General features: G+C 37.1%; 1 long non-coding RNA gene, 1 other non-coding gene and 1 pseudogene across 2 annotated transcripts; 1 reads left to right on the top strand and 2 right to left on the bottom strand.

The window, feature by feature from the left end:
- The first annotated feature begins 23,859 nt into the window (after positions 1–23,859).
- LOC123863743 (uncharacterized) lies at positions 23,860–65,636 on the top strand. Its single transcript, XR_006795633.2, has 4 exons — positions 23,860–24,023; positions 54,348–54,396; positions 59,283–59,366; positions 65,497–65,636. It is a non-coding gene; the product is annotated as an uncharacterized LOC123863743 (long non-coding RNA).
- Positions 65,637–69,297: 3,661 nt separating this feature from the next.
- On the bottom strand, positions 69,298–69,538 carry LOC123863742 (transmembrane protein 258-like; annotated as a pseudogene).
- Positions 69,539–69,797: 259 nt separating this feature from the next.
- Positions 69,798–69,907, bottom strand: LOC123834982 (U6 spliceosomal RNA). Its single transcript, XR_006788556.1, has one exon. It is a non-coding gene; the product is annotated as a U6 spliceosomal RNA (small nuclear RNA).
- Positions 69,908–72,089: the final 2,182 nt, after the last annotated feature.

The following is a 72,089-nucleotide window of genomic DNA, read 5'->3' as shown; positions in this document are numbered from 1 at the left end:
ATGATCTATAAAATGCATACTTATTTAATTTATTTTATTTTGAATTACACAAAGAAAACAAGAGTTGTTCTTCATGTAATGTTTAATCAATATAGATTAAGGGCTCCTTTTGATTAACACCTTAAATGCAGCCCTGGAGCAGAAGTGAACATTGTTATCACTTTTTACACACACACAAGAATACATACAAAATATATACTCTGTGCATTTTTTATGATTGACATCACTGAGTATACATTAGTCTTCAACTTGCTTTTTTTCTTCTACTACATGGTTGAAAAAATCTTTCCATATCAGGGAATATAAACACAGGTTATGCTTTTTTGCTCAACTGCTTAGAAGTATTGTGTGCAATGGATTACCTGTTAAGCCACTTAAACATTCCTCTGTTGATGGTTATTTAGATATTCAGGCAAATTTTCTTTTCTTTCCTTTTTTTCCTTTTCTCCTCTTTTTTATTGTTCTATTACCACGTCTCTCCATAATAGAGCTGAAAGAAAAAATTTCTAGATTGAAGGATACACACATTTACATTTTCATAGATATTCCTAACTACCCTCCAAAAATCTACATTGAATTATAGCTCCATCAGCGATGTATAAGATTGCTAATTCCTCCCCACCCCTAACAGCACTCAGTGTTATTAAGCCCCCAATGGATAAAATATGTACTTCATGTTCTCTACATTTATTCCGTCCTCATGAATAGTAAAGCTGCGTATCTTTTCATATGTTTATTGGCTATTTGTACTTCCTTGACACTGTATAAATATTAAATAAATGAATGATTAAATTACTGAATGAAGCAATACATTTAGAGTGCTAGAGAAATGAAAATTAATCACTGCCATCCAGGAAAATGAAAATGTTTCCCTGGCATTATGATTACAGTCTTATTAAGCCAAACACAGAAATTAAATAGCTCCACTTTATTTTTTATTATGCAGAGAGGTCACATATGAATCCTGGCTAACAACTGGACTACATTCAATATGAGTTTCCAAGTCCACTAGGTATCAAAACTCATCCTGCTTATATTTATTTTCCTTTTCTGTGTGTGGTGTTCTAGATTTAGCACCTGTCCTTCAGTGTATTGTACCACTGCTTATTATATTTAGCTATAAATTCGGTTTATGGATGGGCTGTGTGTGTGTGTGTGTGTGTGTGTATGCATGCTAAGTTTATTTTTAATCTGAAAGAATTGTGTACAAGTTCATATTTGGAGACTTCCTTTACCCCCTTCATCCCCCAATATCCCCATTTCTTTTTCTCCTCTTGAGCACAGTTTCCTCTTTTTCTTGTTTCTTTGCATCACCGTGACATGCGTTCAGAATCTTCATTTACACCAAGGACTTAAAGTATTACCTCTCCCAATAGTACTTTATTCTAACAGTAATCGAAGTCTATGCCAAATGACAGAGATTCCGAGGGACAGAATTGCTGAAATCAGCTAATTAGGTAGTGTCCTTCTGATCAGCAGGGACAGTCCTGAAGCAAATGTCTGAAACATTACATAGGCTGTTATCCAATATTGGTTTAATTGAATTTGGCCATTTAATTGCCATAGACGTAGCTGAAAGACTATGTGTGAGGTACTCTTTATAGTGTGAAGATTTAGTTTAATCCTCATGGTATCCCTATGGTCTTTTTTTTAAATATTAGGAAACTGAGGCTTAAGTGCATACACATAAAAGAAAATATGAATGAAATGTGCACTTCGTAGGTAACATAGAGCTAATTTTCAAAGCTAACCTTTGTTGGTGGTTATGTATAGTATTAGGACACTGCAGATGGTCAGGAGATCAAGGAAACTTTGTAAACACTCCCAAACATTAAAAGTGCCCCAACTTTGAGAAGACTTCTATAAACAACTGGCATAAAGGCCTTTTCTAAATTATGCAAGCTCTTTCATTTTAGCACATTTATTGAGTTCCTTCAGCATTGCATTAAAAAGGAACAAATGCATAATATAAAAACCAACAACACACTAAATTGGGAGGATCTTGATCTTGAAGGATCCAGCAGAGAAAAGGAAAGCGCCACAAAGCATGTGGCATATTTGATGTCAAATTTCTTCATATAAGGACACTGCTATAAAATGTAAATATCTTCAAAGGATTAACCCTTCCACATCATGAAAATATGCACATTTTCAAAGGGGGTGAAGCATTTTCTAATCTGAACATCTTTAAAGGGGGGGAATCAATAAATGGCATGAAAAACTTCAAAGCAGGACCTCCTGTCAATGACAGAAGTTCCTCAGCAATGCAGAGGCTTTGAAGGAGGACTCCCAGTGCTGGGAAAGCTTTGAAGTGACTGAAAACAGACATTTATAATTACGGAAAGGTGCAGTGTCCAGCAGGGATAGTACAAAGACATGTCTGAGGTAGGTGCAGACGGAGATTGGGAGGTGGCCGGGACACTGACCTTGCACCTCCCAACCTAAAAGCCTTTCAGGTCAACTCAATAATCATATGTAAAACAGCAAGTGTGGAGTGAGAACAGTGGCAAGAGGCAAAAAACCAAATTATTTTAGATCTCACATTTCAAAAAAGAGAAAACCCTTCAGCACCCCCAAAGCAGATCTTAATACATACCGCCTGTGCTAGGTTCTTGTGTAGCTGCCTGATCTATTAAGCTGTTATCAACACTCAGCTTTTGGCAAACAAGTGTTCCAGAAGTGTGAAAAAGTCTCAGAATCAACTTCTTTAGGTTCCTGGGTCCCTAGCTTTATGAATAGTGAGATCTTTTTTAATGTAGTTATTATATAGGTCAGATGATATTCTAAAGTAAGAAAAATTATTAAAACTTGTAATTCAGCTATTGTTTAATTTGAGCCCAAATTCTTCTAAGCCACGATTCGGAATCTAATTTTCAGAATTCAGCTGAAGACTTTTTGAATGCTGTAATAGGTAGGACTGACACTAAACTGAGAATCAAAGGCAGCCCAGGCAAACTCCCAGGAGGTCAATTTTGATGTTCTATACTCTAAACTAGATTTCTTTTTTTGCCTTATTTTGTCTGACATCCGTGAGGCCAAGTGAGCTGATGACATTCTATTGCTTTTCACTGCCATTCGTTATGAAGTCAGCTTTCCCCAAATGGTTCTTTCATCATCAAATATATATGGAGTGGAAAATTTTCTAGGCCCTGTTCTAGGTACTTGGGATACAGTGCTGTGTACAGATACTCCCTGTCTTTGTGGAGACTGCAATCCAGGGGCACAGACATTGACCAATATAATCAAACGGGGAAAATGTACATTATACTGTGCTCAGGGCCTTAAGGAAAAGGTATGTAAAAGATCTGGCATGTTCTGAAGAATCAGGTAGGCTTCCCAGAGGAACTGAGAGTTGGGCTGAGATCCAAAGATGAGTAGTCATTATCCAGGAGAAAATGGGGGTGAATGGAAGGATGTCAGGTGGAGGGAGAAGAAAGTACAAAAGCCATATGATGGGAGGATGAGATGAATGACACTTTTATACACAAGGAATGGGCCAGTAGGAGGAGCCAGATAATGCCGACCTTATAAAGGACTTTGGTCTTAATCCTAAAATCAATCAGAAGCCTTTGAAGAATTAAGCATGTGTTTTATAGAATCAGATTTGCATATTAAATACATTATTTTTGCCTGAGTGTGAAGAATAAATTGAGATGGGGGAAAGGGCAAGAGAGAGAGAAAACTAGTTAGGAGGCCAGTAGACTGATTGAAGCAAAGGGTGATGATAACTTTGAACTATAGAGTGGTGATAGTGATGGTGATGGAGGCAAGTATGAAGGTTTGAAAAACATTTTAGGTGATAATTTGATAACATTTGCTGTTGGAAAAAATAGGTAAGAAAGTGGGAAGGTCAAGGATGATGTTCCTATTTCTGCAGGTTTGGTGGAGCCACTCACCAAGAAAGGAATTCTTGAAAGGGAATTAGATTTGGAGATAGAATAATTAGTTCAATTTGGTTATGTTGAATTTGACACACATACTTTTGAGTCATACAAGTGGGTATGTCAAGTATTTGTATATGTATTTCTGTATATGAATCTGGAGGCGAGATCTTGCATGGAGGCAAAAACGTTTGAATTGCTCATTTCTGATAACAATTAAGGATAAATGCAACTGCTTAGGAAGAAGAGATGGAAATGTAAAGATGATTATAAAAGATCCTTAAGGAAGAGCTCCAACATTAAAGACTCAGTAGTTTTCTTTTTTTTTTTTAAACTTATTTATTTTAGAAAGAGAGAGAGAGTACGTGTGAGCAGGAAGAGGGGCAGAAGGAGGGGAGACAAGCAGACTCCCTGAGTCCGACTCAGGGCCCTGAGATCATGACCTTAGCAGAAATCAAGAATCAGACGCTTAACAGGCTGAGACACTCAGGAGCCCCAAATCAGTACTTTTCTTGGATAAATTGTGATGGTTTTCCTTTCAGGACTCCCATTGGCTTCATATTTTAAAAAGTAAACATTGGGGAGCCTGGGTGGCTCAGATGGTTAAGCATCTGCCTTCGGCTCAGGTCATGATCCCAAGGTCCTAGGATTGAGTCCCACGTCTGGCTCCAGGCTCAGTGGGGAGCCTGCTTCTCCCTCTCCTTCTGCCTCTCTCCTGCTCATGCTCTCTCTCTCTCTCTGTATCTCTCTGTCTCAAATGAATAAATAAAAAAAAATCTTTAAAAAAAATGATAAAGCATGATATTTCAATCTATGTTTTAGTCCTCTGAGACGAAGAGAAAAATATATTAGCATTTTTATTTCATCAACTTTTATAAATATATTTTCATATCTTCTAGAATTTTACATACCCAATTAAATGTTCCATTGAAGTTAAAGTGGAAAATGTCAAATATTGCTATCAGCTGTTAATTATCACAAAGTGACCACAGTTCTCCACTTGTCAGTTGCCTTCTTTTAGTCTAGACTTTTCCAGTTCATTCTCTTCTCTTTTGTCAGAGGTATTTTTCTAACATTTGAATCTGATCACGTCACTTTCTTGCACAAAACTCTCCAGTGTTTCCTCATTTTTTATCCAAGGATAAAATCTAGAATTTTGCCCCTCTTGATGTTCCCTGGCTTATATATTTATCATGATTTCTCCCCTGACTCTATTCCCAATCTCATCTCTTTCTATTACTCTTTTCTCAGTGTACTCTCCAGCATTATTCAACTATTTGCATGGCCAGAACATAGCATATGCTAGAATACTTATACGATTTTTCATGTGTACTTGAGCTGCCCCATGCTTAATGGTTTAATACTCATTAATTCAATAAATACTTAACAAGTAACTATAATGTGGCACACTTTTTTGGAAATCTGGGATTCATGAGTGAACAAAGGAAAGATTCTGAAATTTACACTCTAGTGGGAACAGGAGAAAGTAGAAACATTTAAAAAGTAGACATAAAATATAAATTTTATATTTGTATTGAGCATCTACTATGAGTCATCCACTTCTAGACACTTGGGGTATAGCAATGAAATAAATAGACAAAACTGCCACAAATTCTTGCCTTCATGAAACTTACCTTTTAGAGAGTGAGACAGACATTAAGAAAAGCATAATAAGTAATTATATATTAGAAGATTATATGTACTACAGGACAAAAATAGCATGGTAAGTGGTAGAAGTTGTCAGATGTGGACTGTAGCTTCATATATGATTATTGAGGTGACATTTGAACCAAGACTTGAAGAAGTTGAGGGAGCTGGCCAGGGGGGCATCTGGAGGAAGAGTGTTCTATCCAGAAGTTCATGCTCTGCCCGACACTCTCTGAAGAGCACTCCTGATGTGTTTGAGAAACATCAACTTGTCCAGTGTGACTAGAATAAAGTGAACAAGGATAGAGTAGTAGGAAATATGGTGAAGACAGTTAAGAAGCAAACTGTGTGGGTCTTTGTAGGACATTGCAAGGGCTTTGGGCTTTACTCAGAATAGATGAAGAATCATGGGGTTTTGATCAGAGAAATTATCTGACTCACATTTTAAAAGGATTATTCTGGTTGCCGTGTTGAAAAGGGAATATGGGGAGAGGGACCTGGGTAGAAACAGTGAGAAGACCAGTTAGGAGACTCCTGTAATAACATCAGTGAGAGGTTAAGATAGTTCAAATGGGGATGTAACAGTCAAGGTGATGAGAAACAGTGGGATTTCAGGGTTTATTTTTAAAGCCTGAAGAGCTGAAAAATGGGATGTTATAGAAAGGGAGGATGTAACAATGACCCCAAGGTTTTTGCCTTTCTTACCAAATGGGGAAAGCTGCAGGAAGAGGTTTTGGGAAGAAAGGCTAGATGCTCATTTATGGACATACTGAATTTAAGATGTCCATTAGATGCCCAAGTACAGACATCAAGTACATGATGTGAGTCTACAGTTGGAGACAGAATTCTGGACTGGGGATATAACTTTTGGACATTGTTGACAAAGATAATATTTAAAGTCATAAGCCTGGGGACTTAGAACAGAGATCTGGGCATTCCAGAGGGGGTACCAGCAATAAGACTGAGAAAGACTAATCAAAGAGGTAGAAAGAAAACCCGGTGAATGTTATACTGGAAGCAGTCAGTGAGGAAGTCAGTCAAAAAGGAGGGCACCTTCAACGTGCCAAATCCTTCATCTGAAAAGCACTTACCTGTCCCAACTCTCAAGTTTAGCCTGTGAAACACCTCTTACTCCTCTCGCATCGAGCTGCGGGAATTCCTCTTCTGACTGCTTGGTGTTTCCATCTCTGCGACAGGAGCTTCTCAGAAGGTGATCTGCCCACTACCTGCACTTTGTTTTCTTCATATCTGTCACCGGATTCTGTTCTACTTCAGCATTTTCCCTGTGAATGATTCTGCTTTTCTCTCTTCTCCCTTGCTTCTACCTTAGGCAAAGCCTGTTGTATCCATCCTAGCCTAAAGAAAGTCTTCTAACCTCTTTCTCTCGTGGCTTTTACAACCCAGCTCCATCGCTCCCTGACACTACCTCCTGACAGGTGTTTTTATTTATTTATTTGTTATTTACCTTTTTTCTGACCAGTGTTTTTAAAATGCAGCTTTCACTATGCTCTGATCTTTTTTGTTGTTGTTTGGAAACTTTTAAAAATTGAAGTATCACCCACAAACAGAAAAGTGCACCTATCATTATTGCATTCCTCATTAAATCTTACAAATTCAACATCCTCATGTAACAAGTATCCAAGTCAAAAACAGAATATTAGTAGATTCCCCTAGAAGACCTCTTTCTGTACCTTCCCACTATCCCATACCCCCACCACCAACTTCTATTCCCATGGATTAGTTTTTCCTGGCTTTAACTTAAATTTGGCACTGTATTTGTGACATTCATTCATGTTTTGTGTGCAATTGTAGGTTTTTCCCCTTCTTTTTTTTAAGATTTATTTATTTATTTGAGAGAGAGAGGGAGAGCAAACGCACATGAGGAAGAGAGGAAGAGAGAGAGAGAACACAAGCAGGTGGCGTAGCAGGCAGAGGAAGAGGGAGAAGGAGGCTCCCCCCTGAGCGGGGAGCCCGACTCAGGGTTTGATCCCAGGACCCCAGGATCATGACCTAAGCCAAAGACAGACACTTAACTGACTGAGCTGCCAAGGCATCCTGAGGTTTTTCCCCTTCTTACTGCAGTATGGTATCACAGTGAGTGAATATACCAAGATTTATTTATATTATATTACTGATGGTTCATTTCTACTTTGGTGATACAAACATTGCTGTATGACAATTCTGGACTATGTCTGGTGATCAAATGTTTTCATTTCTGTTGGACATATATCAAGAAGTAGAGTTTATAGCATTTTAAGAGAGTTCCAGTTGTTTCTTATCTGCCAACTCTTGGTATTTTCTGTCTTTTTTATTTTGGCCATTTTGTAATAGGTGTATTGTGGTGTCACACCGTAGTTTTATTTGTACTTCACTGATGTCTAAGAAAGTTGAGTACCTTTTCTTTCATATATTTACTATACAATTGTGAAATGCCTGTAAAAGTCTCTTTTCCATTTTTCTAAAAGGTTGTCTACTTTTTGCATATAAATTTGAGGAAGTTCCTTTTTTTTTGAGATTTTATTTATTTATTTATTTGAGAGAGAGAGAGACAACATGAGTAGGAGGGAAAGGGAGAGAGAATCCGAAGCAGATTTTGAGCTCTGTGCTGAGTGCCGAGCCCATCGCAGAGCTGGATCCCAAGACCGGGAGATCATGATTGGAGCCGAAACCAAGAGTCAGACTCTCAACCAACTGAGCCACTCAGGTGCCCAGATTTGAGGGAGTTCTTAAACTCTATGGATACAAGTCTTTTGCTAGCTTTATGTGTTGCAAATCTCTTGTACTATGTAGCTTGCTTTTCTATTCTCTTAGTAGTGTTTTGATGAAAGAAGTTAATTTTAATGCAGTAATTTTTTTCTCTTATAGTCAGAATTGTTATTTCTTTGAGATCTTTGCCCATACCAAGTTCATAGAAATATTTTCCTGTTTTTATCTCAAAGCTCATTGTTCTATCTTTTATGTTTATATTTGTGATTCACCTAAAATTGATTTTTGTGCCTAGAATGAAGTAAGAGTAAAGATTAATTCTTTTTCCCACATGTACATTCATTAACCCAGCACAATTTATTGGAAAGGACACACTTTTTGCTGCTTTATTTGTGTCAACTTTGTCATGGATTAGATGACCACATTGTGTGGGTCCATTTCTGGATTCTCTCTACTGTTGGATTTGTCTATTCTTGCCTCTTGACCACACTGGCTTCATTACTATAGCTTTTACCACGTCTTATAGTGTAAAAAAAAAAACAAAACAGCTTTGTTTGTGGAGTTTTTTTCAAGCTTGCCATAGTTGTTATTGGCCCTCTGAATTTCCACATAAATTTTAAAATTAATTGATCAATTTACAAAGAAAATTCTGTTGGGATCTTGATTGGGTTTACATTGCCCTGTGAATTTTAAAAAGCTCCTCAGATAATCTTTATGAATACCAAAATTGAAGAACGACTGAGTCATGGTTCTTAAACTTTAGCACCCATCAGAATCACCTAAAGAACTTGCCGAGACACAGATACACAGACTGCTGGCTCTTACCCCTAGTACTACTAATTCAGTAGGTGTGGATAAGCCCAAGAATCTGCATTTCTAATAAGTGCCCAGGAGATGGTAATGCTGCCGGCATACTGTGAGTAACACTGCTCCAGGCATGTTGTAACAATCCCTTGTACTTCCTGCTCTTTATCAAATCAAATTGAGGTTAGCTTATGTTCCCAAAGGCCAGTGAGTGTCATGAAAGACTATATTGCAGTATTTGTAAACAATAAGGTGAATGGGCTACAGAACTCATAAGCAGTAATCATGTTGTGACTAATCAGCATAATACAATGGCTTGGGCTTGATTTGATTTATTCTGAGGGAAATTCAGATTGTGGGTGGGAGATATGGTTCTATCACAGCAAAATATAAACTATTGTTGATTCAAAGACCCTCATTTACTGTCTTCCCTTGAGTTAACTCAGCCTTTCTATGAGCACTTATTATTTTAAAGATCGGTACAGTTGACCCTTCAACAACATAGGTTTAGACTGGATGGGTCCACTTATACATGGATTTTTTTCAACCAATACAGGACAGTACTGTAAATGTCTTTTCTCTTATGATTTTCTTAATAACATTTTCTTTCCTCAGCTTACTTTATTGTTAGAATACAGTGTATAATACATATAACATACAAAATATGTGTTAATTGACTGTTTATGTTATCACTAAGGCTTCCGGTCAAGAGTAGGTTTTTAGTAGTTGAGCTTGTAGGGATTCAAAAGTCATACGTGGATTTTCAAGTGCACAAGGGGGTTGGCGTCCCTAACTCCTGTGTTGTTCAAGGGGCAATTGCAATCAGACCAATGATTACCTCAATCCTGATACCCTCTGTATTTCTCTGCATTGATACCATTTCAATGTAGCTCACACAGCACACTTAACACCTACTCCTGTTAGTCTGCTTTATTCTTCATTAAAAAACATAACAGTACCTTTTGTAGCTTTCACTATTTGCTTGCTCACTTGTTCATTTATATTTATATTTATATATTTGGCAGAAGAAATAAAAATGAAAAAAGACTACAACTTAACCTACCTCCTTTTTCAGACTTACAGTGTGTCCCAAACACTCAATATTTTCTGCCAAGTTAGTTTTCTTTAACTCGCTTCCCCTAATATAGCTATACTTTTAATAATACACTCTGCATACGGAGACAAGCTGCACTGCATGACTTGCCGCAAAAAGTCAAAACTCAGTGCTTGTTCCTAAGATGAGCATCATGGATGCATTGTCAATGACGCTCCTGAAGATGTCCCAGTCGGAATGGTGACACAATCTTATCTTGCATGCCAGTTCAGCTAGCACTTAGGTGTTCTCATCAAGATGAGAGTAAAGTCTCATTCTAGTTATGAAAAGTAAAAGTACCTTCTCTGCCACGTTTCTAAAAATTTCCACTAAATCCCAGATTTGGTGGTCAAGTCTGTAACCTGGAATATCATCCAATCTTAGAAATGTTTAATGCACCACATTCATTGAACAAAGCTAGACACTGAATTCTAGAGTTTAAGTGACCTTTGTCAAGTCATGCAGTCACATGGTCATAGACTCAGGCTGGGGACCCACTCCTGACTCCTACTGTGGTGCTATCACACTCCATAGAACTGATCTTAACTTTGTTGGCAATACTAACATCCTTTTCCCATAGATGTTGCACTCCTGTACAGTAAGTAGATTTATATTAGAGGCTGTGAAGACAAAACTATGGCAAGTTGAACTCAGAAACATTTTTTTAAAGAATTTTCCTCCAAATTCTCCTTCTGTCTTCCAGCTTTCACTGGACTATACTTTTCTTTCTTTTTTTTTTTTAAGATTTTATTCATTTTTTGACAGAGAGAGAGACAGTGAGAGAGGGAATACAAGCAGGGGGAGTGGGAGAGGGAGAAGCAGGCTTCCCGTGGAGCAGGGAGCCTGATGCGGGGCTCGATCCCAAGACCCTGGGATCATGACCTGAGCCGAAGGCAGGCGCTCAATGACTGAGCCACCCAGGCTCCCCTACACTTTTCTTTCTGTAACTCTCACATTCAGTTATTTGAAGTAGGTCATGTTAACATACCTTCCCATCTCCTTTCATCAACAACCGAACTTCGCTGTTTTCAAATGAGCCCACTATGATGTCCACAAGAAACATTTCCCCAAAGACATGGTTGCTGTTGCTAATTCCAAGTCATTTTCCTTAAAGTCCCTGCAAAGTCTCTCTTTGTCCTCTAGCTTACTCCCTCTGAAGTTCACCTCAGTAGTCAACCTCCCATCAAACCTAAAGGTTCTGAAGTTCTAAAAGTAACTTCACACTTACACTAACATTATAGTGACTGTGGTAGCATTTGGGCTAGAAATCAATTAAAGATCAATTTCAATAATAAAAATGACATCAATAAAACAGTAAAAATAATGCACGTTCATCACATCTGTAAATGGTTAGGGCTAAAAATGTTTTAGCTTAAGAGAGATGGCATATATTTATTGAAGACATCAATAGGCTTTTATTATCATACTTCCGATTCCTGATATAAAATGCAAAATATCTCAAGTTCAGATACACTTGTGGAAAGTCATTCTTCCAGAGAATGTAAAGACTACAGTTAATTCCAATTAATAATGACTGCAATTAATTATAAGCCTTTTAATTAATAACTCAATTTTATATTATCTGTGTAAATAAGAAACCAGTTATCTTATTTGCTGATTCTTTTTTCTTTATTCAAATATCAACCAGTCCTCTGGCCATAGCAATGGCATAAATAGTTTATGTTCACATATATTTATTATTACTATTCTAACGTGTTATAAAACAGGATGATAAAAATAAAAATAAGGAATAAGAGACAGGCAATCAGAGTCTATGTTACCCAATGTTTTGATCTTATTTATACATCATAATATTTTCTCTAACTGGTCCATATTTTGCCCATTCTACTAAAATCCCCAAACGTTAGAGATCAGAGCTTTACATAAAGCTAGTGTTTGATATGGAAAATATGAATGTCAAAGCCTTTTTAAAATTGTTAAATAGCTGTGACATAGTAAAATTTTCTGGGTTTCATTTGCTATCCAAGAAAGAGCTGACTGGTTTGTTACAATTAAGTAAGCATTCATCACTAGATCACACCCTACAGCAGGTAGTTCATGGGAATAACCAAAGAACGTGGCTTCCTCATTGTGTACAAACACACACACATCTGGGGCCTTGGCACAATCTGATTTTCTTAACTCATAACAAGATCCTGATTTGAGTCTCTGCTTCAGTTTTTGTGCTAGAAAAATCTATAGCTTTCTGTGGTCATCTATACCTCAGTATTTCAACTGGGAGCAAAAGAGAGACATAGAAGGAAATAGGCATTTTTCAAACAAGCATCAGATTCTATGAATCAAATTTAACTCAAAGTATTTTTTTCAGATTGCTTTATGTTTCCTGTATCACATCAAGTACAACTGATTGAAAAACAGCTGAGAAATGAGATTTGGCACCTTCCCTGTGGGATAAAATATACTTAAAAAATACCTTAATGATTACTGACACTGAAATGCTACATAGCTCAACTTTTTTCATCTGGATTAGGAAAAAAAAAAAAAAAAAACCTTATTTCCTGCAAATTTTTCTCAGGATTATTGTTATTTTGTAATTTTGGTATTGGTCTCTGCCTTCAAATAGAGGGAGGGCTCATTAATAAGTTGTTGGAGCAAATAACAATATAGGCGATACTCTAAGGAAGCCTGATAGAGCATGAAATTCTAGATTGACAGCCAGATACAATAAAGGTGATTAATTAACAACAAAGGACTCACCACAGGATTTCTTTAAGAAACATATATGTGTACTATGTTTGTTTCACAGAAATATGATTACACATAATTTCCAAGAGGATAGGAGCAATGTAAGAATGTTCCCCTTCGAACTGGGAAAAAAATGGAAGTGTGATAAGGATTTCAGGAAACTACGTTCTCCTTCTTATCCATCTTTTTCATTGGCTGGGCTTGTTTCAGGTACACTTAATTTTGTATGATTGAAAACCCTAGTACATGGCACAGAGAAAATGCTCAATACACAAATATTAAGTTGAAAGTAGAATGAAGAGATTTGAACTAAATGTTCATGTGTGTCAGAAATGTTTATAAGCTAAATGTTAGTTGTGCTGTTACTTGAAAATCATTTCCTCATTTGGAAGCAGTTCTGTGGTATATTTAATGAGAAGCACCTTTGCTTATATGTGATTGTAAAATGACTGCTTTTACCTTTAGAGGTATTCCAAAGCAGTAATTTCTGTTGACACTCCATATACATACCCTTCTGCTTTGAAGAGAATCAATTTTTCATGTATAAACAACTGTAGTGCCCACACTCCTTGCTTTTACTCCCAAGACCCTTCTTAGCATATTCCTGAACCCCTGCAACAGCTTCCTGCTTGGTACCGTCCACCCCAGTCTCTCCTTACTCCACTCATTCTTCCACTTACCGCCAGGTTAATCTCCCTAAGATCCTTCATACAATACCTTCCAATATATTTTTTTAAGATTTTATTTATTTATTTGAAAGAGTAAGCAAGAGAGAGAGAGCATAGGAGCAGGGGCAGAGGCAGGGGGAGAGGGAGAGGGAGAAGGATCCCGGGATCATGACCTGAGCCGAAGGCAGACTCTTAACCGACTGAGCCACCCAGTCGTCTCCCCTTTCAATATATTTTAAAACAAAACAAACCATAATATGTACTCCTGGAGTTCCAACCACTTTAGTCTATAAACTATTTTTATAATCCCTTCAAACTCTAGGATGGAGGAATGTGCACCAATGAGGTGTTCAATAAACACCGAGTAACTGAATGCATGCTATTTGGTTCCGGTCCTGAATCTGTCTCTTACTTGTTGGGCGACCTGACTAATTAAGTCAGAGAAATACCAGTGTCCTCTTTCTGTAAATGGGGCAATAGCAATATTTACTTCATATTTACTTCATAATTCTAAAAATTAAATTGGTAGTTTATGTGAAGAACTTAGACAGTAACTGGCACATAATAAGCCCTTGTGAACGTTGCTGTAGATCGGGTGCTACCCATGTTAACAGTAAGCTTCCTCTAACCCTTCCCACCCAAAACACATGCATACTCCCTACTACTCATTGTCTAAAGGAACTTCTCTATAACTCATGAACAAGAAAGGGCAGAGTGAATGACTGTGCACAGAGCAGGTGGAATTTTCCAGGAGGTGAGGTGGGGTGGGCCAGTAGGAGCTCTAGACCCAAAATCAGGTTCAAATCCAGGATCTTAACTTACAAGTTACTTTATTTGGACCACAGCGTTTTCATTTGCAAAATGGGAATGAGAGCTACCTTGTGAGGTAGTTACAAAGATTAGCATTGTAAAGTAAAAATAGGCAATATTGGTTGAGCCAGCTATTTGTTCTTAGCTTCAATTTTCTCATCTAGGAAATGAGGATAATAATATATATCTTACATAGAATTTGGGGAAATTAGGAATGACAATAATGGCTAATATTTCTTCAATGCTAATTCTGTGCTACACACTGCTAAATACTTTATGTTGATTAGATTCGGTAATATATGCCCAGTGCTTGACACACAGTAGGCACTCAATACATACTAGTTATTGTTATTGTTAATAATTATTTCATTGTGTCCTTAGACCAACCATAAGCAGGTGCTATTCCTGCTCAGCTGGGACCTATTATGCTAAACATACATATATTTTTTTAAAGATTTTATTTTTTTGACAGAGAGAGACACAGCAAGAGAGGGGACACAAGCAGGGGGAGTGGGAGAGGGAGAAGCAGGCTTCCCGCGGAGCAGGGAGCCCAATGTGGGACTCGATCCCAGGACCCTGGGATCATGACCCGAGCCAAAGGCAGACGCTTAATGACTGAGCCACCCAGGCACCCCTAAACATAACATATTTTTTATGTGAAATTTTCCAATTTGTAATTTTTCAAATAATATTTAATTAATATTTTAAATCGGGGGGAACCAGACAAAATTTGTATCCTTCTGCATGGTCATTTCTAGTTTCATCAGGAAGAGTTGATGACAGCTTTCAGGCCATGGAATTGGATAAATGGGAACCACAACAGGATGAAAAATGTGTGATAACCGTAGTGGACAGACTTGTGGAAGTTCATGGAGCTGTTTCTTTGAAATTCCTAGACGTAACTGCCCTAGATACATGGGAGGTGGAATTGGAGGATTTAGAATTCTTCTTCTTCCTTTTCTCCTCCCTCCCTCCTCCTCCTTCTTCTTATTATTATCTTATTGCTATTATTTTATTTCTTACATCCAATAGGTGTAGAAATGTGACAAAGCAACCTGAAAAGTAAGGCATTAGATTTGAAGAATTTCTTTATTCCCTGATTTGAAACACAGAATAATAAAGTTATAATATTTATAGCTCATTTATGCCCAATAAATAATTTCTGAGTGAACTCTATATCCTATACATTTATTTTCTGCTCACTTGAAACAATATAGGGAGAAAATTAGGTGGGAAAAAAAAAAACCTTTTATGTATATATTCATATGTTCTCATCCTCAGGTATTTTTAAACTAATCACCTCAAAGAATTCCTCAAACTGAAGTTCTCCTGAAAAACTTGTTTTTCTACAGCCCTAAATATTCACCGTTCACCTCAGACACATACAATAAAGCATGTTATACAACTTCATTGATATTTGTCAACCACACTTATTTTTCTTTAAAAATGTGATAAAAAATAGTAGTTACAATGTAATATAAACAAAAATGTACCAATATTTACTAAGTGTATTTGTGAAGAGTTATCCACATAAAGATCCTAAGGATACAGTATTTTCTCTAAGAACAAGGAAATATAAATTGGAATGCAAGCAAAATGTGAAATGGTAACATAGGACTGACCTACAGTTCTATCTCAAGAGATTTAAAAAAAATCCAACACATTTCATCTTCCTCTTTAAGATATCATTTATTTAGATGTTTGTAAATCTTTACCTGCATGCAGAAAGGGTAGTTGATAAAAAAATTTTTGCTAGCAAGATACAAAAAAACATATAATAAATCAAGTGCAACTTGCAAATATCTAACAAATGTGAATCATCTACATTAGCACCACAATTAAATATTTTCAAAATATTTTTAAGCATTAATTTCGTGTTCAAACCTTGAAAACAGATGGTTTTGCCCTCTGTACCTCCTTAGTTGTAGTAGAATCTTTGTTTTATGCTACAGGAGTGCTCTTTCCTGATGCAACATCCCCATCTGGTGAAAACGGATCTTTGCAGTCAATGGCTCATTAGGGCAGGAATCATTAGTTGAATTTGCAGACATAAAGTTACTCTAGAATAAAATGCCATAACAATAACACTATTTTTTAAAGACCATTTTGAAATTACTTGCTTTAGATTAAAAAAAAATCGCAACAAAGTAGTTGTTAGTATTTTGTTGGGGGAAGGGACTAGGGAAATTTCAGAAAAGAGTAAATGGTGAAGGACCATTCCAGGGTAATGAGAACTGGTTAAATTTGGTTAGTTTCAGTCCTTCATCACTTGGCAAAATCGAATCCTGGGTCATTCTAGAATTGGTAGAATGATTTGCATATATATAAACAATGACAAGAAAGCATTTTGACAAAAAAATTTCATCACCTCTTAATACTTCTCCGTAAAAAAAAAAAAAAAAGACAACCAATTCACTTCTGTTACCGACTCAAAAAGTAAAAGGTGAAAAAACCAGAAGACTGGAAATAAAAGATTTTCTAAGATACTTCAGCTGTAATTGTCCATGTTCGAGTTGCTTTTATTTCTAGAGCAAATGAACAGTTGGTTCTACTATTGTACATATTAAAAAACACATATTAAATTGTTCCTTAGATCTAGCTTATATTTGAAGATGCATTTTGTGGAAAATATTCCAGAATTATCATGATATGAGTATAATATTTAAGTTATTTTTTATGCTTTTTGACTTATTAAATATATTAAAATGTGCTTAATAAATCTAATTTTTCTGTCCTAGAAAAATGTGTGGGATTGGCATAAATGAATATTAGTAAAGCATGTACGTGGGTAATTCCATCACAGAGAGAACCAATAAAATATCTCTGGGTTATCTGTTACCAGCCAAGAATAATTCTTGGTATCCTAAAAACTCTTATTTTATATATATGTATATTATATATAATATATAATATACATATATATATGACAGAAATAATATATAAATATATATATAACACACACTTATTTCTGTTCTTCCTACCTCCAAAGGTGATTTGTGGTCAACTAAAATTGAACATACTTATACTATAGCTATAAAATAATTGCCTGCATATATGTATACATACATGCACAGAAATACTATAATGACTTGTCACAAATTGAATAATAAACTTAACTAAAACCTGTGAAGGTGTTTTAAAAAGAATTTTGCAAGCCTTATAAGCTACCAATTGATTGGTTATTAGTTTAGTTCAATATTCATAGCCAGCAGGGTTGTCAGTTACTATCAGGAATCTCAACCTCTCTCTATGTGTCTCTATTTATAGCTCAGAGTCTGAGTCATACCATAGGAAAGAGGAAAGTTTTTGTTCTTGGAAAAACTGCTTTCTGACCTTCTTTGCATGATAGTGACCTAATTTATAAAAGCCCTTTGTCTGGCTAGTAGCTTAATTTTATTTTTATTCCATTAAAGTCCTGTAAGACTTTGATGTTATTGTTCACAAAATAATAGAAAAATAACAATTTTTTTAATTTAAATTAAATTAGCCAACATATAGTACATCATTAGTTTCAGATGTAGTGTTCGATAATTCATCAGTTGCGTATAACACCCAGTGCTCCTCACATCACATGCCCTCCTTAATGCCCATCACCCAATTACCTCATCCCCTCACCCATCTTCCCCCCCAGCAACCCTCAGTTTGTTTCTTAGAGTTAAGAGTCCCTCATGGTTTTTCCTCCCTCTCTGATGACTTCCCATTCAGTTTTCCCTCCCTTCCCCTATGATCCTCTGCACTGTTTCCTATATTCCACATGTGAGTGAAACTGTATGATAATTGTCTTTCTCTGATTGACTTGTTTCAGTCAGCATAATATCCCCTCCAGTTCCATCCACGTCGATGTAAATGATAAGCATTCATCCTTTCTGATGGCTGAGTAATATTCCATTGTATATATGAACCACATCTTCTTTTTTTTTTTTTTTAAGATTTTATTTATTTATTTGAGAGAGAAAGAGCATGAGAGGGGGAGGGTCAGAGGGAGAAGCAGACTCCCTGCCGAGCAGAGAGCCCGATGCGGGACTCGATCCAGGGACTCCAGGATCATGACCTGAGCCGAAGGCAGTCGCTTAACCAACTGAGCCACCCAGGCGCCCGAACCACATCTTCTTTATCCATTCATTTGTCGATGGACATCTTGGCTATCTCCACAGTTTAGCTATTGTGGACATTGCTGCTATAAATATTGGGATGCAGGTGCCCTTTTGGATCAATACATTTGTAGCTAACAATTTTTTTAATGTTCTTTTTTTTAAGATTTATTTATTTATTTTAGAGAGAGAGAGAACATGCAAATGGGGGCAAGGGCAGAGGGAAAGACTCTTCAAGCAGACCCCCCTCTGAGTGCAGAGCCCCCATGTGGCTCCACTCACAACCCATGAGATCATGAACTGAGCCAAAACCAAGAGTCAGACACTTAACTGACTGAGCCACCCAGGCGCCCCTAAAAAATGTTCTTAGAGGGATGAAATAACGACTCATTTTAGAAAGATCACAAGTTTTCCTGATGGAAATAGATATATATAGATATTTATATATCTATAAATTTATTATACATCTATAATAAATTTGGTATAAATGAAATATAAAGTTATATTTAAATAGGTGGCAAAACTTCACTGTCACATTAAAATAAATGCATGTTTTCATATGGTTTTAGAAGTTTTTGGTTTTAAAATACTAATATAACTTTTTCCCAGACTCTTGTGAATCCTCAACAAGAAAAAACACAGTTACCCTTTCTCTTTTCTGGCTTTCTGCTGCCAGTTTCTATTTCCCCATATATACCCATATTAGGTGTTCTCTTTAAAGCTAGTAACTTAAAAATATTGTTCAATCAAGTCAGTTGCTTCTATGAAGTTTGTATACCCTAATGGTTAAGATCATGGACTCTGAGTCTGAATCCTAACTGTTTCATTTACTAATTATATGACTTTAGACAATAGATTTAGACAAAGCACACATCTCTGTGCCTCATTTCCTCATCTGAAAAATGAGATTTTTATATATAATAGTATACAGTAATAAATAAGTAAATACAAAGAACAGTGCCTGTCATATAGTATGTGCTCAATATATTTTAATGATTATTTATATCAGCCTGAAAACTTTTTGTGAATCATTAATTCTTTTTTTTTTTTTTTTTAGAGAGAGTGAGAGGTCTTGAGTGAGGAGGGGCAGAGAGGAGAAGGAGAGAGAGAATCCTAAGCAGGCTCTAAGCTCAGTGCCCAGCCCAATGCAGGGCTTGATCTCACAACCCTGAGATCATGACCTGAGCTGAAATCAAGAGTCAGACACTTAACTGACTGAACCACCCAGGCGCCCCAATGTGGATCATTAATTTAATTTTTAGTGTTCAGGAATTATCTTTCTAACTCATTTTGTCTAGTTTCAGTAAGTGTCTTTCATAAGCAAAGGCTTGGTAAATCATTTTAATGATGCTTTTGAAGAAAATTATCATCATTTAAATCTAGTAATCTAAGAAAATCATTCAAGCCACATTACAATATATAGTAAAACAATATTTTTTGAATATTTGAAAAAGTATGTGTTCTCACAGACTTTTTTCTTTCCGATTAAAATTTCCATTTAGAAAATTGTTTCAGATATTTCTTTCAAACCTGTGCTGATTGTCAGAAAAACTATGATCATTATCTCCATTTCAATAGACAATCCTACATATCACATATCAATGTCGATATATTGACAATTCTTAAAGACAATCTTTTAGTCACCTCTTAAGAAATACAATATAGGGCACCTGGGTGGCTCAGTTGGTTAAGCGACTGCCTTCGGCTCAGGTCATGATCCTGGAGTCCCGGGATAGAGTCCCACATCGGACTCCCTGCTCAGCAGGGAGTCTGCTTCTCTCTCTGACCCTCCCCCCTCTCATGATCTCTCTCTCTCTGTCTATTCTCTCTCTCAAATAAATGAATAAAATCTTAAAAAAAAAAAGAAATACAATATAAAAACTGAAGCGACTAAGGTTACAAAAAGAAAAAAAAATTATTCAAGCTCTCAAATTGAGATAAGACCATCCATGATTTAAGGGAAAACATGGGCCCGCAAAGGTCCTTCGAGCCATCATTCAGAACCATACAACTTGTTTTATTGAATAAATCACCATTTCTTTGAAGTTTAAATTGTGTCGTGTTAGAAACAGTTTGAAACGTCGAATACTTTTAAAGTATTTCAGATCATTTTGCATTTTTATTCCAGAAGCAAACGCCAAAAAAATCTTCTATTTAGAGATTTTAGCAAATGGTTGAGATTAATTTTTTAGATTTAATGTGCAGAGAAAGTAAGAGAAAAAGGCTTTTCTAGTGTACCAAACTGTATTTTTCTTCAAGATTATTAAAGGTTTTCACTATGGAGTCTCCAGCTCAATGATATCTAAATTAGCAAAAAAATAGGGGCGCCTGGGTGGCTCAGATGGTTAAGCGTCTGCCTCCGGCTCAGGTCATGATCCTGGAGTCCCGGGATCGAGTCCCGCATCGGGCTCCCTGCTCAGTGGGGAGCCTGCTTCTCCCTCTGACCCTCCCCTCTCTCATGCTCTCTGTCTCATTCTCTCTCTCAAATAAATAAATAAATAAATAAATAAATAAATAAATAAATAAATTAGCAAAAAAATATATGTAAAGTCACTACAGGACTTTGAAAGCAAAGATATGAAACACAAACCCATTTTAAGACGGCTGGTGGCCTAAGTGTTTTTAAAACATTATCCAGCAATGTTTAGTAGTTTGTCATACCAGAGTTGTCTTATCAAAAAACTATTTCTACTGTGTAAATGACATGCCCAAGAGAGGGCTACACTTGTACACAAACAAGGTTGGGTTAACTTTTTAATAACTTTAAAATTCCCAAACTCAAGCCAATATATGATTTTAAGATACAGATATCCATATCCAGAAGTCTGAAAGTTAATGAGGGTTAAGTCTTGAAAAGCACTGTGTTGGAGTCTGGGAGACATCTGGCAGAACTGAGATTCAAAATATCTGATAGCCTTTAATGTTACTTCTTAGTTCGAGGAAATTTGCCCAAGTGAGCCACCATCCTACTTAGGAAGACACCTGGTTCCCTGAGGATTAATCACTGCTTCTCACAGAACAATCTAATTATAGTGAGCAGGATGATAATGATTGCTACAAGATCAAGGAAAGGGATTGAGGTTGGGCGTGAGGAAGGCTATGGAGCAGTAACACTGGAGGGGCAGCGTTGCTAAATTGGACAAGATCATGTAAAAGAATATTTTGAAACAAAATATGGCTTAGGGGTGGGAGGATAGAGTTTTGGGAAAAACATCGGGGGAGGGGGGTGGATATTACCATGATAAAGGTTTACTTGAAATACCAAAGAACAATTGAAATCAATTTTTTTTTTCTCAAATTACTTATCTGGGTGGGGAGGTGAACTGGGAGTAGAATGGGGTTTAGAAGTTGTATTAACAAGCATGTTTACTCTGGGGCGCTTGGGTGGCTCAGTCGTTAAGGTCTGCCTTCTGCTCAGGTCATGATTCCAGGGTCCTGGGATCAAGCCCCGCATCAGGCTCTCTGCTTAGCGGGAAGCCTGCTTCTCCCTCTACCACTGTTCCCTCTCTTGCTGTGTCTCTCTCGGTCAGATAAATAAATAAAATCTTTAAAAAAAAAAAAAAAGCATGTTTACTCTATTTAATCCGTTCTTGTTGATATTTTGAAAGGTAAAGAACTTATATAAATAAGCTCATCAGAAGATTTGGTATATATATATACTAGTGTGATTTTAAAGATTAATCCAATCAGGTTTCAAGGAATGGTATGTTATGACTGCTTATCTTTTATCAGTTACACAAGTTGATAGTGTTAGTCTTTGGATTTTGACGTTTAAAGGGCCTCAAACCATTCCTTGGACATTTCCATCTTAAGGGAGATGGTGAGGAACAGCAGTTTGGAGGTTGGAAAGAACTGCAAATGTTGGGAGAAGCAGAGAGTAGGCTTCGCACATGCTAAAAAGAAAAGTTTCTAAATGGAAACTTTAATAGAACTGTACTAAAATAATGGCTACATGGTTTGGGAAGAGACAAGATTCAACATTTTCACGTAAGATTGACAGGGCATAAGACTGAAATGTAGGAAATAAGGAATATATACTAAACTAAGATTTCAGGATTCTATTTTGGAAGAACAGATAGTTGACTGGGCGACTAATTATACTAGGACAATAAAAGAAGTGAAAGAGAAGATATAATAAGTTCATATTGGGACATGCCATTTGGGAGATGTTCTAAATGAAGATGGCTAGTGGACAACAGTAATATATGGGTTTGGCATCGTTTTAAAAGAAAATCTATTTTGGGGCACCTGGGTGGCTCAGTTGGTTAAGGGTCTGCCTTCAGCTCAGGTCATGAACCCGGGGTCCTGGGAAGGAGCCCTGCATCCGGCTCCCTCCCTGCTCAGCAGGGAGTCTGCTTCTCCTTCTGTCTCTTCCCGTCCCCACTTCATGCTCTCTCTTGTGCTAGCCCTCACTCTATCAAGTAAATAAATAAAATCTTTAAAATCAATCAATCAATCAATCTATTTTGGAATGAGAGGTGAGAAAGTAGAGAAAGCAGTAAATCTAAGTATTAGCTCACATTTCATTGTAAAGGGAAATGAGAGCGGGAGATAGAAAGACTTTTTTGGTTTATTTGGATTTGATTTGGGTGTTGTGGAAGGTAAAACTCCAAGACGGCTCCCAGTGAGCCTCACCCTCTGTGTAATTCTCTCTTATTTAAATATGAAGAGAATCTGTTAATACAATATGTCACTCTTTTGTTTAAGATATCTTATACAGCAAAAGGGAGATTATTTTGGATGAGTCTGACCTGATCAGGTAAGCCTTTTGAAAGCAGAATTTCTGTAGCTGATCTCAGAGGGGGAACTCAGAGAGGTATTCTCCAAATAGCCTGGAAGAAACCCAACACCCATTCTGCATGCTATTTATGGGAGATCACATGGCAAGGAACTGGAGGCAGACCCTGGGAACAGCCCTTAGTCATCAGCCAGCAAGAAAACATGAACCTGAGTCCTACAACCCTAAAGAACTAGATGTTGCCAACAACCTGAATATGCTTGGAAGAGAACTCTGAGCCTCAGATGAGATAGCAGTCCTGGCCAACAGCTTGATTTTAATCTTTTGTGTTCATTTTAAGCTGCTGAATTTGTAGTAATTTGTTATGTAACAATAGAAAACTAATACAAGTGTTTTGATGTTTGTTTTATTTTTAATCTATGGTGGAGGGTGAGGAAAAGGCTCACAAGAAGGAAAGATATTAGAGATGTTGAAAAAACATAATGGGCATTATAATGCAATTAACCTGGACATGCGTCAGACTTTGAGGAAGTAGGGATAGAGAATGTTTTTGGATATTTTCATGTATGCTATTGGAAGTTGAAGGGTGGGTGGTCACAACTAATTAGTGATGGTGGCATCTATTTTCTCTATCAAATATGGGAAGGGAGCTTATGGTTAAGATTAGGAATTCATGCTTGAGAAATAACCTTTGGTATCAGGTTTCTGATTCTACAGAGTGAGGCACCCTTCTTTTTTTAGAGAGAATCCTGTGGAAAGGGCAAGTTTCTTCATTCTGAAAGATGGAGATTATGGAATGGAAGGATTGGGTCTTTAGATCTGGATCACATAGCAGGAGTTTATAATGGGGACTTACTTCCGGAATTCATAGTGCTTGTGGTGAGTCACTTTATTAACATATTCTAGTTGCTATTTTTTTCCTACAACTTTGAAGCATTGAACATCAGAGCAAAAAAGGAACAAAGAAAATTATCTTTAGAGCACTGAACCAATGACCTCCCTGTATTTTGTTCACTTTTATTTATATTTTCTATCAGACAAAATTTAATTAGAGAGAGATTATCTCTTTTCTGAAAATCTGGCAAAACACGTTCTTAAAACTTCGATTATGATCCCTAATAGGTTGTTTGATAGTTATTAATATACTCTGGTTTCTATTTCTTCTTGATTCAATTTTAGAAACGTAACACTTATGAAATGGTCCACTCCATCTAAGTTTCCAATTTATAGTTATTTACCATAATCTCTTGCAGCTTTTTAAAAATCTCTACTCTATTTGTAGTTATTGCCCCATTTTTGTTCCTAATATTATTTACATATGCCTTTGATGTTATTTTCTTGATTGATCTTGCCTGTACTTTAATATTGCATTATTCTTTTCAAGGAGCTTATTTTTCTTTTTTGAAGATTTGTTGTTGTGCTTTTTATTAACTTCTGCTTTTTTCCCTTTTTCCACTTATATTTTCTTAGATTTTCTTCTATTTTGCCTTTTTTTGTTTTCCTTTTTCTTTTCTGGCTTCTAGAAGTGAATACATCTATTTTCAAGTAGTTTAAGAGTCTTAGGTTTTTAAGCATAAGGGAAGGGAATATCTATCTATAATTGCACTTTTGATTTCTTATTTTATTGCATTGTAGTCAATCAGTGTAGCCTACATATAGTTATTTTTAAGATATTATTGATATTCCTTATATGGCCTAAAAGGTGTTCAGTTTTCTGAAATACTTCATGTGTATTTGACAAGAATGTGTGTTATCTATTTGTGGAATAGTCATAAGAGATATATTATATCAAACTCACCTATGTTGTCCAAATCCTGTTAAACTTCTAATTTGTTTCTCATGATTCTCAATTTCTGCAAAGAGTATGTTAAAATTTGCCATGAAGGCTGTATTTGATACAGTCTCATCTTAATCTGTAGATTTTGCTTTATACATTTAAACCTAAGTTATTAGATACTTAAAAGTTCATAATTATTTACACTTTCTTATGAATATTTTTCTTTATCAGTATGGAATACTTTTTGCCACTAATAGTTTTCCCTTCAAATTTTATCTTGTCTAATAAATATTACTTTATCACTTTAATTTTCATCTGACTTGTTTGTTATACATTTTCCCAACAATTCTTCTTGTACTATTCTATGTGACATTTCCCCTTTAGATGACTCTTGGAAACATACTTAATTTTTGAACTAGATCTATGAGTCCCCTTTAAAGATAAGTGAGGGACGCCTGGGTGGCTTGGTTGTTAAGCGTCTGCCTTTGGCTCAGGTCATGATCCCAGAGTCCTGGGATTGAGCCTGGCATCGGGCTCCCTGCTCAGCAGAGAGTCTGCTTCTCCCTCTGCCTCTCCCCCTGGCTTGTGCTTTCTCTCTCGCTCACTCTCTCTCTCTCTCTCAAATAAATAAAATCTTTAAAAAACAAAAATAAGTGAATCCAAATCCCATTTTCTCTGCATATTTCTGTGTATTTAAATGGACTGTATTTCTTCTGCCTCTACTGATATTATTTAATAATGTTAATTAATAGCTATATTTTACCATAAAAGTGTAACTGATTAACACAAAATTATTCTTTAAATTGGGAGATTCATTTATTTATTCCAAAATATTTTTTGAACTTCTATTATACATATTTACTCTCCTAGATGTTTGTAATACATCAGTGAACAAATAAGACAAAAAATCTGGGCCTCTATGGAGTTTTTATTGTAATTCATAAGGACGGCTATGTGTTAGACCCTGTTCATAGTGCTTTATATATGCCACCTCTTATATTCCTCATAATAAACCTAAGAGGTATTTATACACAAGGAAACAGTAATAAGACAAGTAATATTACTAGCCAAATTGGGACAGTTAGGATTTAAAGGGCCGTGCAATCAATCTGACTCCTCAAGCTATACCCTTAAACGTTGCATTCATAGTATTTAGAATTGAATGGTTTTACAACCAGTAGATTTCTTTTTTATATAATTGGCTTGAGTTTGATGTATTATCCAAAGCATCCAAACATCTTTTTTAAAGTGAACCCTGTATTAAGGTCATATGTAGAACAAATAATTAAAATCTGAGAGCACATTTTATTATTTGCTCATGTATTTTGTGAGAGATGCAATTTAACAATTTCATTTTTCTCAGACAATGCTTTATGGGTTCAACAAACTCTGCTTTTTTTAAGATTTTATTTATTTATTTATTTGATAGAGAGAGAGCACAAGTAGGCAGAGCGGCAGGCAAAAGGAGAGGGAGAAGCAGGCTTCCTGCTGAGCAGGGAGCCCAATGCGGGGCTCGATCCAAGGACTCTGGGATCATGACCTGAGCCAAAGGCAGACACTTAACTGACTGAGCCACCAAGGTGCCCTATGGGTTCAACAAACTCTTAAGAGAGCAAAGAACAGTCATCCTTGGTTAAATACAGGTTTTGAAAGATAGGAGCTGAAACATACAAGAAACTCTCCTTTTTGAATAGGGACATAGTATTTGCATCAGCTGAAATGAAAAGTTGGAGGTTTTGGAACAGAAGTCAGGTTCGCTGCTGTGCTTACAGCTGTAACACATTGTTTCCTCTGTTTCGTTCTCCCAGGTAATAAGAGATCATGGATTAATTTCGGCACTTGCATCTTATTACCCTGGTAATTTTTCTCTTTTCTCACTTCCAACTCTTCCTTTCTTCCCTCACTGTTTTTTGTGGTTTCCTGACCATGGGGCTGGGAAGCATTGGTTAGACAGAGAGCTTTACAGACTGCTTCATGAGATGTCCCATAGTTTTAAAATCTACATAAAAGGCCCAAAACAATAGAATAAGCTATAGAAAAGAGAGGGCACATATAATAATTCAACTTAACAGAAGGGAAGAGACTAATTTTTTTTGTTCTTGCTCTATGCTGGGCACTTCTCTAATGAGTGCTCATTTTTTATTTGTTGAGTTGTTAATTATAACATCATAAGCTGTTTAGCATATTTCATGAAGAATTAAGAACAAAAGTCATGGGTGCTACTCTAGGTTTATTTTTGATAATACGGTATTTCAAGTTGACACTTGAATTCAAGCCTTTGAAAGGAATCCTTTAATATATTTTCTGGTAAAATTTCAATTTCCAGAATATTTTCTGAATACATGTGACCAGCAAAAAGTAAATAAATTAATTAAATTTAATTTAAAAATAAAAAAATATTCTTAAAATATAAAGTAATTGTCAAAGGTCAACCATTCAGCCAAAGCAAAAAAATTAAAACTCAAGTACAATGTCTGTTTTTTATTATCTCACCCTTTCTCATCTTATATCAATAGTTTGTTAACAAAGAGAGAGAACATCAAATGTTACCAAGCAGAACATAGCATGGCAAACTCAGGAAAAGAGAAATACCAACTTCTCCAGATTTACGCACTTATGACAAGTATTTTAAGGGTTCATAATGCAGTCAATTACTGAAAAATAAATATAAGAGATCTAGACCACTTACAAGGTGGAATTAGAATGGCATAATTTAGCAGAGTGAATATGAACCTCTTACCAGGAGAGACAAGAGAAAAAAAAAAACTACAAAAGGACACCCTCTGGGAAAGCTCTCACACATTTGGGCATGCTGTCTGGTTAGAGTAGGCCAAAACTTGATACTTTTATTTCCAACCTTTGACCCTGGACATCTGGAAACCCAATTTGAGTCAAACAAAAGGAAGTTTTCTTTTCTATTTCAAAAACTTTGGGAAAAAAAAATAAGTTAAGGACTTAACATGCATTCTGGTAGCAAAAGCTTCTAATATTTATACACTTGTGGGGAACTCTAAAATAGAGAGCATTTCATAAAAAAAATAGATGCCCCAGAACCTTAACAATATTGGCCACACTGTTATTTCTGGTGATGGATTTAGACAAGGGCTGAGATAAGCAAAATAGCCCAGGACTTTGATGCTCTTTGGTGTCCTAATTTAATAGACATCCTCCAATTCCAGAATTTAAAGTACACTGAAGCATTTTGTATCAACAGACATGCAACCCATATATCTTTAGTATCGTGAATTTTAAAGGAGTTTTTATTTTCAATAAAATTTTTAATCATCGTATTATGTTTTAAAATATAATAAAGCAACGATGTGATTTGTCATAGTGGCTTTTATTTGGACAAATTAAAATTAAGAAGTTATGTCAATATATATAAGAAATATTATTTTTCCTTTTATATAAAAAATTATTTGTTGTGGCATATGAAATTTTTGTTTGACTACCTTTAATATAGAGTAACTTAATTCTTGATTACAAGTTAAGCACTTACTCACATAAAGATATACAGCATGGCAGATGGAGAAAAAACATTAACTATAGGGTCATACACACTTGGGCTTAGTCATTCAAGCACTTTCTAACTGTGTAATCTTGGGAAAGATATTTAGCTTTCTGAGCCCAGTTTCCTCATCTGTAATAGGCATTTTTACTGGGAATATTTAGCAGGATTACTGTGAGAAGGAACAGTGATTTATGTAGAGCATAGAGTAGACTCTTTATAAATGCCATCATCATAGTTATTCTTATCAACTTTATTATTAAAATGTTGGAAAATTCATACAGTGGGACTAGATAAGTTCCAGAATTATTAATTGCCCAGGCAAAGCTAAGTTGTGGCTGTGATTTTAATAATTCTTACAGCCCCAGGGGTCATGGCAGCAATGTGAAAGAGAAACTATCTTCCCTTTGTACACAGAAACCACACACAGGGATAATTAGATGTTGGTCAGTTAAAATTAAAAAAAAAAAAAAACCCTAGAAAATTCTTATGGCATTTGATTAAATTATATTGCAGAAGCCATATCTCCTCTATTATGAATATTAACTATCATGTAGTAAATGTTAATCATTAGTAAAGGGTCTATTCACAAGTAACCCTGAAAACTATTCTTTCAGCACCATATAAAAGACATTATATTACCATGCGGTTTGCTAAAATAAATTGACTTGGAAATAAAGCAATTGCTATTTGCAGTCTATTTATTGCCTTTTATGGGACTGACTCAATACTTTCTGTTTTTTTGTTTTGTTTTGTTTTATTGTTTTGCCAAGATTCATTTTGCAAGATTTTGATCCGTGCTAGGAATTTGTGCTTAACTATTGGCAAGAATTCAAAATATTTACACATTCCCCAAATTTTATGTACATCAAAGAAGCACCATCTCTGTTTGAGTTTTTGATGTTACCTGTTTTAATAATAACTAATTTATATGCTTACAAAATATTGCCTAAAATTATAATTTTGAAAATAGTCTGATCCCTATGACTATCATATTTATTTAAAGGATAGTTGGATATGTACATGCGTACCAGAGCCTGTGTGTCTGGTTTCTACATAAAAAAAAGTTTATATTTATACAGTTACATTAATTCCAGAATTTATAATTATAATATTTTTAGATCATTGAAAATAAATAATTAAAAAGAGAAAAATAAAGTCAACACCCCCATGCAATATACCTACTGTTTTATGGAAGCAAATGAATAGCTAAAGTATCAGATGCCAAATATGCTCTTGAATCTGAGCTTACACATAGGTGGGAGGGTATGTAACCACATTTATTTTCTTTAAAAAGTGTATGCTTTCATTTTCAGCATCAATAGTTTTTATTATCACCATAGGAGTACAGAAGCAAAATGTTTTTAGTTTCTTTTCTTCCCTTTTTTTTTCTTTTCTTTTTTCTCTTTTAAAATCTCATGCCTGTGTTTTCTTTTCCTTTGCAGTTCACACAGCGTAGCGCTTTCTGCAAATACACATGCAATTCCCATTATCTATAATGGAGCTTGCATGCATCAGGGAGAGAACAGACCCCACTAGGTAGTATCTTTCTTGTTTGGTATTGTGAGCACCTTAAGACAAGCCCCTTGACAAGTTCTTTGGGCACTTTGTTTTTCATCAGGGAAGGCCATTCCCATCCATGACATACAGAAGTAGACCCCTTCCAGGAGGCCACCTGTCTTTCCACATGGTGAAAACATGGGACTTCCCTCTCCCATGTAGACAAATATTTTTACAAGCATTCTTGATCGTGCTTTGTGGAAGCATTCAAACATGGATAAAAAGCAATCGGTGTACTTACAAATGTAAAAGAAAATGTAGCATGTACATAGTTTATGTTTCTTTTAGCACTCATCATTGATTGGGAGCAAGGAACAATCATTTTGTCAAATTTAGAACCCAATTAGATCTTATACTCTAAATTTAGAGACAGCTTCTAGCCTCTTGGGTTCCATTTCTGATACTCAATATCAGATTCTCTGCATTTATCACAGAAGTAAGCAGACAATAGGAATGATTGTATTCTACAATGTGTATGCTACTTACCATATCTGTGTGAATTTATAGTTATTTTTGACAGTGAGGCAACTGATGCACTGCTTTAGAACAACTTAATACCTAAAGCCATACAAGTTGATAGCACAGCCCATTCTAAATGTAATAGTGAAAACTATTGATCCTGTTTGCTACTGATTCCAAGATTCCCCTTGCTCTGTGGAAGAGATCCCAAACAGGATTCACACAACGGCTTTGTCTTTCTATACTGTTTATGTCTGTTGGGTATGGGGAAAGAGATGTGTTACCTTGACTGTGATGGTTAATTTTATGTGTCAGCTTGGCTGGACCACAGTAACCAGATATTTGTTCAAACACCATTCTCAGTATTTCTGTGAAGGTATTTTTAAGATGATTTAAATCAGTAGCCTTTGAGTCAAGCAGATTACTCTCCATAATCAGTTGAAAGTCTACATAGAAAAAGACTGATATTCCTCAAAGAAGAGGGAATTCTGCCAGCAGACTGCCTTCAAATTTAAATTGCAGCATCTACTCTTTGCTGGGTGTCCAACCTACTCTGCAAGAATCTAGACTTGTCAGCCTCCATAATTACATGAGCCAGTTCCTTAAAATCTTTGTCTTTATCTCTATATCCATCCATCCATCCATCTATCCATCCATCCATCCATCCATGTGTCCGTGCATCCATCCATCCATGCTATTGGTTCTGTTTCTCTGGAGAACTCTGGCTAAAGTATGGACTTACAAGTCTCTTCCACTTTTCCCATTGTAGATTGCACTATTTTTAACTCCTTCAGAGATCCATCACTTGAAGTGTAAGATTATAAATTTTACTCAAAGAGAAGTATCTAAGATACTCAAAGGTGCACCTGAAAAAAAATGAAAACATTAAAATTGTATGTCATAATAGCCCTATAGCATGTCTATTTAAAGTTAATGATAAGAACATCAAGCACATAGAAGCCAAACTCAGCAGTGCTGCCCACAATTTAACTGTTTGACAGCCAAAAGCATTTCCTAAGCAAGAACTCAACAACAACAACAGCAACAAAGAAGATGAAGAGAGAAAGGAAAAAAAAGAGTGAAGGAAAAATTGACACATAAACAAAGCACATGTATAGCTGAAATCTAATTGAGGCAACATTATTCAATACTCATTTTAGGAAAACTGCCTATTGAAATTTTCAGCCAATGTAGATAGTAAAGCATCAGAAGATTGTTGACATTGTCTTTTTCAATGCTATCAACACCAGGATTATGAAAACATGAGACATTATGCTCGTAAAATTGTTAATTCTTGGTGTGTATTCCTTTTGGCACCTATATCTATATCCAGCTATAAAGTAGAGGAGAGAGAACAGTTATTAATTTAACAAATATTTATAGAGCACTTACTATGTACCAGAGACAATGTTGGCACCAACAAGACGATAGTGAACCAGAGAAATAATCTCTACACATAGAGATTTTACAAATCCACTAGGAAATTAACAAAACCAAAGAGGAAATCACATTACAGTGGGAGAGAGTGTTGTAATTGGAATGTGTTAGGGAGCACAGTAAAGACATAGCTAATCTGATCTTGGGCATCAAGAGAGGAAATCTAATAAAAGAAGAAAGTAAGCAGGTGTCAGGCAGGTAGAAAGGAAGATGAGAGTGTTAAAGCACATTTCATTGATAAAGATGAGCTCAATTATCCAAATCTAAATTTTCTCCTTTTCTGTTTAGGGGCTCTGCATTACCAAGAAATTGCTTTTTATTCATTTTGCATGTAGGAATCCAGGTTTTGTATTTATGTGCCCAACTCTGACACATTTTTAAAAAGAAATTTAGTGTATAAGTGCCTAAAAGTTGGCATGATATTATCATTCTGCCATTTGTAACTCCATCCACGAACACCATTGATGATATAAGCCAGTGGAAAGGAACAAAGGAAATGATTATGCAGGCATAATTTATGTTTCATTTTGGAGTGCAGCCAGAGATAAATACAGCCATATACAAACTCTACATTTCTAAAACCCCTGTCTCAGAGTCATGCCTAGAAGCAGCAGGGCAAGAGAAAGGAGACCAGGTTTTCCCATGCTTTGTGTGGTATTAATATGTGTTCTGGAAAAACAAACAAGCAGAACTTCAAGGGAACCTGATGTTTTGCTAAAAAATATTTTGTAAGTGGGTCTAAAAATTACATAGTCTTAAAATAGTTATTTTTATGCAAAAATTGCCTAAAGGTGTGCCACTTCAGAGAAGGCTAGACAATTGCTGAGAAATGAATGAAGGCACCGCATTGAAACTGCCCAACTACACACAGGCAAACCCTCCCAATAACCATCTCATTGTATGTTATTTTGTAAGTGACTGCTGATCCCAATTGTGCATTTATGATATATTCAGTGTTTATTATATATTAAACATATAAATTAAATCTAGTGTCAGCCCAATAAAGCTATTAGTTTTTCTGTGAGGCAATTTTTTGCTTGCTCCTTTAGGCAAGTACGCATTAGCATTCACAAGTCCTTGGTGTTTGGAAAATACATGATAACTTTTTAAAAGTTTTATGGTCAAGTAAGTTGATGAGATGCTGTTTTGAATAATTTGAATGAGAATAATTGGCTGGTAGGTAGATACAGTGTCTTAGAATGGGAATCAGGAGCCTGCCGGATCATTTACACTGTATCAAAAAATAAGCTAATCGAATATTGCTGTTTTTATTAGAAGTGAGACCATACATCTCTTTTTTTCTTCCAAGTGAAGCAACACTTAAGTCATGTGATAAAAGTGAAAAAGCTAATTAACTTTGTATACATAGGCAAGTATATGAAGAGCTTCTCCTCTTTTTTTAATGTTTAAAATGTCACACTTCTGAAAATAGAGTTACATTTGGAAACTCACAAAATGCTGGCCTTTCCCTATTATAATGAGCAAATAGGAAAATAAACTATGCCATATGACATTTCTGTTGCTATGTATTAATAGCTTATCACCTATATTATACCTTAAAATAAATATACAATAGCTTATCACCTTTATTATACCTTAAAATAAATATATATAATGGGCAGTGATAGCACAGTGCTTAGCATAGTAGAAGCATTACATAACCATTTGATGAATAACTGAATAAATGATTTATTTAATGAATGAATATATGAGGCAATGAAATGCAATGGAAAGGATGTAAGAATTTGAGTCAAAAGTCTTGCCTGGATTCTGGTTCTAGCTCTACTTGCCACAGTAACTTAAGAAAAGTGTTTCACATCCCTGGACTCCTTCAGATTATTTTTGTAAGAACCAAAAGATACTATGTGTAACTTTTTAAAGGTGGTTTAATGCTGTTATTCATAGAAATAGTCATAATACTAGTGTTCTAAGTTGCTTTATTAAGGAAAACATTGAACTCAGTATCACAATGTAAAGAAAGTCTTTTGAGGTGGAGGCACTTGATGGGAGGAATTGTTAGGAAGAGCTCCAGCCTCATGTTTGGGAGCCCCAGATATCAAAAATACACACAAAATGAACTTAAGAACACACGGCTTATTGATAATACCTAAAAATAGCTCACATGTCCACCTGCAGGAGAAACTGTAGTATGTTCATAAATGAAATCACTATTTCTGCTTATATATGCAACAGCATTCGTGAATCTCAGAAATATTTGGCTGAGCAAGGGAAGTCACACCAAAAAAAATACATGTGGTATTATTCTGCATATATTAGGTGTATTATTTTATCGCTGATGTAACAACTGCCACACACTTAGTGGCTTAAAACAATGCAAATATTCTCTTCGAGGTACATGGGTTAGAAGTCTAACGTGGGTCTCACTAGGCTAAAATCAAGATATCGACAGAATTCTGTTCCATTCTGGAGGTTTTAGGGAAGAATCTGTTTCTTTACATTTCCAGCTTCTAGAGTTCACCCACATTCCTTGGCTCATGGCTGACATCCTCCATCTTCAAAGCCGGAAATATCCATCTCTCTGGCCATACTTCTATTGTCATATCTCCCTCTGATGCTCTCTTCTGCCTTCTTCTTCCATTTTTAAGGACACAGGTTATACTCAGATAATCCCAGACAATCTATCGAGCTGATCAGCAACCTTAATTCCCCTTTGCATGTGACCCAACATAATTATAGATTGTAGGGACTAGGATGTGGGCATCCATGGGGGGGGGGTGTCAATTACTCTATCTGACACAAAAAGTTAAAGAAGAAAACTCCTCCATGATAATATGAATCAGAGCAGTGATTACTCCTGGGGGTGGGCAGGGATTAACTAGAAAGGGGAACGTGGTACTTTTTTAGGTTGATAAATAAACATACTTATGTTCAGGTGCCTGGGTGGCTCAGTTGGTTAAACATCTGCCTTTGGCTCAGGTCATGATCCCAGAGTCCTGGGATCAAGCCCCGCGTCAGGCAACCCACTCAGCGGAGAGTCTGCTTCTCCCTCTCCCTCTGCTCCTGCTCTTCTTCACCACTCCTTGTCTCTCTGTCTCTCAAATAAATAAAAATCTTCAAAAAACTTTTTTTAAAACATACTTGTGTTCTATATTTTGATTGGTGTGTAAATTACATAATTGTAGACATTTGTCAAAATTTAATGAACTGTACATTTCATCATATATATTTTATCTGTGCATTTCACTGAATGTATATCTCGCTTTATAAAATTAAAATAATAAAAGAATACATACGTACCTCCATAATGCGAGATCCAAGGTTCATTCCAGTTTTTCTGGTTCCAGTTTTTTCTGTCAACATCCTAACTTGAACACAGGAGACTTTGCAAGCTGTGAATTCAATTTGCATTGTAACTCAACCATCTGTAGAGACAGTCTTTGTTTCAGAAACCTCAGTCCTGCAATTTAAGAAATAAAAAGTTTTATTTTTCATTCAGTTTTAGAAACTTTCTGGCTCCTTATTCATGCCTTGAGCTGAGAAATTAAAACCCCGAATTTGTCATTTTTCCTTTTTTAAAAATTATCTAGTGCAGTCACATACCATGGACTTACCACTGTCCCTTTTGCTACTTGCAGAGGTCATTATTGTTGTCAAAGCTGATCACATGAGACCAATTGCAAATTTCCTTTTTTTTAATTTGGAAATAATTTCAAACTTACAGAAAAGTTGCCAAATTTAAAATAGCACAAAAAAACCCACTCACTCTTTATACACATGTATCTATTGTTTACATTTTACTACATTTGCCTTATTATTTGCCTACACCCACAGCCCCCCAACACACACACACACATTTTTTCTAAACCATTTGAGGGTAAGTTACTTAAATTATAACATTTATCCCTACATATTTTTTGTGTAGTTCCTGAAAGTAGAGAATTTATCTTGTATAATAACAGTGTAGTTAACTCCAATAAACTCAGTATTTTTTTTTAAAGATTTTATTTATTTATTTGAGAGAGAGAGAATGAGAGACAGAGAGCACGAGAGGGAAGAGGGCAGAGGGAGAAGCAGACCCCCCGCCGAGCAGGGAGCCCGATGCGGGACTCGATGTGGGACTCGATCCAGGGACTCCAGGATCATGACCTGAGCCGAAGGCAGTCGCTTAACCAACTGAGCCACCCAGGCGCCCTAAACTCAATATTGATACAATGCTTTTACCCAATTGACTATTTGTATTTAAATTTAGTCAGATGAATTAATAATGTCCTTTATAGCACTTTACTTCCCTCCTATACAGGTTCCAGTTTAGAATTAGCTGTGGCATTTAGTTGTCATGTTAGTCTCCTCTGGCTTGAAACATTTCCATAGCCGTTCATTGTCTTCCAAGACATGGCACTGAAATGGCCACCAAATTCCTCAGCCTGTGACAGTAAACATCTGGCTGCTATTACCTCTGGAGAATAGCATTTTATTCACAAAATACATGAGAAAATATCGGAGCTCAAATGTTTATCAAAATTAATCTCTTTGTGGGTAATTAAACTACAGACATTATAGGTACTTCCCAACTCATGGCTTGTTAGATATCATTAAGCCTAGCCTCCTGAGTAGAAATAACCCATTGGGAATGACTAGTATTTGTCCTGTGAGGATGGGGTATTTGCTTGACACTATTACTTGACATCCCAATGTCTTCACTCTGTAACTCTAGCTCCCTTACTCTCAAAATCCTTTGAGTTGGGCCTTTATTCAGAGCTTCCATAAGGAAAGCACAACTCCTAGCAAAGTCCTCCTCAAGCTCAGAAGGTGGGCTTCCCCCAGGAGCCTACAGGGAAGAGGCTCCTGGAATAGGCAGTCAGACTGGCTGCATCATTCAGGTAGTCAATGAAGCATCCTAGGCAGGTATCACAATCCAGGTAAGTTTCTCAACCACCTTCATGTGGAAAAACATAGAGTGACTATTTAAAACACACACACATACACACACACACAAATGAAGTTAAGACATCTAACTACCAAATCCATGTAATCATAGACACTGGTCTAGAATATACAGTGACTCTTAATTTCTAATTATTATTCTTAAGTACCTTATGCTCACTGTATCTCAGAACACCAAGAAAATAAACTTCTATTTGTCTCTCTTCAAATACAGAATGGTTTAATGCTATGATAAATCAGACAGCACTAAAATTAATAACTATCAGGTACAGTGTATTATTATAGTGATTTATAATACTCAGTGATTTATAATACTCAGTGATTTATTATTATAGTGATTTATAAATACACCTCTTCTAGTGTGATGAATTATCTTCCTAATGATGGTTCTACCAAAATATATCAACTAGTAGATAATTCCAAGTTCACAGAGTAATATGCCTCAGCATTATATGATTTTTGTTACAGAGAATTATATTAGAAGTATTTTGTATTCTTTTTCACATTCTGTTCTTTTTTCTTCTTAATGCATATAGAATTGTTATATGCTATTTTCTTATCTAACCCTGGTCCTGGGTTCAGGGTCCTCAGTAAAGGCAATAAAAGTCTGAAGTTCCGAACTCTTGGGCACCTCTACCATTACTGTGGAGGACAGACTTTATGGTGCCTCCAATGGTCCCTACCTCTTGTATTTACCCTTTGTATAGTATCTTCCTCTTAAGTGTGGGTGGGATTGCTTCTAACCAATAGAATATGGTAAAGATGATGGGATGTCACTGACATTATTATGTTATGTTACATGGCCAAGGTTTGGCATATCACTCCTCTGATTACTTTATATTATGTAGGACTCCGCCTTGCTAACAACCATGCTGTAGAGAGGCACGGTCCTCTTTGCTGGTTTTGAAGAAGCAAGTGTCCATGAATCCTAAAGCTGCAAGGAAATGAATTCTGTCAACAACCAGAGGGAGCTCAGAAGCAAATCCTTTCCCATTTGTTCTGATGAGACTGCAACCCCACCCCACACGTCAATTCCAACCTCACAGATCCCTGAGGAACCCTAATTGTTAAATTAAAAATGCATGTTATCTTAAATCACTACATTTGTGGTAATTAGTTAGCTTGAAATAGAAAACTAATATAATTATACTAAATGGACCTCATCTTAATGTTCTGATCTAAAATTATCTATATGAAATTTCTTTTGGAGGGTGTTAACACAACTTCATAGCCTATCAGATTTTTTTTTTTTTTTTTTTGGATGGGGAGCAGGAAAGTATGTACCTTAAATCTTAATAGTCCAAGAAATAGTCACTGACTAACCTTTTATTATATGCCTAGGGCAATATGTATGAATAAGATATGTTTCTAGTTTTCAAGGAGATTACAGTGTAGTGGAGAAGAAAAACACAGAAACAAGATTACTGCAACATACATGGACTGTTATCAAAGAGTATAGAAAATAGGGCAGGGAAGGGTAATACAGGTACAAATGGCTTTCTTGATGAGATAGTTCTCAGATGGGAATTGCCATTCAGAGGAAGAAAGGACACAAGACTTGTTGAGCTTCTATGCAGTAAGAAATTAATTAATAGTAATTATAAAAACAACAACTAAATGGTTAATATTTATATGTCCTTTGCTAGGTACCAGGTATTATTCTAAATGCATTATTTAACTAACTCTTTTTTTTTTTTAAAGATTTTATTTATCTGACAGAGAGAGACAGAACACAAGCAGGGTGAGTGGGAGAGGGAGAAGCAGGCCTCCCACTGAGCAGGGAGCCCAATGCGGGGCTCGATCCCAGGACCCTGGAACCATGACCTGAGCCGAAGGCAGACGCTTAATGACTGAGCCACTCAGGAGCCCCTATTTAACTAACTCTTAACACAATAATCTAATATAGATATTAGCCTCGTTTTATAGAAGAGAATTATTGAGAGTTTAAAGAACATCTGATTAGTGACAAGGATAGGATTTATTCCTCTGATTTCCCCCCAGACTTCTGAACCTATGCTTTTCCCACTATAATATAACTCTTTGGGTAAGGAGTCTTCTGACCTGCCTCTCCTGTCCCCTACTAAATTGCATGCTCCCCAAATTATCTTTGATTCCACTGGTTTCCTGATCATACATGTTTAAAACACCAAATATGCTGTAGGACAATTATTGTATAACTCATTTGTCACCTTGAATAGAATGTAAATGGTTTGATAGGCAGAATTGTCTAAATCATCTTTTACTCTCCTGTTTCTATCACAAACCCTGAAATAATAGTGATTAATAATGGCAAATGGATGATGGATGTTTAGGGTCTTTATAAGCAAAAGAATGTTCATTTTATTTATTATGGCTCATGAGGGTGATTTCTAAGAAAGAAAATCTCCTATTTCTGGGTTTGACTCATTCTTACTTATAATCATTTTTAGTTACACATTTAGTAACACAAACAAGCAGATGAGCAAATAAGTGAAAGATGGGTGGATAGATAAGTAGATAGATATAGAAATAGATAAATAACAATGCCTAAAAAACAAAAAAGGATGCTTCAGGGGAATGTACAATGATGGCCAGCATTACTTAACACTTGCTCCATAAGTTTGCTTACGCTAAACTCTTGACATGTTTTGTTTTGTTTTGTTTTTTAATTTAGCCTCAATAGCAACCATATGAGGGAGGTACTAATCCTATTAGGTGAGAAAAATGAAGATTTCAGAGGTTCACAGCTTATCTTCAAGGAGCATGTGACTGAGATTGATTGCAAGCAAGGCAGTCAGCCTAATGTTCGTGTCTGTGCCCTTAATCACTCCACATACTGCCTCCTACTTAGTTCTGTAGTTTGCCTTCCTGTTTTTTGTTTCTATCATGTTATGAGTTCATTCCATTCTTAGTAGGAGTATTTTGAGCCCTTTTCTGGACCAGGGCTCTGAGGTTCAAAAAGAAAATAGGCCTCTCTGTGTGTAGTTGAATGGTGGCCTTCCAAAAGTATGTGCACATCTCAACCCCAGGAAACTGTGACTGTGACCTTATTGGATAAAGCGTCTTTGTAGATGCAATAAAATGAGAGTCTGAGATGAGATGATCCTAGGTTACCTGGAGGGGCCCTAAATCCAATGACCAGTGTGCTTCTGAAAGACAGGAGAAAAGACAGTCATATAGAGGAGAAGTTCATACAAAGACATGGACTGGATGATTCTGGATGATTTAATTCTAGCACCTACTGCCTATATAGCCATAAAAAATTTTACTAGTTTCTTTGAACCTTCCCCTCCACCTCATTTTCAAAATAGGAACATGCACCCTGCAAGCTTTTGTGAGCGTTAGAAATAATGTATCCAAGACTGAAACTCAAAAAATGGCCCTTCTTAACAAAACAAGCACAGTAGTAGTAGAAAATATACATGAATATTATGCTTGTGTCTAACAACATTCTAATTATCCAACTCAGAAATCCAATAACATAGGCTTACATAAATATTTATTAATGACTCTTAAGAATAACAATGAGAATTGATAAACCCCTGGCCAGACTTATCAAAAAGAAAAGAGAAATGACCCAAATCAACAAAATCATGAATGAAAGAGGAGAGATCACAATCAACACCAAAGAAATACAAACAATCATAAGAACATATTATGAGCAACTCTATGCCAGCAAATTAGATAACCTGGAAGAAATGGAGGCATTCCTAGAGATGTATCAACTACCAAAACTGAACCAGGAAGAAACAGAAAACCTGAACAGACCTATAACCACTAAGGAAATTGAAGCAGTCATCAAAAATCTCCCAAAAAACAAAAGCCCAGGGCCAGATGGCTTCCCAGGGGAATTCTACCAAACATTTCAAGAAGAATTAATACCTATTCTTCTGAAACTGTTCCAAAAAATAGAAATGGAAGGAGAACTTGCAAACTCGTTTTATGAGGCCACTATTACCTTGATCCCAAAACCAGACAAAGACCCCATCAAAAAGGAGAATTACAGACCAATACCCTTGATGAACATGGATGCAAAAATTCTCACCAAAATACTAGCCAATAGGATCCAACAGTACATTAAAAGGATTATTTACCACGACCAAGTGGGATTTATCCCTGGGCTGCAAGGTTGGTTCAACATCTGCAAATCAATCAACGTGATACAATACATTAACAAAAGAAAGAACAAGAAACATATGATCCTCTCAATAGATGCAGAAAAAGCATTTGACAAAGTACAGCATCCTTTCTTGATCAAAACTCTTCAGAGTATAGGCATAGAGGGTACATACCTCAAGATCATAAAAGCCATCTATGAAAAACCTACAGCAAATATCATTCGCAATGGGGAAAAACTGAGAGCTTTCCCCCTAAGGTCAGGAACAAGGCAGGGATGTCCACTCTTACCACTGCTACTCAACATAGTATTAGAAGTCCTAGCCACAGCAATCAGACAACAAAAAGAAATAAAAGGCATCCAAATTGGCAAACACAAAGTCAAACTCTCACTGTTTGCAGATGATATGATACTTTATGTGGAAAACCCCAAAGACTCCACCCCAAAACTGCCAGAACTCATACAGGAATTCAGTAAAGTGGCAGGATATAAAATCAATGCACAGAAATCAGTGGCATTCCTATACATCAACAACAAGACAGAAAAACAAGAAATTAAGGAGTCAATCCCATTTACAATTGCACACAAAACCATAAGATACCTAGGAATAAATCTAACTAAAGAGACAAAGGATCTGTACTCAGAAAACCATAAAATACTCATGAAAGAAATTGAGGAAGACACAAAGAAATGGAAAAATGTTCCATGCTCATGGATTGGAAGAACAAATATTGTGAAGATGTCAATGCTACCTAGAGCAGTCTACAGATTCAGTGCAATCCCCATCAAAATACCATCTACTTTTTTCAAAGAAATGTAACAAATAATCCTAAAATTTGTATGGAACCAGAAAAGACCCCGAATAGCCACAGGAATGTTGAAAAAGAAAAGCAAAGCTGGCGGCATCACAATTCCAGACTTCCAGCTCTATTACAAAGCTGTCATCATCAAGACAGTATGGTACTGGCACAAAAACAGACACATAGATCAATGGAACAGAATAGAGAGCCCAGAAATGGACTCTCAACTCTCTGGTCAACTAATCTTCGACAAAGCAGGAAAGAATGTCCAATGGAAAAAAGACAGTCTCTTCAACAAATGGTGTTGGGAAAATTGGACAGCCACATGCAGAAGAATGAAACTGGACCATTTCCTTACACCACACACAAAAATAGACTCCAAATGGTTGAAAGACCTAAATGTGAGACAGGAGTCCATCAAAATCCTAGAGAAGAACAGAAGCATCAACCTCTTCGACCTCAGCCGCAGCAACTTCTTCCTAGAAACATCGCCAAAGGCAAGGGAAGCAAGGGCAAAAATGAACTATTGGGACTTCATCAAGATAAAAAGCTTTTGCACAGCAAAAGAAACAGTCAACAAAACCAAAAGACAACCAACAGAATGGGAGAAGATATTTGCAAATGACATATCAGATAAAGGGCTAGTATCCAAAATCTATAAAGAACTTATCAAACTCAACACCCAAAGAACAAAGAATCCAATCAAGAAATGGGCAGAAGACATGAACAGACATTTTTCCAAAGAAGACATCCAAATGGCCAACAGACACATGAAAAAGTGTTCAACATCGCTCGGCATCAGGGAAATCCACATCAAAACCTCAATGAGATACCACCTCACACCAGTCAGAATGGCTAAAATTAACAAGTCAGGAAATGACAGATGTTGGCGGGGATGCAGAGAAAGGGGAACCCTCCTACACTGTTGGTGGGAATGCAAGCTGGTGCAGCCACTCTGGAAAACAGTATGGAGGTTCCTCAAAAAGTCGAAAATAGAGCTACCATACAACCCAGCAATTGCACCCCGATGTTTATAGCAGCAATGTCCACAATAGCCAAACTGTGGAAAGAGCCAAGATGTCCATTGACAGATGAATGGATAAAGAAGATGTGGTGTATAAATATACAATAGAATATTATGCAGCCAGCAAAAGGAATGAGATCTTGCCATTTGCAATGATGTAGGTGGAACTGGAGGTTGTTTTGCTGAGCGAAATAAGTCAATCAGAGAAAGACATGTATCATATGACCTGACTGATATGAGGAATTCTTAATCTCAGGCAACAAACAGGGTTGCTGGAGTGGGGGGGGGGGGTGGGAGGGATAGGGTGGCTGCGTGATAGACATCAGAGAGGGTATGTGCTATGGTGAGCGCTGTGAATTGTGTAAGACTGTTGAATCACAGATCTGTACCTCTGAAACAAATAATGCAATATATGTTAAGAAAAAAAAAAAGAAGAAGATAGCAGGAGGGGAAGAATGAAGGGGGGGAATTGGAGGGGGAGACGAACCATGAGAGACGATGGACTCTGAAAAACAAACTGAGGGTTCTGGGGGTGGGGGTGGGAGGATGGGTTAGCCTGGTGATGGGTATTAAAGAGGGCATGTTCTGCATGGAGCACTGGGTGTTATACGCAAACAATGAATCACGGAACACTACATCAAAAACTAATGATGTCATGTATGGTGATTAACATAATAAAATTCTCAAAAAAAAAAAAAGAATAACAATGAGATTCTTTCTAAATCAGCCACTATTATAGAGAAAAGAAACTTCTGTCTCAAACTTATCTTCTAAATCATAAATGCCATTGGATTTTGTTTCCAGAATTTTGATACTAATTGTTGGTACAACACATCACATTTCAGCTACTGTGGAGATAGTGTCAACATTAAGTTGATGATTTTGCTCAAAATCCTCTTAATGATAGCCCTCATTTTAAGGCTGTGATGAAGAAATCAGTGATGTCTGATTTAGGAAGTCCTTTCCAAAGTCTACTCCCTATCTTGTAAAACCCAATTTACAAAATTCAATTGGTCCTTTTGATCACTTTCACTAATCCAGTTTAAGAGCTTAAAGTCCCCCCAAGCGGCCCTAATTAATGGCTAATATGAATGCACAAGCACACACTTGGACTGTATCTGGAAGTTAACAAATGCATCTGTATCTTGGGATTTGATCATGACCTTCCTTCTGTGGACAGCTGATTGAGACAATGCATTTGGTAGCTGTTTATATAAACTTCGAAAAAACCTTGTAGGTATATTGATTGATCTCACTGACTCCTATCCTTTCATTTTTATTTTACTGATTCCTCTTCTTCGGAATATTCTGTGTGGGGGTGAGAAAAAACCCACTATAAGAGTATAATAAAGACAAAAGTATCAATCAACACCACATCAATTCCTAAAGTATAGTCATTTTATATTTTTAGAGAAGCTAATTAGCCTATTGAAGACCAGGTATTTTCATAGGGAATGTTTCCCAAATAAAGTTTCTTCCCAAGGTCTTTTAAATCGATAATACATTTTTTGCCTATTGTTAAGTCATTGAGGGACAAATAAAAGCTTTCTCTTTTCTAACTTGTCTATTGCTTCTTCTGGATTCATTCCAGTGGTTGTATCATATTCCATTCATTAGAGTACATCCTACCAAAAGCACCAGTTGGAACACTGTTTCACTCCAATTTTGCCAAATGATTTGGTAAAAGAACGATGGATTAATCACAAAAACCTAGATAATCTGTAATAAGAATGTGAATGTTTCAATAGAAATGGTAAATTTAAAAGAAGGATAAAAACACCTTAATAATAATGTCTATCTATTGATATTTATAATCCAATAGCCATTCTCCTTGAGGACTTAAGGGCCATGATGTCCAACAGGGAGTCACTAGCCACATGTGGCTATTTATATTTAAATTAAATAAAAGTAATAATATTTAAAATACAGTTCCTTGGGGGCACTTGAGTGGAGCAGTCGGTTGAACATGTGACTCTTGGTTTTGATTCAGGCTTTGATCTCAGGGTCCTGGGATTGAGCTCCTTGCTCAGCGTGGAGTCTGTTTGAGATTTTCTCTCCCTCTCCCTCTGCCCCTTCTGCTTGTGCACTTGCTCGCTCTCTCTCCCTGTCTTTCTCTCTCTTTCAAATAAATAAACCTTAAAAAAAATACAGTTCCTTGGCTGCACTAGTCACATTTCAAGTGCTCAGTAGCCACACGTGGCTAATGGCTTTCACATTGGGCATTGTAAATATCGAACATACCTTCATCACAGAAAGTGCTATAGGACAGAGCTACTGTAGAGGGGAAATGGTGCCCTCTTCCATTGCCTGTTTCTGTTTATGTTAGAAAATAAGAAGTAGCAACATTGTCCATCTAAGATTAAATTACTTCAACTTCTCTTTGCTGGTTAGAGTCCATCTCTTTCAAATGTACTTTTCAGATTGCACACTGCAGAAATGACCCCTGAAATGATAGCTTCAATGGTCTTATAGAAATTATAATTGTTTCCTGTGTAAAATAATATGTGACTATTCACAGTGATTAAAACATCCTCAACAAATTTATATAGAAATAACCCCTAGCTCAGTCAGTTAAATGTCTGACTTCGGTTCAGGTCATGATCTTGGGGTCCTGGGATCAAGCCCTGCATTGGGCTCCCTGCTCAGCGGGGTGTCTGCTTGTCCCTCTCCCATTCCTTCTGCCCCTCCCCTGCTCATGCCCTCTCTCTCTCTCGTTCTCAAATAAATAAAAGCTTAGAAAAAAAAAGAATATATAGAAATAATAACTGTATATCCCCCTTGTATCATGCTTTTACATATTTACAAATGTATACATTTTTTTTTTGACACTGTCTTTGATCAGTTTGAAATGAAAGAGCCAAGAGGCTCTCTTTCCAGGAAACACATACACACACACACACACACACATACACACAACAAAACATCTTTTGTCTTTTACCCATTGTCACCAAAAATAAATAAATGATACAAATAGTTCTTTTACTGGTTTTAAAAGTAGAGCCAGAAATTATGTGAAGTTGGGACTCTTGAATTATTCATACATTCTGATTGAATGGGATCATTATCTCTGGCCTTACGAGCTAATAAATACTGTCTAATGCCTGGATACTGTTTTGATGTAATAGTGTCAGGAAAGAGAAATAACAACTGACTTCTTTGCAAGCTAGGGCCTAAATTAAGGAGGAGCTCCCTGATGAGTTCGTAGCAAGGAGTGTATGTGTGTATGTATGTGTGTGCGAGTGTGCATGCACCCACACCTGTGACTGTGGGTGACTGTGCACAGATACGAAATACCTTAGATGACTGTGTTAGTCAGGCTTCTTCAGTCTTTCCGAAGGCATTTATTTTATTTTATTTTATTTTATTATTTTATTTTATTTTCTTATTTTTTTTTTAGGATTTTATTTATTTATTTGAGAGAGAGAGAGCACGTGCCCTAGGGTGGGGGGGGGGAGGGGGAGGGCATGTGAGGTGCAGAGGGACAGAGAATCTTCAAGCAGACTCCCTGCTGACCGTGAAGCCTGACGCTGGGGCTCGATACCACAACCCTGAGATCATGATCTGAGCCAAAACCAAGAGTTGAACGCTCAGCTAACTGTGCCACCCAGGTGCCGCTCCGAAGGCATTTTAAATTAGACTTGCAACTACAGAGCTGCAGAACAGCTCGGCTGTCTGGTCTTGCTGCTATTTTTCTCTCCTTTCTCCATTCTCATCTCTCATGTAGTAGGTACGAGTATTTTAGAAAATGCAGATTGAGGCCCAGTAAATGATTATGCTATCTAATCGTTTGCCAGTGAACAGTCAAATAATCTTAAATTATAGACCAGTGGGTTTTTTCCCCCAGATTGATTTCAATGAGTGAATTTGCTTGAGTTTAATATCACCATAAACCGGAGGAGTGTAGGAAGCCTGAATTAAGGTTGTGCTCTTAAAAGCAATCACAGAAAGATGTGCATTTCTAGAAGGTTTGAAAGCATGGAGATAAATACAGTTGACAGTTGGTTTCAGAGAAAGTAAAATTAGAGGCGGACTATGTTACAATATATCTTTATAGGCTAATAGTTACAGAGATGTAGCAGAATCTGTTAGACATCAAAGAAGAATATCATTATTGACTATGCTGATTTGTTTAACAAAATACATGCTGCCTTTTCTTTCTTTAGAACACCACTTTTTTTTTTTTTCAAGCGATGTGGAGTCTATTAAGAGTATAAGAACATCCAACAAAGAGCCTGTTAACGATTCAGTAGTTTGCAAAATTCACACAAGACCAAAAGTCTTTCCTCTGAGACAGCTGGCTGGGTCTTACACAGAATGCGTAGGTTTTCCAGAATGCTTTTCCCAACGTTTAACACAAGCTAGTAAGTCATACAATTTAATTAAGTTTTTAACAGGAATTAAAGTGTGTGAAATGCCTACTGGAATGGGTGTGAACACTATTTCTAAAACGCTGCCCTAGCAGGGCTGTCTGCCTCTTTCTACTATAGGAAGCAATGGAGCATAAGTGAGTTGTTGTTGTTTTTAAGTAAACACTCTTTATTAGCCAGTATAGCTAATCCTTACCTGTGATTGTATTGTACTTTTTCTATAAAATGGCCAGAAAATTTTATTTTTAGATTGAAGAAACATTTGAACTTGGAGCACTAAGAAAAATGTCAGAGGTGGGTAAACTATAGTGTTCTTTTTGTGACTATTAATATTTGGACCTTTGTCTTTCCGAAATAGGAAGTGCTCCTCCAAAGGGAGAGAACAAGGCGTTTCATGCCTTTGCCTCCTGGAAGACACAAACTGCTAATTTTTCTCCAGTGTTTTCCACCTGTCAGCGTGCTAGGTGCAGACCTGACAGTCCACCCATGCTGTAATTCCGCAAGGCCGGCATGGCTGGCAGGACATTCACAGAGCGCCTGTCCCCAAACAGGGCCTTTGGCACTCAGCTTCCCCTGTTCACTTGCACTGTGACAGGCTGCACACAAGACAGATATGTGGATCAAAGGCAGCGCCTGTGGATACACCCAGCAGGATCCGAAGAGCATTACTAGTGTTCTCAATAATTTGCTATTAGTATTGCAGAAAAAGTGAGGAGTGCACTATTGAGTGATAAAAACATGTCTTCATAAGGAAAATATACACAATATATATTTTGGATGTTGGATTCAAAAGGGTCGCAAAGAACTGCAGAAGAGCATGCTAGAAAGAAAGCAACAGTGCGAGCTGGGAAACTTTCAGATCCCTTCATACAGAGAGTTTTGCTCAACTGTGAAAATGTGATGGATGGAAAATGAAAAAATTAGGTTCAGAGAAAGACAAGAAATGAGGTAGTTCTACCCTGACTCCTGTCACGGTCTCATGTAATTTTGCATTATTATTTGTTTTTCTCTTACAATGTGGAAATGTGATGGACTCTTTAGAATTAGAGTTCCGACTTTATGTAGAATTTTTTTTACTTTATGTTTTTATTTTAATTCTAGTTAGTTAACATACAGTGTTCTATTATACAGTCTTTGTGTAGAATTTTTCTGTCATGAGACCCTGGAGCAGTCACTGTCTTAGAGTTCAGTCAGCATTGCCCCTGCCTCCACATCTGTGACTCCAAGCCTCTGCCAGTCAGCCCTCTGCTGGGTTCTCAGAAACAATTACGGAAAGGGACGTGCCTGCATATTTAAAGTGTGTACATTTATAATCCAATATTAAATTTACACAGGCATATATGAACTGAGAGCCACGCTCAAACTCAGTGATATATGGGCTTGCCCCACGTCAAGGGGGAGATATGGCGTCTTACTCTTTGGTATTTTACCCTCCATCTTTGGACTCTGTAATACACTCCATTTGTTGCCATTTACAGAACCCGTATTTCCAAGTTTATTACTTAATATTCCCTCAACCAAACACTCCACTTTCTCTCCCAGCAGGACCCATACCGCATCAAGGCATGCCTTCCTTCAATTGTCTGATACCATTTGTGGGCACATAAAGGCCTAACTCTAAAGAATGAGAGAAGAAACAGGGTTTTCAATAGCATCACTAATTTTTCTCTCACTCTCTTTGGCCTCCTGCTTTCCAACAGCCTAATTTTCCTTGTTGATCATTAATTTGATTTCAAAGAGGAATTAATTAAAATAATTTTGGTATTAGCATATAATAGCATATAATAGACAGAAGGCAACCAAGAAAAATGATGCCATAGATGAATATCAACGCAAATTAGAAAACAGTATGCACAATTTAAACTTACCTTTTAGTTGAAGTATATGTACACCTGTTTATAGAACAGCATAAAAGGACATAAATGAACATAACAAATATATATATGTATATACATATGTCTGAGAAATGGATCACGGTTGGTTTTTTAGTCCCACCTTTTGTTTGCCTATATTGCTAATTTTCCTACAGTGAGTAAGAATTGTTTTTGTAATATTATCAAAATTATTTTTTTAATGTGTAAAAATGTGCCAAACTTTTTTTACTATACCTGTATAATACAAACCCATAGCCAGCATCTCACATTTCACTTGTGAGAGAAAATTCATTTGTCAGTATTGGTTTGAAGATATAAATAAGCCACTTGCGGTACTGGTAAATACATGGAACTTCATGGGAAAACCCAGATTCTAGTCTCATCCTTAACTATCTGCATAACCTTGCTAACTTGCACACTTCACACAATGTGTCCTTATGTGTAAATGAGAGGGCTGGAGTAGAGATTGGGAATGTCTCTTCAACTTTGAATCTCTATGATCACTGAATATCACATATAACATTTGAGTTCTCTAAATAAGTAGACCTTAATATTGGAGGGGAATAATACTCTTCACAAGTAATAAGGCCACTAATGTGCATGTATTTAAAATGCTTATTATCATGAATCCCCCCTAAATAATACTATCAAATGCCATTTGAGTACTTATTATGTTTCAGGCACTGTAAAAATTATTTACATGACTTAAGTCCTTAAATCTTCAAAGCAAGCTTATGAGTTATAATGTAATTATTTTCACCATTTTACCGGTAAAGGTATCCCCCATGAAGTAGGTTAGTAAATGAATATCTATTTTTTTTTTCAAGAAGTAAAAATGATACACCATAGTCAAAGTAAACAGGTAGGGATTCATCTTTCCAATAGGTTGATCTTAACACGTTCATTAAAGTCAGAAATTGTAAAGTTTTGCTTTTCTTCATATCCTCATACAATGGTTAGAATATAATTAAATGAAAGTTGGGTGAGAGCCCTCTAGCTCCAAAATTAAATAATTATTTAGGATTGTATTTGGGAAGTGAGGTGTAAAGAAGAATATATGTGGTACGTCCCCAGCTGTGAGAGGAAGCTCGTGGGAAGGCAATTTCATTTCGGCTACCTCAAATCTTTAGTGCCTCCTTTACCAACACTCATTGCCTGGTATCCTGTGCTGTAATTCCTGGAGTGGCCACTAGATGTCAGGCATAAAGTCTACGTGTGACAATAAAAGAGACACTTTTATGGCCTGTTTTCAAAGGGAATAATCCCTTGCCGTCCTCCTCATTCTGCCTTATGACATGGCACTACAGGGTAGAATGTCACGGGTGGTCCACGAACTATCAAATCTTTAAGTTGGTCAATCTCTTCACAGCAAAGAACAGGTTTATATGCCCCACACATAGTACAGTGTCTGGCTGAAAATGCTCAAGAAATATTTGTGTTTGGATGTTGTAGGGCTTCTTCATGGATTTTTAGATCAGTTATGGAGGGATTTCCTTCTATCCTCAATTTGCATAATTTCGATGGTCTCATGGGGCTAGCCTGTGGTAAGCATAGAGAGGTACTCTATTAATGGAGACTCATGTTGACCATGTTCATTGTGTATCTACATGCGTAAGAGATCTGAAATAGCCATAGCTATCTTTTCCTTAGTTTCCTCTTTTTGAGGGGAAAGAGTAGCCACATCTTTCCCTACCACATGGTTGTTGAGAAGAGAAGGGCAGTTAGCTGCCTTTGACTTTTCCAAAGAAAAACATAATTCAATATCCTAATGAACAAACTTCTAAAATGGGAGTCTATCTTTCAATTCATGTCAAAATTACAACTCAGATCAGATCGTCTATTTCAAATCAAGACTCAGAGATGAAGAGGAATTCACCAGAATAGGACGTGCCCTCTGGGGCAGAGCCAATAGTAAGTCTTTAGACAGGGCTTGTAATCAGGAAAATGTGAAGTAGGTCTAGGTAAGGCAGGATATTAGCATGTCAGAGATCTGCCACAGATATCTGAGAACCAATTATGAGGCTTGAACCTGGACGACTAGCAGAAGCGAGCTGGTCAGAGAGAAACCAACTAGGCAGTGAGGCTGAGGTCAACAAGAAAGGGATATGTATGCAATCAACAAAGCAATAGTCCAATTTCTAGAACCAAGTACACAGTCATACCAAGATACCAGGTAGAAAAGGTTTGAATGGCTATTGAAACATCAGATTATTCATCTAACCATGCAAATTCTATTTGGCAAGGAATTAGTTTGATCCACAGCTGGGACAGGTGTAAATCCATAGCAAGTGGCCTACAAGTGTGCATATTGGAGAAAAGGGGAGTAGGGTATACTTAAAACTTACCTGGAACCCTCTCACTTGCTAGACGTGATGGTGAGTTCAATAACAGCAGAAAACATGACTCCTGAATTTAAGTAAAGGCAACTGGGTAGATAAAATGTTTAAAAATATCTTACCCTAGTCTAAAATTATAACAGCTCCTTTTAAATGAAATAGCTTGTGCTTCTAATTTCTGAGGACTCACACAATGATATGGTCAGAAGGAAATCTACTGAGGGTTAAGCTTTTGTACATGATGTTATTGTAGCTCTAATACTTTCAGGTATCCTCACAAGGGGTATTGTACTCATTTGAGCATTATGGAGAGGGAGACACGATCTTCTGTAAATTAAAATGGGCTCTAGCCTGCAAAACTAGAGCCACATAATCTTTTTTCCATTATTTCCTATTGAGAGGCTAACTAATCTATTAAAATGAGACAGAGAGTTTATCACTTACTAGATGTGTGATTACTGGGATTTATCTTTCAGAGACCCCGTTTTATCAACTGTAAAATGGGACTAATTGTACCTAACATGAAGGATGCTTGTGAGGGTTAGAAGCTTCTCTGGCACATAGGGAGCACTCAAATAATTACTATTACTATACCAGGGGGTCATTGCTATTACCCCACTGAGTTCACATACATCTAACCAGTGGTATCCAAGTGGTATACCAATGTTTATTGCTAAATAGAGGGATTATATTACAGGATTTTAAAAGACCCCAAGTTCCCTCTAATAAACTTTGCTTAGGATGGGTTGTCGAAGATACCACAGAAAGTTCAGGGGCATTTTTAAAACCGGCTGGCACTCCATCTTCCCACAGGACAGTATCAACTCCCTAAAATGAACCATTCAAAACCCACCAAGGGAAAATGTAGATCTAGCAGGTTTTTGAGCACAGTGCGAGTCAGAAGTCCAGAACTGGTCCAGACACCACAGGCTGAAATTGAAGAAAATCATCTTGTGCCCATGGGATGCCTCTTTGCCTTAAGACTGCTTATATTGAACTCAACAAATCTACCAGTTGCTGAGCAATTATGCATGTAAAGTAGATGGAAAACACCTCAAAATGAACAGTGCTGACTCTGCAGGATACTGAAAGCCATCCTAGAATATGAATCAGGCTAAAATCCAAACAGTTACTCCATGTGCTAATAACCATAGTGACATGGAGTTGATCCCTGATTTCTGTTTTGGGCCTTAGTCAGTATACATAGAGAAAGCCAGGATGTTTCACTCTTCCCTGTTCTGTTTCCTACATTATAAGGAAAGGATAGTTCAGAAGGATAAAATTTGTGAGACCAGGTTTCTCAATACATTATTGTAAAAGTCAATTAATGTGTAACTCGTTTGATCATTTATATAACATAATCTTTAAGAAACTTGTAGATGTTACTTAGGGAAACTCAACATAACTCAAAGTTAATTAAACACTGAGAATGGTGTTATTTTATACCATCACACCATTATCCCCAACACAACAAAACACACACACACACACACACACACACACACCTTTCACCTTTCAGCTCCCACACAGGCACATCACATGCCTTTCAGCAAGCCCAAAATCATTTTTAATACTTGGCCAAGTGGCATTGCTAGCATTCATCTGGGAAAAAATGGTTGACATAAAATATCTAAATTTTAAAACTTATCACCCATGTGGAAAATGAAATCTAAGAAGACATTTTGCTGAAAGATTCCATAGGCAGGTGACTTTACACTTTTATTCATCACTAGGTAACTATTTCAACCCCTTCAGCTACTATTTCTAAATTTTCTCACTCTCTTCAGGTTGCCAACCACGGCTCCTGATCTTTTGTGCTTCTAAAGGACCTAAACTTTTCTCATTACTAAAGTCACCCAAAGTAATCTCTTCAACTGTCCTCTTCTTGACCTTGAAACATCTCTACAGCCACATTGTCTATGAGACTGGAGCAATCCTTCCCCATTCAAAAGCTAACCCTACTAACACACCCTAGGATGAATCTAGATGATTCTATCTTGTTCTCTCTGGCTTTCTCTCATCAGCTTTCCCTCATAGACTAGATAACTGACAGAGTTATCTACACCATGGTGTGGCTAAGGGTGGAGTTTGGACAACCTGACTCCTGAAACATTCTCATCTCTACCCCCATTTAAATATGTTCTTCCTCCCATATTCCTTTTCTCAGTTTGTGGCACCGCCATATCCACCAATTTCTCAGGGAGAAGCTCAAAGTCTCCAAATATCTGAGTTATGTGCTACTTACTGCATACCAGATACTTTTCCGAACATTTTACATGTATTTGCTCATTTAATCCTTTCAATAATGCTATTTGAGTAGGTACCGTTAATACGTCAATTAGATAGATGAGAAAGAATGAGGCACAGAAATTCCATAACTGTTCCAAGGCCAGGCATAGGCCAAAAGTCTCTCTGACTCCAGAGGCGTTGCTTGTACCTGCTGCAGACACACCTGGCACATGACCCCTGCCCCTGCTCCCCACTCAAACCAGCTATGATCTCCAGTTTGTTCTACCTCCATACATTTGTCTTTCCATCTCCATCCCCACGGGTTTAGAGCAGTACTTCACTTCTAACCGCCTTCTAACTCATTTCTCTGCCTCTAGTTTTTCAGTTTCTTTTCCTTCTGGTCCATTTCCAAAAAACACAGCTCTGATTATTTCCTTATGCCTCTCGATAATATCCAAGAATGTCCCCTTTGCTTCTGAATTAAATATACCTCCTCAGCCTGACATTCAATGTTCTTAGCATTACTACCTCTGGATGTCTTTTTGGGGGCTTATCTCCCAAACTAGAGTATTCACTTTTTTTTTTGAGTATTCACTTTTTCCATGAGTTTTCAATTATATGCTCTATTTTCTCTTTAGCACTGGCCCCATATCAATGGTGCAAAATATACTATACTTCCAAACTGGCCATAATACATTGTGCTCCTCAGTTGCAGCATATACTGTGCTTCCCCTAATCCAAAACCTAGTAGTAGATGGAGATTTAAACTGGCTTCAGACAGAATTCCAGGAGGCCGTGCAGATGACTAATTTTCCTTTCCTTTGCCTCTAGCACCTCAAATTCAGAACACTGCTGACCAAGGCGGAGTCCAGGCAGACCAGTAAGTGTGTGTCTTGCCCGTGTTCCTATCAGCCCCTGAGTCCAGGGGGCAGATCTGAGAGCCATTCTGATCTCCCCTGCCTTCTCTGATTCAGCACTTGCACCATCCAGTTTAACCCTCAATTCTCCTATCATCTCTTCTTTATTACGCTCCCCAACCCCTACACCCTTCTCACTTCCTCTGATATGAATCTCTTTGGACTCCTAAGGTGCTACTCAAATGGAGAGCAAAATTTCCCCTTGTCTCGCACTGGGCAAATAGCCAGCAGGGAATCCTGGCTTGACTCTGCTTTCTCTTAGTTTCCATCAGTTCCCTCTTCCTCAACCCTCTTCCCTTTGCTCTCAGCGCACCACCCAGAGAGGTGGTCCAGGCCAACAGTACACTAGGGATTAATGATGCCAACTCTGCATATAACCTTGAACATGAATGTCCCTTTACCCACCTCAGCTAGGTAGACCTGGTGATACTCTGTCTCTATTTCAAGGCCTATCTTATTTACCATCTTTCTGGGAAAACCCTCAGTTCAGGCCATTTAATAAATCCCAATTTTTTAAGGCATTTAACTGTGTCCTAGATGCTACACTGCATACTTTAGGTGTGTTGTACATTTAATCTTTACAGGGAGAGGTCATCATTATTGAGCCTGCATTTTTAGATATGGAAATTTGGTTCTAAGGAGTTACGTGGTATGATCAGGGTCATACTGAGTTGGGCTCAAACTCAGGTCCATCTGACTTTAACATCCGTAATTTACAGAATATTCTGTTTTATGTGGTTATTTGTGTGCTATAGTCTTCTCATACCTTTATTATGGGACTCCATTAAGGCAGGTACCTTACCTTTCTCCCTTTTGTATCTACCTACAGCAGCTAATAGAATATCTTTACTATATAGTAGGACCTCAGCAAATATTTATTGAACTGAATAATTGACACTAAGTCATTTGAGACTTAAAAGTAACAGGTCAGTCTCTACACTGACGTGTTTTCAGACTTCATTCTCTCCAAGTACATAAACAAAACAATGTGCATGCTCTCTATCTCTCTCTTTCTGTTTTCAGAGACACCTGGTTTGGAAGTTGGATGTATTTGACAGTTGAAATGAGATGCATTAAGACAGGACTAAAGCTCCCGCATTTTTATGTCACTGATACCCTTTGGCCAACTCAACTGGAGCTCCATGTTTCTTTATTTTTGTAGATCTTTTTACTAGAGCCAATAGAAGATGGGGATAAAATACAGAATAAATAGTCCAAATTCTCTTTGCCTAATTTAGAATTTGTGAAAATCCAGGTGAAGAGAAAAACCAGGATTATAGTTTCTCTTCCTTCCTCTTGGTAGAAGGGAAAAAAATAAGGCAAGGAAAACTAGTTTACCTGAGCAAATAAACAATACAACCACCTTGAGCAGGCATGTTTATCTAGCTATTTAAGAGCACACATTGAATTCAAGTACTTTGGGAGGATCTTTCCAAGTGCAAGTGGCTAGTTAAAATTTTTTTTTTTAAAGATTTTATTTATTTATTTGAGAGAGAGAGGGCAGGAGAGGGGGGAGGGTCAGAGGGAGAAGCAGACTCCCTGCCGAGCAGGGAGCCCGATGCGGGACTCGATCCTGGGACTCCAGGATCATGACCTGAGCCGAAGGCAGTCGCTTAACCAACTGAGCCACCCAGGCACCCAATGGCTAGTTAAAATTTAAGGCGAGCCTTGGGTTCTTGCGGCTGATACTCTGCTTTTCCAATTAGAAACAATTTTCACCTGCTCATTAAAGTAGGGCGTCTACACGGCTTTTGGATTCAATTTCATTCAATTAAATAAGTATTTATTGAGTGTCTATGTTGTGTCAGACTGAGAACACAGTGTTCAGTGTGTGGTTCAATTACCTATGTACCCTGGACAAAAATAAAACTGTTTCTTCCAAAGATCCTGTAATTCAGATGTTCATACTAATCTCACCTGGATTTCATTGCAACGACTCTAAATGGATGACATTTTTATGTTGGAGGTTTGAGGAGGTGAGGTTAAGGAGCTTGAGCAAACCGGTGATAGAAACAAACGAACTGTTGAGGTTTCTGACAGGGAGAACAGCGCCCCCTTCTTCATTTGCCTTCTGGGCCTCTGTGGAAGTCTTAGCTTGTTAGCACATTGTTTGATTTTACACAAAGACACATCACACCCCAGTGCAGCAGTAAACTAGACCTGAGAATCAATAAAAAACAATCCAAGTGTTAATATGGCATCATGCCAAAATCCACTTATTTCATGATATATTAAATATTGAGCTTAAATTTACCGAGATCCCTGTGAGATGTTACCTCTTAAAGCAAGAGAATTTAATAGGTAGGGCTGTCAGAGAAGCCTTGGGAAAAAGAACCACAAGTGTTCAGTTGCATGTGTATTTCACTGATTTAAAAGGAATACATTTTAGATAGGTCTTCACTATGTGTATCCACATAAACTGGGTCTGTGAGATTAAAATACAAATAAACGTAGCACTGGTTAACCATTTTCCAGGAAAATAACTAATATCAGATAATTCACTGATTCAAAGCTCAGAATGTTGAAAGTCTGCAAAACAGAATCACTTTGTAGAATCACTATTGCTGTCATGTCTCTTCTGAACCATTGTGTGTAATTGCTGTGGAAATGTGAAAACGCCTTTTTTTTTTTTTTTTTTTTTACCTCTCGGCTAGCACAGTTATATAACCCATTCAGTCTTTTGCAAGTTTGGTGCAAATGATGCCAGTCAAAGCATCCAACGGGACCCTCAGACATTAGTGTATTAGCCATTATCTGTTACACTTCTGGACCCAAATAACAAATAATATGCCTGGAGGTGCCGTCGTTTGTGACTGCTAGCTTCCCCGCGTGGCATATGCCTGGAGAGTCTCAGATGGGAGGTGATGGCTCACAACTGTGGTGGCGAGATGACTTAGCAGAACCCGTGATGATGTCCTAATGGCCTCCCGCTGGGGGGACAGGAGTAATTGTTTGTCAGGGGCGGGAACACATCTGTAAGAAGGCATCGTCTGCAAACCAAGCAGCCATGTGGAAAGGGGAAGTGAGAAACGAAGGGCTGGGGAGACAACGGTAGAGAAAATGCACAGGTTGAGCTGGATACAGGAGCGGCTGTGGGGCAGGCATGGGGCCAGGGAGGAGCTGGTTGAGTGAGATCGAAGTCCTGTGCTTCGGAAAACAATGCAAACAATTATTTAAAAATGAAACGCCTGCCTGCTAAAGTTACCAGCTTCTTCTGGCAACCTTGAATCATAATGAAGATGCGAGACAGTGAAATGCTGGGGAAGAAATTCAGAGTAGCGAACAGGGAGAAAGCTTGCATAATTGCACATTCTCTAGGAGTGTTTTCAATGCCTGGGCATTCTTTTAACAGGAGTCCTTTCAATGTTATATTTTACATCCAATCGCTTCCTTTGTTCATTGCTTACCCTAGTGATCTAAAACGAACCACTGTTTTTAAAGCCATACTTTTAAAATCAAGGCAAAGCTATTGAATTTACATGCATTAGAAACATCAATGTCATATCATACAATTGAAGGATATTCAGAGCTCTGTTTGTGGCTGCACTAAGCATCCTCCATTTGATCAGAAATAAGCGAGGGCAAGTAAGCTAATTAATGCTGCAAAATGCTAATTCCCTCCACCTTTTATCTTGGGTCTAAATTTTGATTTTATCTAATTTCTGAGGAACTGAAATGCTCATGCCAGTGGAGTCTGTCATTATTAAAATATAAATCAATGCATAAAAGCATATTGGCCTATGGGAAAGACTGTAAAAAAATTTAATGCCCTCCACAAACAGCTGTGCTCCTGACCTAGCAGTTTTTTTGTTTGCTTTCCTGACAGCCTACCAGATTGTATCTATTTTAGTACTTCTAGCACATCTGAAGAGGTTTCAACAACATAGGCTTTAAAATATGAAATTATATATCAAAGTTGTTACCTTTAAAATAAAATAAATATTAGGCAAATAAATTTTCCTCTCACCTCACCTCTACAAATACAATCTGCTGTTAAATATCAGATTAAGCACAACTGGATGATGAGGTTTTTAGTATAATGGTTTAGAATAGTGATAAGGGATTTTTTAAAACTTAAGCGTGGGAGGCCCATGAAACTTGAAAGGTACGATGTATGTGAAAGTCTATGCAAAAACTGCCTCTTATTTCTGTTACTTAGAAGGCTTTCGACCGTCAACAGGCATTTTCAGCCAGAGGTCTCAGTTGTGACCAGGATGGGGCTGACGTGCAGGTGAATTCTATTAGGGGAAGAAAATGCAGGAAGGTGAAGGGAAGGAGGAAAGAGATCCATGCTCCTGTTATTCAAGAAAGCATCCTAGGGACACCTGGGTGGCTCAGTTGCTTGGGTGTCTGCCTTCAGCTTGGGTCATGAGGTCCTGGGATCGAGGCCGGCATTGGGCTCCCTGCTCAGCGGGGAGCCTGCTTCTCCCTCTGCTTTTGCCCCTCCCCCTGCTGGTGCGCACCCGCGCTCTCTCTCTCTCTTTCAAATAAATAAATAAATAAATAAAAATCTTTTTAAAAAAGCATTCTAAGATTTAGGGTGACCAGTGAGGGTTTTCTCAGGCTGTGGAGACTTTAGTGCTAAACTGAGGAAGTTCCAGGCAAGTTGGTACAAACAGGTCACCCTACTAACTGTAATTGCTGCTTGCTAGTCTAATACATGTAGGTTTCTTCACAGTATCACTAGTCTATGTATTTCTATCTATTGATCCCATTAGAACTCATTCAATATCCATGCCCCAAGTTTCAAGATAACTTCTACTGGTTTTTTTTTTTTTTTTCTATGTTAAAACCATGAGGAAGAATAATTCTTTTGTAATCCTTCATGGCCATGTTGTTTTGCATGTAGTTGTGGTCTGGACACCCAAGGACAAGAGAGATTTGTTCTTGCCATGGCAGATCATCACAAGCAAGCTATGACTCTCAAAAACCGGTATGTCTGTGCTCACTCGTAGTACATATATCATACTACAGATAACTAAGTGATATTTGCTTTATCAGGAATAAGAATCTCAAGACAGATTATATGTTTGAATTTGTAACAACATCACCAAAAAAAGCAATGCTCTCTTCTTTCTATCACCATTTATCAACTTTTCCTTGATTATCATGGATTATAAAATAAAAACGACTCTACAAAAGCAAGAGTGTGATCGGAGTCTCCTGATAAAGGTTTTGCAACATCCCCATTAAATTGCAGCATTACTTCTGTATGGTTAATTTTGATATAGGCATTTGGATTGAATAACTGACATGTTCAGTCACTATGGATGGCTAGGTTTAAACACAAGTCAATGTCTAAACCTGAAGGATGAACCCCATCTGCTCATAGGCGGTATCTACACAGCGTTAGAGGGTCAAATGACTTCAGCATACACACTGGAGACATCGATGTAAGTAAGGACTCATGTAAGGACTTGAAGAATCCCTGAGAATAGAAATAAAACCTAAAGTTCATTCTTGGTAGAAGCACATACACGTGCACACTTAAAAAAAATAGCTTTCAACACACTTTGAAACATCATAAATAGGAAAACATGTAGCCCACTTTTTTACAAGTTCAAAGCATTCCACTAATTCTCTCAGAACTGGCAACAGATGCTTCCTTATAAACTATGTAGTCATCTCTACTTTTGGCTGCTCTTAATCTAGATCAAGATCTTATCTTAGCATTATAATAGTGGCCTAGATGGATCACTTGTGACAGATCCACTAGCTCCAGCTCACATTAGCTGTGAACTTTATTGCCAGATTAATCTCACTAAAATACTGTTTTCATCATGTCCCTCCACAGGCCAATATTTTCAGTGAGTCTACATCACACATGGAATAGAGTCCAGACTCCTCATGCCCACAGTCAACCTGATCCCCAACTACTTTCTTTCTTTTGTCCTTTTTTAAATTAATTTTATTTTATCATGTTAGTCACCATACATTACATCATTAGTTTTTTTTTTTCTTTTGTCCTTTTAAAGAATTTCCTTCACTGTTAAAGTATATTACCGCATTGCAGAAATTCTGGAAAATAAACGTTTCTTTGATGAATTCTCATAGAATTGATATCTCACTTCTCTGAACAGTACATGCATGGCCCTAAATCAGACCTTAAGTTTTGGGTGTGTATGTTTTTGTCTCTGCCTGTTTTCAGTCATGATCGATAACTAAGTACATAGCAAGTGCTCAAGAACAAATGCTTATATCTTTATCTCCCACTGACCATGTAATTCTTTTACAATCTGGCTGTATTTGGTGGATGTCAGTTGTTTCAAAATTTTATTTTTGTCAAACATGTTGGAAGGAATGTAAATTCTGTATCTGTCAGGTCATCTACAAGCATACAGATAGGTTCTCTGAGAAAACCAATCACCTCCCTGCTTAGCATAAAAGGTTTACCTCTTCTTATAACCCAGGACTTGATACATCAGATGAAGTTAAAAGTTTTGAATAACTGTGAGAATTTCAATGCCTTTGAAGATTGATTTATGTATATCCTCAGGTTATGAGCGATAATACGATCTAATTAGAAATAGGAGCTCTTTTGTGGTTTTGGGCTATAGGAAAATGGTTGAAAAGTAATATTTTTTATCTTAGCCAACCTTTAATCTCATCAAAGCAGAAAAATAAAGTACAAATTAGAGACTTGAAATGAGGTGTAAATAAAGGCCCCATATGTAGCTCAAACAAAATACACACATTCTTTTCAATATCATGATCTAATTTGTCCTCCCAGAAACTTGTTAGTAGAACAAAGATTGTTAGCCCCATTAAAATAAGGAAACTGAGGCTAGGAGGCATTAATCTCTTGCCAAGGATCATAAAGTTTATAAATCATAGAACCAGGAGAATAAAACTAAGTGTACATTAACAAATAACTGTATTAAATAAATGAGTTATTTTTCTTTTTAAAGAGTGTCACATGCAAGGAAGAATCTGGAGAGTGGTTCAGTGGATATATCACGTGACCTCCACTCATGCATTAATCAGTTCAACAAATATTTATGTACTATCAGGCACCAGGCACTGTGGTCAATGAACACACTACAGACCTTGCCTTCAAGATGCCTACATTCTAGTGAAATAGACAGGTAAAGAAGACATTACTTGACCCATGAACCAATATTTTCCAAATGACCAATGCAGGTTGTTACAACATCATGCATGGATAAAAGAGCCATTCAAAAGGGCAAGATAAACCAATGTATAGAGAGATGTGTGTTTGTGTACATAAAAAAACAGTACAAGAGACTCCTTGACATGATCTCAGATTCCCCATTGCAACTAACCTTTAAGAAACTGCCACTTGTCCAATTTTCTGAATATCAGAGAATGTCCACAATTATCTGAAAGGACTATTCTCCTTCTAACGTCTTATTTTCTTTATATACTTCAACCACAGAAAACCTAGATATTATTATCAGTAAGCCAGATATTGGAGAGAGATGCAAAAATGTAACAAAAAAAATTAAAAAGGCCATTAAGGTGGAATGTAATCACTGCTCTGAAGCTGAAACACATGCCTATGGGGCCACCTGACCTCGTCTTAGGAAGTCCAGAAGGCTTCTGCATTCTATTCCACAGATATTTACTGAATTCTTACTATGGCCTTGGCACTTAGCTGACAGCAGGTATAAAATGGTGATAAATGAAAATAATTACTTTGTAACTCCCAGTGAACAGCTAACAAATAATGCAAATTCCAGAGTAGGTTTTCCATCTCTCAAGGCTGTGGATGTATAAAGATGTGTTTTATCCTACACTCCTCAGATGACAAGGTCGTAGATGTTTGCCGTCCCCCATCAGGCAGTTCTTCTAGTGTTAATGTCAACCTTTACTTGCAAAGCCGAACACTTAATACTAAAGCCAGAAAATAAGAGGTGATAACAGGTCTGATACAGCCTTACCTCCACTCATTTATTTCAGGAGCCACCATCTCTAATGTTCCTCACCAACAGTTTGGCACCCTTTGTGAGATTCTAGCTGTTCATTATTCTTTTGACCAGTCTCTGCCATAACTGGATCAATGTCATGTTTTCGATGACTAATCCCGAGAAGAAGCTTTCAAGCCCTGGCTTTAAAAATTTCTAAAGACAGCGAAAATGGAAGAGCAGACAGCCTGTCATTCAGCTTAATAGGCGGCCCTACGCTTGGAACATTGGCCTCCCTCCCTCATGGGAGCTTGCTCTCCTGCATTTAGTCTGAGGGCCACACGGCTTGGCAGCCAGAAACCTTGCCCAATACTTCTAGCACCTGCTGAAGCATTTGCTGCACAGTTGCAGGACTGAGTGTTTATTTATACTTGCAAAGGAAATTGCCTGCTCCAGGCTAACCACGGGTACTGTCCATAGGCCCTTGCCAGTTTCCCAGGGAAGACTGGGACCTGCAGGGGCACCAGAGATGCTCCAGTCTCAGTCCGTACCGCAGGTTTATGCTTCCTTGGCAGGTTCTGCAAGTCAGATCTCATCCTCCAGGTGGGCTTTAGCCAGGAAGTTTCCCTTGCCTCCTGTAGCCACCGGAAACTCATGTCCTGATGTGTCATCACCCTGGAGGTATTTACATTCTGAGTGACCCACTCCTTATTTTGGCCTCTGAGGGATCCAGGTGAGGCATTCGGCTAGGACCACTAAGGCTACCTCCCTGGGGTTACCCCCGTGGCTCTTTTCATGTGAATATATTACAGTCAAATTTCATTCTTACATAAGTGAAACATTACCATTTATTAATCATGGCTAATAAGAGTGCCCAAAACCCCAAAGTAATTGCAGGCCAGAGATAGGTGTTGCAAGTGAGAGTAACTTTTAATTTAAAAGATTGGCTACTAATATCCATAACAACTTGAATGAATCTCAAAGGCATTAGGCTGAGTAAAGGAAGTCATTTTCAAAAGGTTGCATACTGTTTGATTCCATTTTCATGCCATTCTCAAAAAGACAAAACTATAGAGAAAGAGAAAAAAAAATCACTGCTTATTAGGGGATGGAGAGGGGAAAGGAGTGACTCTAAATTGATAGGAGAGACTTTTGGGGGTGATGGAACTCTTCTGTATCCTGACTATGGTAGTGGTCACACGAATCTATACATGTGTTAAAATTTCATAGAACTATACACCAAAACAACCATAAAAGCACCAAACAAATGAATGCATGTAAAAATTGGTGAAATTGGAATAAGGTCTGTAGTTTGGTTAATAATGTAGTAATATCAATTTCCTTATTTTGATAATTCTATTATTGTCTAAGATGACATCATTGGGGAAGTTGGATGAAGGGTACACAGAAAATTCTTTGTACTATTTTTGCAACTTCTGTGAAGCCTAAAATTCTTTTTAAAGATATTTTTTAAAGTAGGAATAGTAAGTACATTAGTAAGAGCCTCGATTTCAGTGGATAGATATTTGTGGTCTTATTTTTTTTTTTAATGAAGATCTGATCAGTACAACTTAATAAAAAGAAGTGACTTCTAAGGACATAGTTAACCTGTGGAATTGCAAAGGATAGTCTTCTATCTTTGCCTGCACTATTTTGGGCGTCGTCTTGGAGACACAGCCATTATGACCTACCTGAGAGTAATATGTACTATTATCATTTCTGCCCAGGGTTTGGGTTTTTCCATTCCCTAGTTGCCTTCCTATACCTGAGTAAGTCAGACTTAAAGATCCCATTGTCTACTAGACACCCACCCCTTAGAGTCAATCTTGTGAAAACATCACCAATTATTATTACTCTGCCACACTATCTTTCGTCCCTGCTTCCTAGTACCACAATTCTACTTTTCTATTGCTTTTCCCTACCTCAGTTGGTAGGGAACAGACATGAGACAGAATCCTATGAGGCATCTTCAACAATTCTTTATTGCCAACCTCCAATTTGAACTAAATCCCTCTGATTATATCTCTTAGATACATACTGAATCTCCCCCTTCATCCCCATGGCCACTTCCTTAAGGCACTTGCTCAACTGTCCTGTTTTAATAGCCTGTGACTAGGATCTTTAATTCTAGTTATGTAACACTCAAATGTATCAGGATGGTCTTCGAATATGCAGATTCGATTCCAGTGTTCAGAACCCTACCACCTACTAATGGCCAGCCTGCCTGATACAGAAGACAGCCCCTCAAAGACCCGTCCCTTACCTACTTTTGTAGTCTAATATCTCATCACTTCTCTTTTGAAATGTATACTTCAAAAACACTCAACTACTTAGCATAACCTAAAGGAAACTTGTAGTTCTCTTTCACAGACTGTTTCCTCGCTCCAAGATCTCTTATCCTCGTCTTCGGGGAGAACCCCTATTTATTTCCCAAACCCTGGCATGGTCACAATTTTCTCTGAAATCCTGCCATAAGAATTAATTATCCCTTCATTACCTTGTATGTATTTCTATTACTAAACATATTCATAATGTTTTATATGTTTATATATTACATATAATTTATATATACTTATACATAATATATAAATAATAATTTATATATATAAATGTATATAATGCATAAATTTTTTTTCTTTTTCTCTCTGTGAACTCTGGATCTAACCATGCCTTTTCAGCTTTGCACTCCTGGTGCCTAGCATACAAAATATAGTAGGTCCCAGTAAGTGGACTACTGAATAAATAAAAGATTAATGAATAAGTCAATGTTAACTTATCTCTTTAAAGCTTTGTATTTAACAGTTCATTTAACAATGAAAGCTGTATATAATAAAGTGCTCAGTATCTAATGCACTCTAACTTAAAGAACTTGTTTATCTGCTGCTTTTATAACTAAACACATAAATAATAAAATAAGCCAGATTGCTTTATAGTTGTTAAACTGGAGCTGTTAAACTCTACAGTTCTTCTCCAGAGAAGAGGAATATTTTCAGCATTTTATGTAGTGGAAGGACTTTACCCAGAAAAAGAAGCTAGCTACCCAATTTGGATGTTCATGGGGTTGCATCCGTTTTGAAGTCACATTTGCCTTCAGCCCATCTCCGTTGCAGAGAAATGAAACACGATGTGCTGATAATGAATCAATAATATGTTGATAATGTGCATGGGGATTAATCAAGAGCACTCATTCTCTTTCAGGACAATTTCAAGCTGCCAGTAATCAGCAGAGACATGCAAGCTGGAGAGCAAGCCAAGCACACACTTGACAGGGGCAATCAAGCTGTACATTTCGATCTCCGCAGTGAAATTCAGAGAGGGCCTTCCAGTCCCCCAAGGCTGGAAATGCACCCAACCTTAGGTTAAATACCAATCCCCTCATTCTCTCTTTGGGTCAACTAGTACACATTCAAATTACTTAACCTTGAGTTGCTTCTTTTGTAATAGAGACACTAACTTACCTTTTCCTTTATACTTGAGTGGAGTATCTAATTGAAATAAAGATTTTCCCCTCCATTTGGACATAAATGCTTAATTCTTGCAGCTGACCATTTTATCACTTCTTGCTTCCTCATTATATATAGAGTAAATATCAACTTCATAGAGTAGAGTAAACCATTACAGTTCTGATTAAAGTGACCCTAACAATCTGGTGTTGATTGCCTCCTTCGGGGAGAATTCATTGATAAATAATAATATGAGAACACAAAAGACGCTGTTTTAGCTGCTCTTCTGAAAAACAATACTTAGAAGTAAGACAATATAAAAACTGATAAAAAAAAAGTTTGCTCCCATTTTTATTTTCCCACTTAAAATTAATTGAAGATACAGCATTCATTCCATTACACATGAAAAATGTAAAACTAGGCAAGTTAAAGGGACTATCCCACTGTCACCAAGTTGGTTATTTCCAGAATGTTAATTAGGTTCAACTACCTATGTTCACAGAACCTATCTGCATCTCCCTGGACTTTACTGACTACTACCCTCCAGACCTAATTCCCTACCTGGACAGACGGTGCTCTCACTCAATACTACGTGTTCCTTTGGCATGAAACTGGATTGTGCAACCTCTGATCCCAGCCAGAAAAGTCTTCCAGTCTTAGTCATTCCTGTCCTACAGTCTAGCAACTAACATCCCTGTTGAATATTTACATCTTTCATACTATCTTGTAGGTCCATGTTTTCACCCATCTCCGCCCTACCCTGTGCCACGAGGAGGCAAGGAATAGGGATTGCACCAATGCCCAACTTTATCTTCTGGATTCTGGTTAGAGTTAGCCAACTGGGAGTATCCACAGGGGATGGGGAAAGGAGAGTAAAGTCATGATATTCATTCTTGCCGTTCTCTCTCTGAGGGTCAACTCCCTCAGTCCAAGGTCACAGCACCTCCTGGGTGCACTCTGTGTAGGTAACACCCACTGTTACAAGCTACACTATCAGGTGTAGTTTCTTGACATCATTCTCAAATCTTTGTAAGAGGTCCCTATATACCTAATTCTCCTCCAACTACCCACTTTCTCGTTTGAACTCAAACCAAAACACAAGAAAGGAAGAAAAAAAGGAGTAGCCTATAAAACATTGGACATATAATATAATGTTTGGTCTCCTCATCTTTATCTCATCTCTATTCCTACTTCATTTTCCCAAATCACATCTAATGGCAATGCAAACTCTAAGCATACAAACTTTATTGTCAAGGCACTGTGCTGTTCTTATTAAGATGTCGTTTAAAAAAATATCACTTAAGCAATAAATGCCTGTGTATTATTCCATATCTTACATTTGCAGAGCACATACAATGGTTTTACTTAGCTCTTTTGTGATAATCCTTATCTCCTAAAATATTAAAAGTGTAGAAATGCTCTTGAGAGAAACATTTGATATGTTACTGCCTAATTGAACATATTCTTATTGAAGATGCTGATATTCTTACTATATGTGTGCAATAATTTGCTAATTAGTTAAAGAACTGATCAATAGCATAGAGTTAGATCAGAATACTGTGAAGGGACATTATCTCCTTCACAACTTTGAAAGTTATATTTCAAAAACCTTTACATAAAAATGAGCTCATGATTGAAGGGTTAAAGTACAATTTTCAAATAAATTAAAAACATGACTCTCATATAAATATAAAATGAACACATATCAAAGATTTAATTAATTAATCAATTAATTAATCAATTAACGAAGGAACAAGTAAGATGGAAAGACCAGTTCAAAGGAGATTTTGAGAAACAGAAACACATAAAGACAAAGAGAGGCTCTCCTTGATCTAATTCTCATCAAGCTCCTCTAAGACCTCTAAGTCTTGACCTTGGGCTTTAGTGTTCTTCCTTGTTGGGCCTGCATCACTCATCTGCAGCAAGAATTTTGCTAAGTCAGTTTAGAAGGAACTGCCACCCTCAATGTTTGATCACCCACACTATCTGATCAAATCCCTTATCTCCCTATCCCTCATAATATCTGATTTCCCTAGCCTGTCCTTAGCAGAAACCCTCCCACCCCCACTAGTTTTGAATACCTCCTTAGTAATTTTCTATCCACCGATGCCCCCACCCTGCTCTTTGGGTGTAAATCCCCTCTTTTCCCTGTACTTAGAATTGAGCCCAATCTCTGTCTCCCCTACAGCAAAATGCCATTGCACTAGTCCTCTGAATAAAATCTTCCTTACTGTTCTTTAACAAGGGTCAGAATGATTTTTTAAAATAATAGTCAGTCAAAGGAATGCTGGAATGGATTTGCTAAGATACAAAACTGTGTAATATCCTATAGAAAAATAAAACTATAACATTTAGCATCATCTTTTCTCCTAGCTAGAAACACACAAGTTGACATGTAAATGGAAAATAGTAAAAAATGATTTGTAAATAGTTAAGTCAATACAGGTGTATTCTCCTTTAAAATTAAATTAATTCTCAGACAGATCTGTTAAACAATGACATTGACAAGTCATTCAGTCATCCTCTGCTTTATTTACAAGTTTTGGATGAATTTTCTTAACAAAAGATATTAACACTTTATGGAACATGAAGTTGAGCTGGATGAGGTTATTAGCAAGCCTATATGCCACCCTCCAAAGTTTTCACTTATTGAAATCAAAATGAAGGCAAAATCCTACAGAAGCATATCATAGTAAAATCTCCATTGATATTTTATTAAAAATAAAGAAATGACTTTCTGTGGCCTAGGATTCCTTGTGCTCTTCTGCTTCTCTATCTATCCCAGGTCAGAATGGGCAATGTAAATGAAGTTCATGAGATTCTTCCTCTTCTAAATAACTTTAATGACTTCCTTTTATATATACTTTCATAGACAACTTAAAGATCAGGGCATATAGCTTTTTTTCCACCTATGCTGATACTGCAACTTTTCTCACACATGGAGAACTAGAATTTTAAACAATTCATTTCACTAGATGCAGACTTTAAAAGTACCATCTGCTTCTAGAAAGAGTTTTAAGATTCCTTCTAACTGAGACTGTTCTTGAAAGTTTCCAAATATTTTCCCCTTTGGAGTCTTTCTGAACACTTTTTAACATTATAGGATAAATTAGTTTATAAATAACAGGATTGTTCCTCAAAAGGAAAGGTAATAAAATTCAAGAAAATGTAAATAACCAAACTTACAAAGGTGAAAAACAAGAAAAAATATAGCTACAATAAATACTTAACCATACGTCAAGAACAGAGATGGGTCCATTACATACCATAACAGCTTGTCTTCATATCAATTCTGCATCCTGTGGCTCCAAGAGGTAAAAAGTAGTAAACCCAAACTCACACTGCTCAAAAGTATGTATCAGGATGTGAATTTCTATCCATCACTTTTCCCTGCACCAGGCTGCCTTCCTAAGAAATAATATATTCTACATTTTTTTGATGGTCACATATCTGCCTTTATCATGAACAGCAGGTAGGATACTTCCAACAATAGTAAACAAAGGAATTTATGGAAGCAGGGATTCAGTGAAGCCACCTGGATGGACCCCTTGAGAGCTCATAAGTAGATGCCAACCCAGAACAGCAAGAAGACTCCAAAGCCCAGAAAAAAGTGAGGCCACTAAGGAGATGAGGAGCTCTTTATAGACATCACGAGTGTACTTGGTGGAGGTAACCTCGTAAATGAAGAACCAGGAGGTGAAGAACATGCCAATGGCCAACAGCGCCACAGCCACATGGGGGAAGACAGCCGGGTTCACTGGGCTGGTGTATCTCCTCATGGCCTCTTCTAGCTCCATTTTGTCAGGCACAAGGTTATCCACCTCTCCACCACTGGAATAACACAGGATATATTCTACAATTTATAGCTATAAATTATACTGTCACTAAAACAAAACAACCAGTCAGTTTATGAATATCCACTGATTTTCAAGTGTAACACCTTCTCTTCCTCATTGATTCTACAAATAATTTCTTCATGAAAATAAAATGAGAATATGATACTCTATTTCATCAACATTAAAAAGAAAACTGATCACAGTCTTGCATGTCTTTTTTTAAAATATAGAACGCTTCACAAATTTGCATGTCATCCTTGTACAGGGGCCAAACTAACAATCTTCTCTCTGTTATTCCAATTTTAGTGTATGTGCTATCAGAGCAAGCACCGTATCTTCTTTGATTTTTTACGAATATGTCATTAAAAATATGAATGTAACGAAAATAACAAACTTAAAATACTCTGCCTTGCAATAAAGGAAGCTCTTTGTTTCTCCCAAAATTTTGATGTCAAATCTAAAATGTTTTGCTTTCCTGCAAAAGCATGCTTTTTCTCAGTTTTCACCTGCTGTGAGAATTATTCCTACATTATAATTAGTTCAGATAAATGAATGGCAAGATTGCTCTTCAGATTTTACTTTTAAAGCTCATTTACATGATGGTCTATGATGACATGGTTATTAACAGTTTTTGGGCAATTAATTAAGGTAGTTGGTAGAGTTGTTAGCACAAAATGAAACTAAGAGGTTGTTTTAGTAAATCCTTCTGCTCAGGAGACATGATAGTAGCCATTAATCCACACTAACTAAATAAATAGTGCTTTTCCTCCTCTCACTCTACTTTCTTTGGTAGGCACTGTATTATTAGCAGATTTTTTTAAAAATTTTTCATGTGTGAGGTTTTGGTATCCTTCAACTACTGTCACATCCTTCTTCCCTTTTCTCTCCAAGCTATGAAGTACTGAATAGGCACTGGCTGTTTTCTCTTTCTCAAGGAACTCTTTCTTTCATCTCATTACAGGCTCCATCAGACAGAAGCGTATCACAGTAAAAACTCCAGTGATAGTTTATGAGAATAAAGAAATGCCTTTCTGGTGCTCGGGATTTCTCCACTTCCTTTTACATTCTCCTCCTCTTTTCCAGAGATACATCTAGGACTTCCCAATACCAGTTCTTACTTCCTTCCTGGGTCCCAGCCTGTGGCTGTTAGATGGGACTGAGGCTAACGCTCTGTGTAATACCTGTGAATGGAAGTGACATACGGACTTTCCGGCTGAGCCAATAAAAGCCTGTGCTCAGTTTTCCGCTCTGTCCCTTCCCCTACCTGCCACAACACTCCTGGAAAAGCCACAAGTCTGCTGAGCTGCCATGACATGGACAGTTGTCCCAAAGTGTCACCCAGATTCACAGAGGGCTTTGCCTTAGTGAGAAATAAATTTTGCTGTGTTAAGCCACTAAGATTATTTAACATGGTAGCACAATTTAGTTTATGCACCTTGAAAAGAACTTGAAGCAAGAACCCCTGAGACTGACTGGTGCCTTCTTCGCTTATTTATTCGGGAGACCCTTGCGCATTTACGTTTCTAATTCTCAACACTGTGCAATGTGCCCTCAAAGATTTTTTGCAATTCAGATAAATGGCAAAACATTTTTTTTCAGCTTTATTGAGGACTGACAACATTGTAAGATATTTGAAGTATACGCTTTAAATTTTAACCAAAATTTATAGATGGCAAATTTAGAATACAGAAAAACATATTATTTTAAAAACAGGCTGTAGTTTTCCTTGGCTGTATCAACAGGGCAGAGGGAATTTCTTTTAAAGAAAGAACAGCTTTTATTTGAAAATCAACAACTTCATGGGCTTTTTGTTTGTTTGTTTGTTTGTTTTTTAATGAAAGCGATGTTCCCACCCCCAAACCCTCTCACACGCATACAAACACACACAGAGACGACATTTGGATAGAAGATGTTTAAATTACTTTATTTAAAAAAGTAATTAGACTTTTGAATGTCCCTTCAATAGGACCCTGGAATTGGGGAAGCAGGGGTTGGAGGTGGGGAGTTTAGCATGTGAGGTAGACATAAACTGAATGAGAAGACTGCACGAGAAAAGTCTGGGTGGGGAAGGGACGAGGGACATTAGAACGGTTGGTTCATCAGCACACACTCTGGTGAAGTTGTTGTTCTTTTTTTTTTTTTTTTTATTCTTATGTTAATCCCCATACATTACATCATTAGTTTTATTCCGTACCAGACCATGACCCCCCCCGGTGGTCCACACATTTTAGGACTCTCTTTGTATTAAAACATTGGATATGACTTTTAAGCACTGAAAACCTATTGAATGTTTTCCATGACTTACATGCTTTTGTTGGTAGTGGACAGTTACTGTTTGTGCCTTGCAGACTCTGTTTTCCGAAAGATGAGCAAGCTGGAATACCTTCCATGAGTTTCTCGATTGCATATGAATAATAAGCAAAGAGGCACTGAAGACTACAGCCACTCTGAGCCTCTTAACCTTCCCATTCCACCTCTCCAGAGGTTTATGAATGAATAATTTTTAATTAAT

This window comes from Mirounga angustirostris, unplaced genomic scaffold, assembly GCF_029215605.1.
Source record: "Mirounga angustirostris isolate CCGP_5_RB_7025 unplaced genomic scaffold, mMirAng1.0.hap1 SCAF_1, whole genome shotgun sequence".
Lineage (NCBI taxonomy): Eukaryota > Metazoa > Chordata > Mammalia > Carnivora > Phocidae > Mirounga > Mirounga angustirostris.
This window is presented reverse-complemented; position numbering and strand designations above follow the sequence as displayed.